This window comes from Dendrobates tinctorius, unplaced genomic scaffold (assembly GCF_039654945.1).
Source record: "Dendrobates tinctorius isolate UK_male_01 unplaced genomic scaffold, ASM3965494v1 ptg000019l, whole genome shotgun sequence".
NCBI classification, from domain to species: Eukaryota; Metazoa; Chordata; class Amphibia; order Anura; family Dendrobatidae; genus Dendrobates; species Dendrobates tinctorius.
The window spans coordinates 72,339,127-72,411,215 of record NW_027361687.1 but is presented as its reverse complement, the minus strand read 5'-3'; the positions used below and the strand labels follow the sequence as shown (position 1 = coordinate 72,411,215).

At 46.6% G+C, this 72,089-nt stretch overlaps 1 protein-coding gene across 4 annotated transcripts; it reads left to right on the top strand.

Moving 5' to 3' along the window:
- Positions 1-14,882: 14,882 nt before the first annotated feature.
- Positions 14,883-31,418, top strand: GOLPH3L (golgi phosphoprotein 3 like). 4 transcript variants are annotated; one of them, XM_073567234.1, is made up of 5 exons: positions 14,883-15,098; positions 18,053-18,221; positions 25,501-25,632; positions 28,312-28,426; positions 28,719-31,418. In XM_073567234.1, the coding sequence occupies exons 2-5, from the start codon at positions 18,054-18,056 to the stop codon at positions 29,144-29,146; spliced, it is 843 nt and encodes a 280-aa protein (XP_073423335.1). In that variant the 5' UTR covers positions 14,883-15,098; position 18,053; the 3' UTR covers positions 29,147-31,418. The 4 variants fall into 4 exon arrangements, with proteins under 4 accessions (XP_073423335.1, XP_073423333.1, XP_073423334.1 ...); XM_073567232.1 differs by having other exon boundaries at positions 14,885-15,098; positions 18,049-18,221; XM_073567233.1 differs by lacking the exon at positions 14,883-15,098 and adding an exon at positions 15,106-15,213 and having other exon boundaries at positions 18,049-18,221.
- The last annotated feature ends 40,671 nt before the right edge of the window (positions 31,419-72,089 follow it).

Genomic DNA, 72,089 nt, shown 5'->3' with positions numbered 1-72,089 from the left:
ATACTACGTGGCCTGTACAATGTACTACGTGGACTGTCCAATATACTACATAACCTGTGCAACATACCACGTGGCTGTGCCTTCTAGAATACCCGATACATTAGAATCGGGCCACCATGTAGTATATTCAAAATTGGCAATCTTCTTAGCGATTTTCCAGTGCTTAGCACTTGGGAAAGTGGCTACTGTGAAAGCGGTCTTAGGGCTAAAACACAAGGCCAAAATTCCCTGCCTAATTTGGGGCCGAAACATCTGGGGGCAAAAAGTAGGGGGCGAAACATCCGGGGGCGAACTGCTGTGGGCGAACTGCTGGGGACAAAACATCCGGGGGCGAACTGCTGGGGGCAAAACATCTGGGGGCGAACTGCTGGGGATGAAACATCCGGGGGCGAACTGCTGGGGGCGAAACATCTGGGGGCGAAACATCCGGGGGTGAAACATGCGGGGGCGAACTGCTGGGGGTGAAACATCCGGGGGCGAACTGCTGGGGGGGAACTGCTGGGGGCGAACTGCTGGGGGCGAAACATCCGGGGGCGAACTTCTGGGGGCGAAACATCCGGGGGCGAACTGCTGGGGGCGAAACATCCAGGGGCGAACTGCTGGGGGTGAATCATCTGGGGGCGACACATCCGGGGGCGAACTGCTGGGGGCGAAACATCCGGGGGCGAACTGCTGGGGGCGAAACATCCGGGTACGAACTGCTGGGGGCGAAACATCCGGGGGCGAACTGCTGGGGGTGAATCATCCGGGGGCGACACATCCGGGGGCGAACTGCTGGGGGCGAAACATCCGGGGGCGAACTGCTGGGGGCGAAACATCCGGGTACGAACTGCTGGGGGCGAACTGCTGGGGGCGAAACATCCGGGGGTGAACTGCTGGAGGCGAACTGCTGGGGGCGAAACATCCGGGGGCGAACTGCTGGGGGCGAAACATCCTGGGGTGAACTGCTGGGGGCGAACTGCTGGGGGCGAAACATCCGGGGGCGAACTGCTGGGGGCGAAACATCCGGGGGCGAACTGCTGGGGGCGAAACATCCGGGGGCGAACTGCTGGGGGCGAAACATCCAGGGGCGAAACATCCGGGGACGAAACATCCGGGGGCGAACTGCTGGGGGCGAAACATCCGGGGGCGAACTGCTGGGGGCGAAACATCCAGGGGCGAACTGCTGGGGGCGAAACATCCGGGGGCGAAACATCCGGGGGCGAAACATCCGGGGGCAAACTGCTGGGGGCGAAACATCCGGGGGCGAAACATCCGGGGGCGAAACATCCGGGGGCGAACTGCTGGGGGCAAAATGTGCGGGGGCGAAATGTGCGGGGGCGAAACAACCTGGGGGCGAAATGCTGGGGGCGAAATATTCGGGGGCGAAGTGTACCTGGGGGTGAACTGCTGGGGGCGAACTGCTGGGGGCGAAATGCTGGGGGCGAACTGCTGGGGGCGAAACTTCCTAAAACCGCAAGTCCTGTCTGCTGCACTCTGGTGCAAGTACTGCCTGCTGCACTCTGGTGCAAATCCTGCCTGCTGTACTCTGGTGCAAATCCTGCCTGCTGCATTCTTTTGCAAACTCTGCTGCACTCTGATGCGAACTCTGTCTGCTGCATTCTAATGCAACCTCTGCCAGCTGCTCCATTTAGTCTGTCCTCTGGGTCCAGCTGTTGCGTGTCTGTTGATCTGTCTTGGAGTGGCACCTGGCGTTCATCGGGAGCCAAGTCTAGCCTCACCATCAGAGGCTCTAGTGAACAGTCAGGTGTTCGCTTAGTCACGCCCCTCCAGGCTCTCCACGGTCCGTGGCACAGTGGTTCTACAAACCACGTCTGTGACAACCTTAGGCTAGATTCACATTGCGTTAATGCAGTCCGTTCAGCGCATAGCGTTGACGGACTGCGTTAACGCTACTGCATAACGCGATCGCGTTATCTGCTAACAGAGAGGGACCCTCGGATGCTGCAGACCGCGTCTATGGCAGCATTAATGGCTGCGTTACATTGCATTAATGCTGTGGTGTAGCGCAGTCCGTCTAACGCGTGTCACAGTCCAATTCTTGGATCTGTGTCAGATTCGGGATTCCCTCATATAAACCCTTTTTTTATCCTTTTCAGGCCTTTGGGTACTTAATATGGGTTTTTGCCCCCAGTGGCCATAGGTGTAATTACATATCTGTTTTGGTTTCCCTGCTGATGTGACCACTCCCTTGGCTATAAGGTCACATGGTGTATCAGCAGATGTTGGTTATAGCAGTTCCTTTTAGGATGCCAACCACGGTGAAGTGAGGAGCTGGCTCTGAGGTGTTGAGCCACTGCTGCAACCTGGTGAAGTAGCAGCTGGCTCTGAGGTGTCGAGCCACTGCTGAAACTGGTGCTGAACTCTGCCTGCCCGGTGTCTGCAGCAGAGAAAGATGGAGAAGGTAGCAGCTGGCTCTGAGGTGCTGAGCCACTGCTGAAAGTTAATCCGGTGATGAACTCTACTGCCTAGTGACTGCAGCAGGGAAAGATGGTGAAAGTAGCAGCTGGCTCTGAGGTGTCGAGCCACTGCTGAAAGCTGATCTTGTGCTGCCTTGTGACTGCCTGGTGACTGCAGCAGAGAAAGATAAGTTTTTTTGGTGTTTACCCCTTTTTCCCTCGTGTATTAGTGCAACGGTGGGACCAGTGTCCGCACTGTCCAGTTCCCTAGCAAGGGATAGGTGCAGGGATAGTGAGGGATTCAGGTATACTGCTCGGCGACAGGTGAAGAGTCTGTATAGGAAACGTTAAGAGTGTTCAGGGACACTGCCTCAGGGGAGTGCAGGAGGTCTCCACGTCCCCGATCCCTATTGCAGGGCCCACCGTTGTAACTGGTTCCCCGGTGTTCCCCTTTTGTCTTGTTGATTCAGTTACCAACCTGCGGGTCGTGTATCACAGGACAGGTATACGTGACATTGTCTTGTTGTTTCAGTTACCGTCCTGCGGGTCGTGTCACACAGGACAGGTACACGTGACAACGCGTACCTTATGAATATGCGTCCATACCTTATGGCTATGCGTCTGTACCTTATGGCTATGCGTCCGTACCTTATGGCTATGCGTCCATACTTTATTTCTATGCGCCAATACCTTATGGCTATGCATCCTTACGTTATGGCTATGCGTCCATACCTTATTGCTATGTGCCAATACCTTATGGCTATGAGTCCGTACCTTATGGCTATGAGTCCGTACCTTATGGCTATGCGTCCGTACCTTATGGTTATGCGTCCGTACCTTATTGAAATGCGCCCATACTTTATAGCTATGCATCCGTACCTTATGGCTATGCGTGCGTACCTTATGGCTATGCATCCGTACCTTATGGCTATGCGTCCATACCTTATGGTTATGCGTCCGTACCTTATGGCTATGCGTCTGTAGGGTCAGTGGGCCGAGCTAGGGGGGTGGTCCCTCGATATACCGCGCAGTGACGTACAGACACACGATGAGGCAAGTTTCGGGTACAACAGGTCCAAGTTTATTCTCTTGCCGTCCACCTGACAGCCTCCGAAGTACACCGCACTTCAATTCACTTTGCTTCACTTCACTTATCGACCCCCCGTTTCCAGGGCCGCTCCCCGCACACCGTACTTTACACCGGGGACATACATTTCCGCACCGTCCCCTCTTCACTCTTCCACGCTCCTGTCAGATCCGTCACTCTGGCCGCCTTAGGCCCGTAAACCAACAGCACTTTTACTGATCAGTCATCTCTCTCTCAATACGGTATGCTTTACCTCAGTGCCTCGGCTATACTGCGGTACTCTGGTGTCAGGACCACCCCCCTGACTTTCTCTCTCCTCAGTCCCCCTGGTTCGGTTTTCCTCACAGTGCACAAACTGTCGTAGTCCTCCTGTCACTGGAGCTCCCTCTGGGGACTGGACCTTTCTGGAACTCTCCTGTCAGATTTATCATTCTCGGTTCCCTGTAACTCCGCCCCCCATGACCAACGGTTTCCTAAGCCCTAAGCTGATGTCAAGTCCTTCGCTCACACTCCTCCTTGCCCTCTAATGGTCAACCCAAGGTACTGCACATCCACTACACTTTCTCAGCTGTTTCCCCACTGTAGTAACTGACACCTGTCTAAACTGTGCAAACCTTCCTTTCTCTGTTCTGACACGTCTGTCCGTCCGTCAGGTCACCTTCCCTACACGTCCGTACCTTATGGCTATGCGTCCGTAACTTATGGCTACGCGTCCATACCTTATGACTATGTATCCGTAACTTATGGTTATGTGTCCGTACCTTATGGCTATGCATCCGTGCCTTATGGCTATGCATCCGTACCTTATGGCTATATGTCCGTACCTTATGGCTATGCGTCCATACCTTATGGCTATGCGTCCATACCTTATGGCTCTACGTCCGTACCTTATGGCTATGTGTCTGTATCTTATGGCTATGCGTCCTTACCTAATGGCTATGGGTCCGTACCTTATGGCTATGCGTCCGTACCTTATGTCTATGCGTCCGTACCTTATGGCTCTACGTCCGTACCTTATGGCTATGCATCCGTATCTTATGGCTATGCGTCCTTACCTAATGGCTATGGGTCCATACCTTATGGCTCTACGTCCGTACCTTATGGCTATGCATCCGTTTCTTATGGCTATGCGTCCTTACCTAATGGCTATGGGTCCGTACCTTATGGCTATGTGTCCGTACCTTATGGCTCTACGTCCGTACCTTATGGCTATGCATCCGTGCCTTATGGCTATGGGTCCATACCTTATGGCTATGCGTCCGTACCTTATGGCTATGCATCCGTGCCTTATGGCTATGCGTCCTTACCTAATGGCTATGGGTCCGTACCTTATGGCTATGCGTCCTTACCTAATGGCTATGGGTCCGTACCTTATGGCTATGGGTCCGTACCTTATGGCTATGCGTCCGTACCTTATGACTATACGTCCGTACCTTATGGCTATACATCCGTAATCTATAGCTATGCATCTGTACCTTATGGCTATGCATGCGTACCTTATGGTTATGCGTCCGTACCTTATTGCTATGCGCCCGTACTTTATAGCTATGCATCCGTACCTTATGGCTATGCGTGCGTACCTTATGATTATGTGTCCGTACTTTATAGCTATATATCCGTACCTTATGGCTATGCGTACCTTATGGCTATGCGTCCGTATCTTATGGCTATGCGTCCATACCTTTTGGTTATGCGTCCGTACCTTATGGCTATGCATCCGTACCTTATGGCTATGCGTACCTTATGGCTATGCGTCCGTACCTTATAGTTATGCGTCCGTACCTTATGGTTATGCATCCGTACCTTATAGCTATGCATCCGTACTTATGACTATGCATCCGTAACTTATGGTTATGCGTCCGTACCTTATGGCTATGCATCCATACCTTATGGTTATGCGTCCGTACCTTATGGCTATGAGTCTGTAGGGTCGGTGGGCCGAGCTGGGGGGGTGGTCCCTCGATATACCGCGCAGTGACGTACAGACACACGATGAGGCAAGTTTCGGGTACAACAGGTCCAAGTTTATTCTCTTGCCGTCCACCTGACAGCCTCCGAAGTACACCGCACTTCAATTCACTTTGCTTCACTTCACTTATCGGCCCCCTGTTTCCAGGGCCGCTCCCCGCACACCGTACTTTACACCGGGGACATACATTTCCGCACCGTCCCCTCTTCACTCTTCGACGCTCCTGTCAGATCCGTCGCTGTGGCCGCCTTAGGTCCATAAACCAACAGCACTTTTACTGATCAGTCGTCTCTCTCTCAATACTGCTTTACCTCAGTGCCTCGTCTATACTGCGGTACTCTGGTGTCAGGACCACCCCCCTGACTTTCTCTCTCCTCAGTCCCCCGGTTCGGTTTTCCTAACAGTGCACAAACTGTCGTAGTCCTCCTGTCACTGGAGCTCCCTCTGGGGACTGGACCTTTCTGGAACCCTCCTGTCAGATTTAACATTCCCGGTTCCCTGTAACTCCGCCCCCCATGACCAACGGTTTCCTAAGCCCTAAGCTGATGTCAAGTCCTTCGCTCACACTCCTCCTTGCCCTCTAATGGTCAACCCAAGGTACTGCACATCCACTACACTTTCTCAGCTGTTTCCCCACTGTAGTAACTGACACCTGTCTAAACTGTGCAAACCTTCCTTTCTCTGTTCTGACACGTCTGTCCGTCCGTCAGGTCACCTTCCCTACACGTCTGTACCTTATGGCTATGCGTCCGTAACTTATGGCTATGCGTCCGTACCTTATGACTATGTATCCGTAACTTATGGTTATGTGTCCGTACCTTATGGCTATGCATCCGTACCTTATGGCTATACGTCCGTACCTTATGGCTATGCGTCCGTACCTTATGACTATGCGTCCATACCTTATGGCTCTACGTCCGTACCTTATGGCTATGCGTCCGTACCTTATGGCTATGCGTCCTTACCTAATGGCTATGGGTCCGTACCTTATGGTTATACGTCCGTACCTTATGGCTATGCGTCCGTATCTTATGGCTATGCGTCCTTACCTAATGGCTATGGGACCGTACCTTATGGCTATGTGTCCGTACCTTATGGCTCTACGTCCGTACCTTATGGCTATGCGTCCGTGCCTTATGGCTATGCATCCGTACCTTATGGCTATGGGTCCGTACCTTATGGCTATGCGTCCGTACCTTATGGCTATGCATCCGTACCTTATGGCTATGGGTCCGTACCTTATGGCTCTCCGTCCGTACCTTATGGCTATGCGTCCGTGCCTTATGGCTATGCATCCGTACCTTATGGCTATGGGTCCGTACCTTATGGCTATGCGTCCATGCCTTATGGCTATGTGTCCTTAGGCTAGTTTCACATTAGCGTTTTTTTGCGCAGCGCATCGGGCGCATAAAAAACGCAAAGAAAAACGCAAAACAAATGCGCGTTTTTTTAACGTCATGCGCACGCTGATGTGTAAAAAAAACGCAGCGTTGTTTGCGTTTTACATGCGTTTTTTGCATGCGTTGGCGTTTTTTATGCGCATGCGTTTTTAAGTGTGACGTTTTTTCCATTGTCTAGAGAACATTCTAGACTTGTTTAACTCAAAAACGCATGCGCAAAAAAACGCAAGCGTGCGCAAGACCATGCGCACGCATGCGTTCCCATAGGCTCCAATGTGGTGTTTTTGCGCATTCCGTGCGCAAGCGTGCGCATGCGTTTTTTTGCCGAGATAGGGCGCACCAAAAAATCCAACATGTTGCGTCTGGCGCACCTGGCGCAAAAGACAAAAAAACGCATGCGCACGAAAACGCAAGTGTGCGCAAAAACATGCGCACGTCATGTTAAACATAGGTGCGCAGTGCGCATGCGCACGGGTGCGCACGATGCGCTGCGCACAAAAGCGCAAATGTGAAACCAGCCTTACCTAATGGCTATGGGTCCTTACCTTATGGCTATGGGTCCGTACCTTATGACTATACGTCCGTACCTTATGGCTATACGTCCGTACTCTATAGCTATGCATCCGTACCTTATGGCTATGCGTGCGTACCTTATGTGTTGTGAGTTCATTTTCCCCTTTGTCACTGAGGTCTGGTGAACTCCCTATTCTGGTGAAGGAAGGTAATTAGCCTGATTATCAGGCACCTGAGCCTGATGAGGATGACTGGCTGAGTGGAGTCACGGACTGGATATAAGGCTGCCGACGCCCTTCTGCCCTGCAGGTGATTTCTCAGTGGACTTCTAGGACACCAGTCTGATTCCTGCTCCTCTAAAGCTAAGTTTTTTGCTTTGCCTGTTAGCATTAGTGTTTTGTTTTTGTTTTCCTTGCTTTTCTGGATTCTGCCATTCCCTGCTGGGGTGAGCTGAATCCTTTTTGCCTGTATCTCTGTCTTCAGAATATTCCTGAGTACTGACATAGCTTTTTTGAAGCCTAGCATCTTCAGGGCCTTTTTCACTGTCAGTCTGTTTGCTCTTATTTTCATAGGGTTTTTCACGGATTGCAGACAGCAGCCTTCCTGTCCTTTTCTAACTAGTTAGCTTGGGCCCCGTCTTTGCTCAGTCTATCTTTCTGCCTGTGTTAGTGTTTTCATCTTGCTTCACCGTCATTATATGTTGGGGGCTGCCTATTGCTTTGGGGTCTGCTCTGGGGCAGTTTAGATTTCCCCTTTCTTTCTTTAGGCCTATTTATTTCTCCGGCTGTGATCGAGGGGTCTAGGGCATCGTAGGAACCCCCCACGGCTACTGCTATTTGTGTTGATAGGTTCAGGGGTCTGCAATCCGATAGCTGCCAACTTCTCTGGTTTTCTGGACTTAGCTAGCATTTCTGTTTTTGCCTCCTACGGTGACTCAATCATAACAGAATCACCCGCCATACCGCAGATCCCAGGGTACTCAATAGCAGGAAAGAATTGTGTTTAAAAAAAAAAAAAAGTGTATATATATTCTTTCCTCTATATCTCTGAGGCCGTAGGGGGAATTTTTTTTTTTCTCTCAATGGAGATAAAGCAATTGTCTGATCGTGTGGAGCAGCTCGCTGCGGAAGTGCGGGGAATTTCCGCCTACCTTGCTCGTTCGCATGCTGTTGAACCAAAGATCCCTACACCTGATGTATTTTTTGGGGATCGATCTAAATTTTTGATTTTCAAAAATAATTGTAAATTATTTTTTGCCTTGAAGCCTAACTCGTCAGGGAGCTCCGCGCAGCAGGTTAAAATTGTCATCTCTTTGCTGCGTGGCGATCCCCAGGATTGGGCGTTTTCTTTGAAACCTGATGATCCTAGTCTGACTAATGTGAATGCATTCTTTCAGGCTTTGGGGTTGTTGTATGACGAACCTAATGCTACTGATCAGGCTGAAAAGACCCTTGTTGGCATTGAACCAGGGTCGAGATTCTGCAGAGTTGTACTGTCAAAAGTTCCGAAAGTGGGCGGTCCTTACTACCTGGAATGATAATGCCTTGGCTGCTTTCTTTTGGAAGGGTTTGTCAGAAGCCGTAAAAGATACTATGGTGGGATTTCCTGTTCCCTCTGGTCTGGACGATTCTATGTCATTAGCCATTCAGGTTGATCGGCGTTTACGTGAACGCAGGATTGCACGAGAGGTGTTGCCACCGGTTGAACAGACGTCTGAACCTATGCAATGTGATAGAGTTTTGTCTAAGGCGCAACGTCAGGAGTTCAGAAGGCGTAATAAGCTGTGTTTTTTCTGTGGAGATGCCTCGCATATTATTTCTGTTTGTCCTAAACGAGAGAAACGCTTTGCACACACGTTTTCTGTTGGTGGTGTTCAACCTAAGTTTCTTCTGGCAATTACTCTAATCTGCTCCCTGTCCACATTTTCTGCCAAGGCTTTTGTGGATTCGGGAGCAGCGCTAAACCTAATGGACTTGGATTTTGCTAAACGTTGTGGATTTCCGATGACACCTCTGCAGACGCCTATCCCTTTGAGGGGGATTGATGCTACTCCTTTGGCTAAAAATAAACCTCAGTTTTGGACCCAGGTGGTCATGCGGGTCGCCCCAGACCATCAAGAAAATTGCAGATTTTTGGTGTTGCATGGTCTGCATGATGCCGTTGTTCTGGGGTTTCCCTGGTTGCAAATTCATAATCCAGTTTTGGATTGGAAATCTGTGTCTGTGGTGAGTTGGGGTTGTCGGTGTGCCTTTAGTGAGGCTCCGGTTTTTTCCACCTCTCCTCAGTCGCATGATGTTCCTGACTATTTGGCGGACTTTTATGATGTATTTAGTGAGAATGAGTCTGCGTCCTTGCCTCCTCATAGGAGTTATGACTGTGCAATTGAACTAAGCCCGGGGTGTAAATTTCCCAAGGGTCGGCTCTTCAATTTATCTGTACCCGAGCACGAGGCTATGCGGTCCTATATTAAGGAGGCGTTGGAGAAGGGTCATATTAGACCATCCTCTTCACCCTTAGGTGCCGGTTTTTTTTTGTGGCCAAAAAGGATGGTTCTTTAAGGCCTTGTATTGATTATCGTGCCCTCAATAAAATTACTCTTAAATATCAGTATCCGTTACCCCTGATTTCGGATCTATTCTCTAGAGTTAGAGGTGCTTGCTGGTTTACCAAGCTTGACCTCAGGGGGGCGTATAATCTTATCCGCATTAAGCAGGGGGATGAATGGAAGACGGCGTTTAATACTCCGGAGGGACATTTTGAGTACCTGGTGATGCCTTTTGGGCTCACTAATGCCCCTTCTGTCTTCCAGTGCTTCATGAACGATATTTTCCGAGACTTTGTCGATAAATTTTTGATTATCTATCTGGATGATATTTTGATCTTCTCCAAGGATTGGGATTCTCATGTGGAACATATTCGGACTGTGTTCCGGATCTTGAGGGAGAATTCCCTGTATGTCAAAGGATCGAAATGCCTTTTTGGAGTACAGAGGATTTCATTTTTGGGATTTATTTTGTCTCCGTCAACTATTGAAATGGACCCGGCCAAGGTACAGGCCATTTATGATTGGGTTCAGCCCACTTCTTTGAAGGCCCTCCAGAAGTTTTTGGGTTTTGCTAATTTTTAACGGAAATTTATAGCAAAATTTTATAGTATTGCCAAGCCATTGACTGATCTGACTAAGAAGGGTGCTGATGTGTTGAATTGGTCTCCGGAGGCTGTTGCTTCCTTTCAGGAGCTGAAGCGAAGATTTACCTCCGCCCCGGTTTTGCGGCAACCTGATGTCTCACTCCCGTTCCAGGTAGAGGTGGATGCTTCTGAGATTGGTGCAGGAGCTGTTTTGTCCCAAAAAGATCCTGTAACATCTAAAATGAATCCCTGTGCTTTCTTTTCCCGAAAGTTCTCTCCATCTGAACGTAACTATGATGTGGGAAATCGGGAACTGTTGGCCATGAAATGGGCATTTGAGGAGTGGAGACATTGGTTGGAGGGAGCTAAACATCAAGTTGTGGTCCTCACTGACCACAAGAATTTGATTTACCTAGAGTCGGCTAAACGCTTGATCCCTAGACAGGCTAGGTGGGCCTTGTTTTTTACACGTTTTGATTTTGTGGCCTCTTTTCTTCCTGGAACTAAGAATGTCAAGGCAGATGCCCTCTCTAGGAGTTTCTTTGCTGATTCTCCTGTGGTGACCAAGCCTGCTACCATCTTAGGCGAAGGGGTAGTTCTTTCTGCCATCTTGCCTGATTTGAGACTTGCTCTGCAAGAGTTCCAGGAGGACAAACCTGAGCGTTGTCCCAGTGGAAAGTTGTACGTTCCTGACCAGTGGAAGAAGAGAGTGATGTCTGAAGTTCATTGCTCTGCATTGGCTGGTCATCCAGGTATTTTTGGTACTAGAGATCTGGTGAGTCGCTCTTTTTGGTGGCCCACCTTGTCTCATGATGTCAGGAATTTTGTGTAGTCCTGTGGGACTTGCTCCCGGTCTAAATCTTGTTCTCGCTCTAGTGGGTTGTTGATGCCTTTGCCGGTCCCCAAGAGGCCATGGACCCATATTTCAATGGATTTCATCTCTGATATGCCGGTCTCTCAAAGAATGACTGTTATTTGGGTGATTTGTGATAGGTTCTCCAAGATGGTTCATCTTGTACCACTCCCTAAGTTGCCATCTTCCTCTGAGTTGGTGCCCCTGTTTTTGCAACAGGTGGTTCGCTTACACGGGATTACTGAGAACATTGTATCTGACAGAGGAGTTCAGTTTGTGTCTAGATTTTGGAGGACTTTCTGTTCCAAGCTGGGAATTCAGTTGTCCTTCTCCTCTGCTTTTCACCCTCAGACCAATGGGCAGACAGAGAGAACAAACCATACCTTGGAGTCGTATTTGAGATGTTTTATTTCCGCTGATCAGGATGATTGGGTTTCATTTTTGCCCTTGGCCGAATTTGCTTTAAATAATAGAGCTAGTTCTGCCACTTTGATGTCACCTTTTTTTTGTAACTTTGGGTTTCATCTTCGATTTTCTTCAGGGCAGGTGGAGCCTTCTGCCTGCCCAGGTGTTGACACTGTGGTGGAGAGAATGCACCAGATCTGGGACCAAGTGGTGGATAAGTTATCTCTCTCCCAGGAAAAGGCCCAGCGGTTTTCCAATCGACATAGGACCATTGGTCCCCAGTTTAAGATTGGTGATATGGTATGGTTATCATCAAAAAATATTGCTATGAAGGTGGCTTCTCCTAAGTTTAAGCCTAGATTTATTGGACCTTACAAGATTTTGGAGATTATTAATCCGGTCTCTTTTCGTTTGGCTCTTCCTGTCACATTTAAAATCCATTATGTGTTCCATAAGTCCTTGTTGAAGAGGTTTGTTGAACCAGTTGTTCCTGGGGTGGCACCTCCGGACCCTGTATTGGTTGAAGGTAACATGGAATATGAGGTAGAGAAAATACTGGATTCCCGTCTGGCTAGACGGAGACTCCAGTATTTGGTTAAGTGGAAGGGTTATGGTCAGGAGGATAATTCTCTGCCTCTGATATTCATGCCAAAAGATTGGTGCTTGCCTTTCATCGGGCTCACCCTGATCGCCCTGGTGGCGTGGTTGAGGGTTTGGTGTTCTCTCCTCAAGGGGGAGGTACTGTTGTGAGTTCATTTTCCCCTTCGTCACTGAGGTCTGGTGAACTCCCTATTCTGGTGAAGGAAGGTAATGAGCCTGATTATCAGGCACCTGAGCCTGATGAGGATGACTGGCTGAGTGGAGTCACGGACTGGATATAAGGCTGCCGACGCCCTTCTGCCCTGCGGGTGATTTCTCTGTGGACTTCTAGGACACCAGTCTGATTCCTGCTCCTCTAAAGCTAAGTTTTTTGCTTTGCCTGTTAGCATTAGTGTTTTGTTTTTGTTTTCCTTGCTTTTCTGTATTCTGCCATTCCCTGCTGGGGTGAGCTGAATCTCCTTTTGCCTGTAGCTCTGTCTTCAGAATATTCCTGAGTACTGACATAGCTTTTTTGAAGCCTAGCGTCTTCAGGGCCTTTTTTTACTGTCAGTTTGTTGGCTCTTATTTTCATAGGGTTTTTCACGGATTGCAGACAGCAGCCTTCCTTTCCTTTTCTATCTAGTTAGCTTGCTTTGCTCAGTCTATCTTTCTGCCTGTGTTAGTATTTTCATCTTGCTTCACCGTCATTATGTGTTGGGGGCTCTGCCTATTGCTTTGGGGTCTGCTCTGGGGCAGTTTAGATTTCCCCTTTCTTTCTTTAGACCTATTTATTTCTCCGGCTGTGATCGAGGGGTCTAGGGCATCGTAGGAACCCCCCACGGCTACTGCTAGTTGTGTTGATAGGTTCAGGGGTCTGCAATCCGATAGCTGCCAACTTCTCTGGCTTTCTGGACTTAGCCAGCATTTCTGTTTTTGCCTCCTACGGTGACTCAATCATAACACTTATGGTTATGCGTCCGTACCTTATTGCTATGCGCCCGTACTTTATAGCTATGCATCCGTACCTTATGGCTATGCGTGCGTACCTTATGGCTATGCGTGCGTACCTTATGGCTATACGTCCGTACCTTATGGCTATGCGTCCGTACCTTATGGCTATGCGTCCGTACCTTATGGCTATGCGTGCGTACCTTATGGCTATGCGTCCGTACCTTATGGCTATGCGTCTGTACCTTATGGCTATGCGTCCGTACCTTATGGCTATACGTCCGTACCTTATGGCTATACGTCCGTACCTTATGGCTATACGTCCGTACCTTATGGCTATACGTCCGTACCTTATGGCTATGCGTCCGTACCTTATGGCTATGCGTCCGTACTTTATGGCTATGCGTCCGTACCTTATGGCTATGCGTCCGTACCTTATGGCTATGCGTCCGAACTTTATGGCTATGCGTCCGTACCTTATGGCTATGCGTCCGTACCTTATGGCTATGCGTCCGTACTTTATGGCTATGCGTCCGTACCTTATGGCTATGCGTCCGTACCTTATGGCTATGCGTCCAAACTTTATGGCTATGCGTCCAGCCTTTATGGCTATGCGTCCGTACTTTATGGCTTTGCGTCCGTACCTTATGGCTATGCGTCCGTACCTTATGGCTATGCGTCCGTACTTTATGGCTATGCGTCCGTACCTTATGGCTATGCGTCCGTACTTTATGGCTATGCGTCCGTACTTTATGGCTATGCGTCCGTACCTTATGGCTATGCGTCCGTACCTTATGGCTATGCGTCCGTACTTTATGGCTATGCGTCCGTACCTTATGGCTATGCGTCCGTACTTTATGGCTATGCGTCCGTACTTTATGGCTATGCGTCCGTACCTTATGGCTATGCGTCCGTACCTTATGGCTATGCGTCCGTACTTTATGGCTATGCGTCCGTACCTTATGGCTATGCGTCCGTACCTTATGGCTATGCGTCCGTACTTTATGGCTATGCGTCCGTACCTTATGGCTATGAGTTTTTCAAGCAGAAGTGTGTGTCGGGAAGGGGTTGGAGGATTTTTTTTTAACTTTTCTTAAGCAGTTAAGAAGAATTTTAGAAGAGCTTGTTTTCCTGAAGAATTTTTTTTGCCGGTTGTTGGAGATCAGTTCCAAAAAAACTCGGTGTGAACTGAGCCTAAGGCGCTGTGTACACTAAGACTTTTTTTTAAAATTTTTGAAATGAAAACTTGTGAAACGTGGAAAATTATGAATTTATTTACACCTGGGTGTTACTAGTCTCCTTACCTAAGGGGCACATTGGCCACGCCCCCAGCGTGTCACACCCAGTTGACAATTTTTCATACAATTCCTGGAGAGATAACAGAGGAGCGTAACAATGCAGAGATTTAATAAGAAATGCCCAGGAATCGATAAATAGGAGAAATATGCTTCTTTGCTTCTTGTGTGATTCCCCCCACTGTAATAATTAAAAAGTTCCACTTCCCTACAAAAAGATGGCCGCAACGGAAAAAATAACATCACGTGACTCAGTTGTCTTAGCTCCCAAGCAAGTCCCGCCTCTACTTTGCTTACTCGCTTTCTGATTGCCTAGACTAAAGTAGTCACGGAATCCGCTCTTATTCGCCGACTCCGGGCGGAGTAGGCGGGATGTACACCCGGAGCCGGCTGTGATTGGTGGATTCCGCTGCCGGTCGTTGGTGACATCGTGTGACGTGAAGGTGCGCTGTCTGCCCTGAGCTGATGTGTCCCATACCAGGAAGTGAAGTTTTTAAGGAGCTGAACTGAGAGTGGAGCAGGTGAGACCCTGGAAGGAGGGGAGCACTGTCCGGGGTTTATGGGGGTGTTACATGGTGCTCGTGTAGAGCACCGGGGACACAGGCACTTATCACGGTCAGACATCTGTCGCGATAGGTCTGTTATTGTCACAACATTCCAAGCATTCCGCCGAGAGATCGTTTTGACAGCAATGTCGTGTTGCTAATGGGGGCCTGAGACGTGGCCCTGGACTGGTGGAAATGGCCTAGGATGAAGCTCGTGAGGGCCCCAGGGTGGGAAGTGTCCTAGTGGTGGGGCTCCCCGGATGTGGGAATAGCGGGGCTCCCTATCCGGATGTGGGAATAGCGGGGCTCCCTACCCGGATGTGGGAATAGCGGGGCTCCCTACCCGGATGTGGGAATAGCGGGGCTCCCTACCCGGGTGGGGGAATAGCGGGGCTCCCTACCCGGATGTGGGAATAGCGGGGCTCCCTACCCGGATGTGGGAATAGCGGGGCTCCCTACCCGGATGTGGGAATAGCGGGGCTCCCTACCCGGATGTGGGAATAGCGGGGCTCCCTACCCGGATGTGGGAATAGCGGGGCTCCCTACCCGGATGTGGGAATAGCGGGGCTCCCTACCCGGATGTGGGAATAGCGGGGCTCCCTACCCGGATGTGGGAATAGCGGGGCTCCCTACCCGGGTGGGGGAATAGCGGGGCTCCCTACCCGGGTGGGGGAATAGCGGGGCTCCCTACCCGGCTGTGGGAATAGCGGGGCTCCCTACCCGGCTGTGGGAATAGCGGGGCTCCCTACCCGGCTGTGGGAATAGCGGGGCTCCCTACCCGGCTGTGGGAATAGCGGGGCTCCCTACCCGGCTGTGGGAATAGCGGGGCTCCCTGCCCGGCTGTGGGAATAGCGGGGCTCCCTGCCCGGCTGTGGGAATAGCGGGGCTCCCTGCCCGGCTGTGGGAATAGCGGGGCTCCCTGCCCGGCTGTGGGAATAGCGGGGCTCCCTGCCCGGCTGTGGGAATAGCGGGGCTCCCTGCCCGGCTGTGGGAATAGCGGGGCTCCCTGCCCGGCTGTGGGAATAGCGGGGCTCCCTGCCCGGCTGTGGGAATAGCGGGGCTCCCTGCCCGGCTGTGGGAATAGCGGGGCTCCCTGCCCGGCTGTGGGAATAGCGGGGCTCCCTGCCCGGCTGTGGGAATAGCGGGGCTCCCTGCCCGGCTGTGGGAATAGCGGGGCTCCCTGCCCGGCTGTGGGAATAGCGGGGCTCCCTGCCCGGCTGTGGGAATAGCGGGGCTCCCTGCCCGGCTGTGGGAATAGCGGGGCTCCCTGCCCGGCTGTGGGAATAGCGGGGCTCCCTGCCCGGCTGTGGGAATAGCGGGGCTCCCTGCCCGGCTGTGGGAATAGCGGGGCTCCCTGCCCGGCTGTGGGAATAGCGGGGCTCCCTGCCCGGCTGTGGGAATAGCGGGGCTCCCTACCCGGCTGTGGGAATAGCGGGGCTCCCTGCCCGGCTGTGGGAATAGCGGGGCTCCCTGCCCGGCTGTGGGAATAGCGGGGCTCCCTGCCCGGCTGTGGGAATAGCGGGGCTCCCTGCCCGGCTGTGGGAATAGCGGGGCTCCCTGCCCGGCTGTGGGAATAGCGGGGCTCCCTGCCCGGCTGTGGGAATAGCGGGGCTCCCTGCCCGGCTGTGGGAATAGCGGGGCTCCCTGCCCGGCTGTGGGAATAGCGGGGCTCCCTGCCCGGCTGTGGGAATAGCGGGGCTCCCTGCCCGGGTGGGGGAATAGCGGGGCTCCCTGCCCGGGTGGGGGAATAGCGGGGCTCCCTGCCCGGATGTGGGAATAGCGGGGCTCCCTGCCCGGATGTGGAAATAGCGGGGCTCCCTACCCGGCTGTGGGAATAGCGGGGCTCCCTACCCGGCTGTGGGAATAGCGAGGCTCCCTACCCGGCTGTGGGAATAGCGGGGCTCCCTACCCGGCTGTGGGAATAGCGGGGCTCCCTACCCGGCTGTGGGAATAGCGGGGCTCCCTACCCGGCTGTGGGAATAGCGGGGCTCCCTACCCGGCTGTGGGAATAGCGGGGCTCCCTACCCGGCTGTGGGAATAGCGGGGCTCCCTACCCGGATTGGGGGAATAGCGGGGCTCCCCGGATAGGGAACAATGGACTCCCCGGATATAGGATTAGCGGGGCTCCCCGGATGTGGGAATAGCGGGGCTCCCCAGATGGATGCCCGATAGCGGGGCTTCGCGGATGGATGATGGCACCAATAGCGTTTTCCAGATGGATGAGAGCACAAACATTGGGGCTCCCCAGATGTCCGATAGCGGGGCTCTGCAGATGGATAAAAGCACAAATAGCTGTTTCCCCGGTATTAATGAGGGCATTCCATATTGAAGAGGGATTCTCCCCCCACCCCCCGCCCCCCCCCCCCCTTCCAGATGGATGAGGGTGCAGACAATGGGGCTTCCTGGATGGATGAGGGAACCAACAGTGGGGTTAACTGCATGGATGAGGGAACTGACAGATGTCTGTCATTGGGCTCCCCAGACAGATGAGGTCACAGACATTAGGGCTCTCCAGGTGAATGTCCGGTAGTGGTTCTCCCCGGATGGACGAGAGCACCGATATTGAGCTTCCGTGGACAGATGGCTGGCGGGGGGGGGGCTTTGACCATTTATCCACTGGCCACATAAAAATCCTGACAGTGGAGGAGACGCCACTCTAAACCAGCAATATCACCCTTTCACTGATTCTCGGGGTGCCCGCTGTGCCGTCCAATTGAAGCAAATGGATCTGTACTGTTTCCATTCTATCAGTTTCCAGGGAAGCAACTGACAAATAATGTTACCAACACCGTGTCTCGGCAGGCAGTCACTCCCTTAAATTATCATACATTGTTTGCTACTTAACAACGGGAATTTACATAAATGGGGAGGAGCCGACAACCAGCGGCACGATGTGTTTGACTTGCCTGTTTCGTTTTCTTCCTAGAAAGGATGACAACTTTAATTCGGCGTGGCCGACGTGGAGACGAGGGGCAGGATAAGAGGGCGGACTCCGATGACTCCAGCAAGGACAAAGAGGAGGAAAGCTCTGGGGACTGTAAGGACATGAGGCTCACGCTCATGGAGGAGGTCCTTCTTCTAGGACTAAAGGATAAGGAGGTACTGGGATGAAATAGCATCCTTCTGCTTCACATTATTTTTCACAAGTGGCAAAATTATACTGGTGGGAGACCAGGAATTGTCACATTGTACATGGGTGTTGTGGAGGGTCGGCATGTGTTGTGCGGTGACCTATTGGCTTTACCGGGTGTTGTGTAGTACAAATGCAGTATTGGGTTATGGTGGCCCAGGCTCTGTTCTCCATATACTGCTGGTGGCCCACCTCTCAATTTCTCTACAGCAGTTTACTTGCTCACCTTTCTCATCCCTCTCTGGCAGCACGCTCAGTATTTCCTCTTTTATGTCTCTTCAAGGGTGAGCTCACCTTTCTGCTTGCTTTCTTCTCCAGCGGCGCGTTCACTTTTCTTCTTTCATCCCTCTCTGACGGCGCACTCACTTTTCTTCTTGCATCTTTATCCAAGGGTGAACTCATCTTTGCTCTTGTATCTCTCTCCGGCGGCACTCTCTGTTCTTCTTGCAACCCTCCAGTGGCACTGTCATTTTTCCTCTTGAATCTCACTGTGGCGATGCACTCACCTTTCCTTTTGAATCACTCTGCGGCGGTGTGCCTTGCCTTCCTGTTGCGTCCCCCTGCAACGGCGCTCTCGACTTTTCCTGTGATGCGCCACATTCTTCTCTCACCTTCTATCCTCCTCCAGCGTCTCGTTCGCTTCTCCTCTCAGATCCTCATCCACCAGCAGGTGTGCTCGCCTTTCCTATTACATCCCTCTGCAGCAGCTCTCTCTCTCCCATCTCTCTGTGGTGTAGCCCTCGCCTCTCACTTTAATCTCCCATTCTACTCTGAGTTGCGTTAGTTTCTCCTCCTCTCATCCCTCTTCTCCCGTCGCTCTGTGGGGGCACGCTCTTCTCCCGTCGCTCTGTGGGGGCACGCTCTTCTCCCGTCGCTCTGTGGCGGCACGCTCTTCTCCCGTCGCTCTGTGGCGGCACGCTCTTCTCCCGTCGCTCTGTGGCGGCACGCTCTTCTCCCGTCGCTCTGTGGCGGCACGCTCTTCTCCCGTCGCTCTGTGGCGGCACGCTCTTCTCCCGTCGCTCTGTGGCGGCACGCTCTTCTCCCGTCGCTCTGTGGCGGCACGCTCTTCTCCCGTCGCTCTGTGGCGGCACGCTCTTCTCCCTGCATAGGGTTTTCATATGCATCCCATGAGCTGCCATGTAGGCTTAAAAGACTTCTGTCCATAACACTGACGCCTCTACATGCACACATGGTGAAAATTGAATCTGACAAAAGTAATAATAAATAAAAACTCTATGAAAATGAACAAATGAATGTCAGACATTGCTTTTCAACCATGCTTCCACAGAATTTTCAAAAAAATAAAACTCATGTATGCGGGAAGGTACGCTTATGTTTGGCCACACCCAGGGTGTATGGGCACCTGTGCTTGGTTTGCACAGTCATTCTGTGCTGATAGATTACCTGTAATGTAAATGTGCAGGCTTAGGAGCTGTGTCCGCTACACATAGAACAATATATGTAACAATTGCAGGTTCAAGTTCCTTGGGGAAGATTAGAAAAATAAAATAAGTACAAAAACATAAATTTCATTCTCTTCGTTTCTGTTTTCTCCATCCAAAAATAAGTCCCCGCGATATCCGTGCGTCCACAAAGTCCGACTTATTAGAATATATTATTTCAGTCGTGTGGTAAACGCAATAAAAAAATTAAAATGCAATAAAAATTGATCAAAGCGGTTTTTTTCCCCCCAAAATGGTACTGCCAGTGTGGAGGTTGATGTCACCCGTCTGGCTTGCGGCTTCACTATGCTTCGCCCCTCAGTGCTTTCCTTTCTGCTGGTCAGTGGGGGGCGCTCCTTTACTCTGATGTGTATATATGTATTTCCCTAGAAACAAGCTCAGTGACATTTTTGAGAATTTTGGGGGCTTCTCTGCGCCCCTTTTAGTGCACAGTAACCTTTTCCTCCTCTGTATCCTGTTAGTAAATTCTCCATGACACAATGTGTCTGGCAGACGCTCGGGTTTCTCACTTAATATTTAACCAGATGATGACTGCATGGGCCTGCGCATTCTCACGGAGGCCAGAGATATCCCGGGGATAGGCTGCAAGTCTAAAGGGCTGTTCCCAGGTGCAGGCTGCTGCTCACATAGTGTTATTGAGGCTGAGCTGTAATACCAGACGTCGCCTGTGAAAAGGAGTGGCGCTATTTCCGGACAAATTCCAGGAGATGAGGCCTGGATTATTATGTGATGACCTGTATGGTGTTTGCATATGGAGGCCGGCTCGCTATAATCCTCGGTCATTCTGTTAATAGTGTAGTGCAGTATTGAGATGGATGACGGTAATCTTCTTTATGACATTGTCCTATTAATAGTTTCTCGTTAGTTTTGGGATTATGATCTAGTATGGCCGTCTTCTCCTAGCTGTGGAGAGAGGCTGCTGCCTCACACCTTGTAATGTCATCCGACCGGCTGCCAGCGTTCATTCTCCATAAAATGAAGTTATGTGCAAAGTGTGCTGTGTGCGAATGCAGGAGGGAGTGGATGTAATTATGTGTGTGAGCATGTGGACATGTATGACTCGCATTCACATACTGATTCTTTTTTCCTTGCATCTACACCAAAAAAATGAAAAACATACTCCGAATATAAAAATTAAGTCACGGAAAAAGCAGAAAGTATGTGAATGAGCAAGGAGGAACGGTCTTCGAGATCTGAAACCGGCGTGTATGAGAAGACTGTGCAGTCCTGACCTAGTTATGGGTGATCGGTGAAAGGTAATCCCAACGAATGCCTTCAACCACCTCGCCCTGTGAGTCCTGTATGTCTCAGTCCTGTAGTCTTGTGGCCATTGTTCGGGGTAAGGTCCCAGACGATCTGGTGTGTTTCTGTAGTCAGAGCTTCTGCACACACAAAACCTGTAGAACCAGATCCAGCAGTGTCCAGAAAGTGGCAGGTGCTCTGGAAGAATGCCCGGACCCACAAAAGAGAAGCCACATTTTATTTCAGCATCCACCGTTTGACCTTAAACATTGGGCTCCTTACTGGGTTTATGCTCCTTATCTACACTGCTCTCAGGAAGGCATGAAGCCAAGCTTTCTTCTCTGGAGAGTTTGCTACCATTGGGGTATGTCTCCACGTTCAGTATTGGTAGCGCTTTGGATGCAGCTTCGCCCAAAGTGCTGCCGACTTTTCTATGTGCTGTGATTCCGCATGTGTTCATTGAAACGTGCAGAATCAACGCATCCTATTCATTAGACTGTGATATTTATACTGTGGAGACGGAGCGTCTCCGTGAGATAAATAGACATGCTGCGGTCTGGAAAGACGCGCTGCATGTGCGTATACGCAGGGAAGCCGGAGGTGTCTCTGCACGCATAGTGGAGAAGGGATTTCATAAAGTCCCCTCCACTATACTGTAACATCTGGACGCTGTGGATATACGCAGCGCCCAATCCACAGCGTCTACTGACCGTGGAAACTTTCATACACTGATATATATCTGTAGGGGAAGTTTGTTTTTTGTTGTGAGCTGATCCATCCGATTCCTACTAGATGGCGGCCAAAAGTTTTCACCGCTTGTTGACTAGATATGCCATAGTGATACCATACACGTCGGAAAGCGGTTGTTTTCTGTCTGTCTCCACCTTCATCTAATGATTGGAAGAGTAGAGTAATCTAATTCTTGACACCTTTGGTGGTTTATCTCACTGGAGCAAAAGGGTTCGGAGTTGTAATTCAGCATGGATGATCCTTCTCTTCTCTCTGACATATGATGATGCGAGGTCGGGTGTCTGTGATAATGCAATAAATAATGCAGTGGTCCTTCCAAAATCAATAGATTTGGACAACTTTTTTTATTCTGTAAGAGTAAAGCCGTGGTGTCTTGAGCCAGGCCCCAAACTACACTGGTGTCTCATTGGCACCTTGCAATTGCTGCATAAAGTAACACAAAAATGTATTTTGGCTTAGCGTACACCTGGCTGCAGTGACGCTGCCGTAATGAGTGGCGCATCTGCACAAGATTTGCATGAGGGACAATGACACTACTTGTCCAAATTTTATTATCCCACCCACAGGAGCATGATAACATGGAAAGAGGACTGACTGGTCTGGGGAACTAATGCCCCATCAACTAGTCAAAGCTCTCATAAGCACAGAAATCAGGGATATTAGAAATGCTTTTTTAAACCAAATTTTTTACCTAAAACCGCTATACAGGGCTGGTCAGGCAGGGAGTTTACTGATACATGGGTGAATGTTGCTGGGTTGGAGGGCATGGGGGACGTGACGGGCCCCCTTTTTAGGAGAAACAAACATTGATTGAGATTTCCATTTTAACCCCCCCCCACCCAAAAAAAAAAAAATCAAGCAAAAAGTGATCATTAGGCCGTATGCTCCCAAAATGGTAACATTAAAACATCGGCTCCACATGGAAGAAACAAGCTCCAGTGATATAAAAATTACCGGTCTGGAAAATGGCGACACAAACCACTTTTAGGGAGGTGATCGGTACCTGTTCCAAATTATATCTAGTTCATACAGTCCTACAGTGGGATACTGATGTAAAGAGGTTGTACTAAGTTTGGAATTTTTTGCCTATTGCGGGAGGTCTGTCTGATGGGTCTCCCACTGATCCTGAGGAATAGGCTATAAAGTGTGAATGGAGCGCAGGTGGAGGATACACACCTCCACTCCATTCTTTCTCAATGGCAGCACCGGAGATGGATGAGTGTTTGGTCTCCTAGGACTTTATCCAACCCCTTTAAAGCTCCTTAACACAAAAACATCCTTAGTAATGTCACAGATACCTCTATATCTGGCTAAACAGCTACTAATGTATTTTCACTGCTATGCTGTCACACACTATCCCTAATGTTTATTCAGTGTTTTCTGACTTTCTCATTATCTAAGCTGTGACCTCATCTCACTCTCCAGATTTGCCTTAAGGGGCTACTGCATTCCCTGCATTTTATACAGGCTACTGTAGTCCATCCTGATGTTTTACCGTGTGACGTAATAGCATTATGGGGAAGCTCAAGATTATGTGAGCCTTGTCTGGCTGATGCAGTCTTCTGCTGTGTGTAAAATGGCAGAGAGCTTTTTTTTTTTTGTATTTGCACAAATTGAATATCAAATTGTTCAAATAAGCCAATGTCTAACACGTTTTCTCAAATTTGACACCTTCAGTTATTTTATGTGTTGATCTCTAATTGGCCACCCCAACAATCAGCTGTTTGCAGCGCCAGCACAGCTGCCAGTGGCCAGTTCAGCACAATTGTGTAATGGCTGTTTGGGGGCTCTGTGGCTCAGGTCCTAGTCACTTTAATAGGAGTTTCAATATCACTGTCATGAAACTGCTAAAAGCTTGCTTCATTGGGAAATTATTCTTCCAATTTCAGAAGAGCTCTTTTACCCCTGAGAAAAGTCGTGTCACTTGCCATCAAAATTTTTTCTAGTGTAGATGCCGCTGTTCTCCTGAATCCGGTGGTGATTTTCTTTCGTTCCTGTGTCTCCCTATTCCTGAGATATGGCCTCCTCTTCCCTGCCTGTAAATCTTGTCTAGATACCTCGATGGCGTGATCCTCAGCTCTTCTGTGGGTGTCTTCAGATAACTAGACCAAATTTACATGCAGGGTAGTGGAGTCTTTATCTCTGGAACGGAGAGGCACAGGAATGAAACAAAAACATCGCCGGATTCAGAACAGCAGGATTTACATCAAGTAAAAAAAATACATATTAATGGCAAGCGAAAAGTCCCCTTTAAGACCTAGCTCAATAGTAGTGATGAGTGAATATGCTCAGAGAAGGTGTTATCTCAACATGTTCTGGTGCTAAGGGTATGTGCACACATAGTTTTTTGTCTCTGCGGATTTTGTAGAGAAAACTGCAGGAAATCCGCAGGACAAAGTGCTGCGGTTTTTCTGCGGTTTTGCCCTGCGGTTTTACACCTCATAATGGGTGAGGTGTAAAACTGCAGCGTTTCTGCACCAAACAATTGACATTTCCATAGGAAATAAAGGTACTGTACAACGCAGCAGAATCTGCTGCGTTTCTGCAGAGCCAAAACCGCTGCGGAAACGCAGCAGAAACCGCAAAGTGTGCACATACCCTTAGTGACTTCGGCGTGCTTGAAAAATATGTCCGAGTCCCTTCGCCTACATGTCTCGCGGATGTTCGACAGCCACAACACATGCAAGGATTGTTGCAACTGTCAAACTGCTGTGAGACATGCAGCCGCCGGGACTCGACCATATTTTTCGAGCACACCGAAGACACTGTTAGCACCAGAACATGGTCTGATAGCGCCTTACCTGAGCATATTTTCTCTTCACTACTCAATAGGCATTTTTAAGATATTACACAATTTTCTCACAATTGCCGTCATTGCTATAGCCCATTGAAGTTTTGGGATGACGCAGGTCTGCCCTTACTGACTGACACATCCGGGACAGGTTGGAGCGATCTGGGTGGCTTGGCACATATGAATAGCGCAGGGTTTTGCAATTAACACTGGGACTATTTACATAGTAAAGACCTGTCTGTACTGGTAAATGTCCCGTTAACTATTCATCCTCCTGGGTGTAAAGTTTCTTCTCCAGTGGTTTAACTCTCTTTGAACCCTCTTGCTTGGGAGTTTACAGCAGCGATTTCGACAAAAGATATTTTCTCAACGGGGGGGGGGGGGGGGGGGGGGCTGATTCTATGTTAAATTATGATACACCAGGCTTTTATAGACCATTTATTTAAATTTTTTTTTATTTTTTTTTTACAAACTAGAGGATTTGAATTTCCAAAATTAATATTGTGTTAGAAGCTGCTTTAGTGATCCTTTAGCACTTCGTAAAGTCATCAATACACGTTGATCTTCGGAGCAGACGCCTTTCTGGTATCATGGAGATTCCAATGTCATTGACTGACAGCAGCGATTGGAGCTGGCTCTGATCGCTGCTTATTCAGGAAGGGTCCGGTTGTATAACCGTGAATGGGGCAGACTGTGACCTGACTTCATACATCCGCACAACGTGAACTACGTTGTATGTCAGAAAAGCCAGCGTTACTATTAAAGGAGATCCTTATTTTGGGAGAACGGGGGCCATGTTTGAGGACACCAATTACCAACATTTGACACGTGCTCAAGCTTCTCTGTTGAATGCTGTCAAATATAGAAAGACCGAAGCATGTGTTTTCTCAGATTGGGCAAATTGGGTTCACCGGACCTGTGACCCTCACCCATCTGGCATTTCATTCTTTAGACCATCCTCCTTTTACTGTAATGCTTCCCCCTTGTGTCTTTTTGGTACAGGGCTACACATCCTTCTGGAATGATTGCATATCCTCAGGTCTACGTGGCGGGATTCTCATTGAGCTGGCTCTCAGGGGGCGCGTAACTCTGGAACCGGCTACTTTGCGGAAGAAACGCCTACTGGACAGAAGGGTAAGAGCCGCTACTCGGCCAATTTTTTTTTTTCTGTAATTTATATGACTGGTGAAATTAAAAACTACAACTCAAGCTTTTGTTACGGCTGTGTGGATGGTAAGAAAAAAAAGCTAATTTTAGAATAACGTAAAATTGCCCTTTCCTTAAGGGGTTAAAGGAGCAAGCACCCATTTAAAAGAGATCGTTCTTGGGATAAGGCGCGCGCTTTTCTGTAAGTGATACAGGAAGTCTTCATATTTCCTGGTACAATGAAAAATCTATTTTAAAAAAAATGGGCAGCGTTCCAGACAGCACACTCCAGTGTGGACTATCTGCCGAGGCCGCTTATTTCATCCTAAGAAATCAAAAGGTTCACACTTCTTGAAGGTTTTATTCAAAGTCAGCTGCGCAAATACTAGATTCCACTGGAATTCCTTTAGGCTGTGTGCACACGCTGCGGATTAGGTGCGGATTCATCCGCGCGGATTTTGTAAAATCCGCAGGTGAAACCGCAGGTCAAAAGACCTGCGGTTTTACCTGCGGATTGCTCTGCGGTTTTGCCCTGCGGTTTTTCATCTCCTCAATGGAGGAGATGGCAAACCGCAGGAGAATCCGCAGAAAGAATTGACATGTCAATTCTTTCTGCGGATTGAAAACCGCAGATAATCCGCGCGGAAAATTCCGCACCGTCTGCACTGCGGTTTTTGATTCCCATAGGGAATCATGGTACTGTACAAAGCCGCTGCGAAACCGCAGCAAAATCCGCAGCGTGTGCACACAGCCTTAAAGGTACTGTCACACTTAGCGATGTACCAGCGATCCCGACCAGCGATATGATGCGGTCAGGATCGCTGGTACATCGCTAAGTGGTCGCTTGTGAGCTGCCACACAGGCAGATCTCACCAGCGACATCACTGGGGACGGGGGTCGCTACTTACCTGTCACACTAGGCGATCCTGCGTCCTCCCGCCCGGCTCCACGCTCGTCTCTCCACAGGAAGCGCTGCAGGAAGCTGACGACAAGAAACAGTCCTGGACGTTCTCGCGCGATCAGCGATAACCAGCGGGGGAGCGGGTCGTTGGTAAATATCAGACACAGCGATATCGCTAGCAATATCGCTATAACGTCACCAGTTATAGCGATATTGCTAGCGATATCGCTTAGTGTGACAGTACCTTTAGTCCGTCATCTCATAATCCAGAAAGTCTAATCGGCACTTGCGTCCAGCAATTAAAACTTTGTTAAACTTTCCAGATGGTTTATAATACTAACAGCTTTCACAAATGAGACTTTCCAGATAATGACACATTGGAGATAAAGAAGAATAGTGTCGGTGACGTATGGTCTCAGACTCCAGCCCTCCTTCCCCATGGCCCGCTCCCGGAGCCTGCACTGCAGTGTCCTTGCTCAGGGTGTGGCAGTGTGACCTTATTCCTTGTATTTACTTATGTGTGCTCAAAGGAAGGCACATAGTGTATCCGGCAGCGCAGCCACCTGTTGTTACGACTGCACCCTTCTATCACACACGTTCTCTTACCCCTTACACATGGGACCAGGGGGCATTATAACCCTGCAGAAGAAGTAGTAGTTTTAACACAGCTATTGCTAATCTAGACGATACAAATACTCTAAATGGAATCACTACTGCAGTACAGGCCTCTTTATATATTACGATCACTGCAGTCTCATTTCCCATTAGTGGTATTAAGGGTGATTGAAGATGGTTCTGCTTAGAGGGGGTAGGAGGGGAAAGTCTGTCCGTCTTCCCAGGAATGGATATCCCTGCAAATTCACCCCAAGGTTAAAATGTGAAATGCTCAGAACAACTGCAAGAAACCCAAGAGCTACATCTCGGACTCTAAAGGCCTCAGCATGTTAGATGTTAAAGTTCATGACTATACAGATAGATAAAGACTGAGCAAGTATGGATTGTTTAGAAGGTTTGCCAGTAGAAAACAATTTCTTTGTGTGCTGATAACTGAGTCAAGAGAGGGCAGTTATTCTAAAGGCCCTTTTACATTTAGCGATGCACCAGCGATCCGACCAGCGATCCCACCCGGTCAGGATCGCTGGTGCATCGCTAAATGATCGCTAGTGAGCTTTCATACAGAAAGACCTCACAGCGATTCAGCAGCGACGCAGCGCACGATACTTACCATTCACACACAGCGATCCTGCGTCCTCCCGCCCGCCTCCAGCGTCGCTCGTCGTCACAGCAGGAAGTCTCAGCAGGAAGCGCCCGACGAGAAATGGAGCCGGACATTCTCGCGCGATCAGCGATGGACAGCGGGGGAGCCGGTCGCTGGTAAGTATCACACATAGCGATATCGCTAGTAATATCGCTATAACGTCACAAAACCAGTGACGTTTTAGCGATATTGCTAGCGATATCGCTTAGTGTAAAACCCCCTTAAGACCCTTTCATAAGTATTGATAACCGGCCTTACAAGCGCTCATAAGGATGCTCAATCCTGATAATTAGCCCTTATAAAATTGCCATTGATCAGTTGTCAAATGAGCAAAATGCTCATTCTTAGGCTGATTGGTTCTTTGACATGGCCTATGCATCAAGACCAAACGATCATATTGAACTGCCCGTGTCAAGTCCTCTATATCATATTTCAGCGGAGCATTCATTGTCTATAGGTGCTAGAACGTCATATCTTAATCTAAAGAGATCTTCAATTTGCCTCGTAGGTGCTACTAAAGTCAGAAGCACCAACAGGAGACGTTCTGTTAGATGAGACCCTTAAACACATCAAGGCAACCGACCCTGCGGAAACTGTACAGAGCTGGATAGAGTTACTCACCGGTAAGATTTTTGGAGGTGTTAACAATCTCAAGACCACGGGGTACTTAAATGGCCACTGTGCCAAGGGGGTTTATCAATTGCCTTGCTGGCAGATCATTACAACCACTTCTTGGGTACTAAGCATGCAGGTAGGCTGTATGACTGACCTACCATAAAACAGCTTGGAATACCCCAACCTGCAGGGACCACATGCATAAAACTTAAAGGCTGGGTAGGACACCTGATGTATATTCAGTATTTGCTTAGAGTATTACTGGTGCTTTTGTAATATTGGTCTTTTGATTTTTACCAGGTGAAACGTGGAACCCTTTCAAGCTTCAGTTCCAACTGAGAAATGTTCGAGAACGCATCGCCAAGAGCTTGGTAGAGAAAGGAATCTTGACCACAGAGAAACAAAACTTCCTGCTCTTCGACATGACGACCCACCCTGTCACCAACACCACAGAGAAGCAACGACTGGTGAAGAAGCTTCAAGAATCCGTTCTAGACAAGTGGGTGAATGACCCACATCGCATGGACAAACGGACACTGGCCCTCCTTGTACTAGCCCATTCCTCTGATGTCCTGGAGAATGCCTTCTCCACTCTGGCGGATGACAAGTATGACATGGCCATGAACCGATCCAAGGACCTCCTAGATTTGGATCCAGATATGGAAGCCACGAAACCCAACTGCACAGAGATGATCTGGGCCGTGCTATCTGCTTTTAACAAATCCTAAGATTTGTGGCTGGCGGGTGGTGGAGTTATAACTGCATCAAAGAATTCACCCATTCTCCAGGACGATCAGCTGGGTGGGGGAATACAAAGATCGAAAACTTTGCTTGAACGTTGACTTTGAACCTCCAGCCCCCTGGGTATCCTCTCATCTGGTACACCTTAAAAATAGCTGGTGTCGGTCAAGCACATAGAAGCAGTGAACTGTTTTTTGTTTTTTTTTGTGAGTGGGTGGAGTAAAATAATAAAAAAAAAAAAAAATAGGAGTTGCTCAAGAATTGAAACATCTTGGATAATTCTGAAGTCTCTGGTGATTCAAGTACCAGTAATACTATGGTACTGTGCGCTGGTACGAATGTCTTCAAGATTAGGCAGTGGAGTACCCACCTCTCGGCCCATCTGGTCTCCAGTCAGTGACCGATGTATGTAGTTTGTCTCTTGCTCACATTTTCTATGATGAAGAATCAAAAAATAAAAATTCTATAGACTTTTTGAAGGATATACACCAGTTACACCAATGCAGCCCATGAGTTTTTTTTTTTGTTTTTTTTGTTTTTTTAATTCTTTTTTGTTTTTAGGTCAACTTGATCTCATGAATGATTTACCATGTAGCTTTAATAGACAGAAAAAAAAATAAACAGAGGTCTCCAATGGGACCTTTGTGATTTATTTATGGTCTCCATGAAAGTTTTACCTTTCCTGTCTGTTGTAATGTAGGATTCAGGACCATTTTTTGTTAATATCCAGAATCTACTAGTTGGTTTGAGTGCCCATCAATTGGACCACAAGTATCAAGTGGTTACTTTTGCACCACCCTACATTTCAGACTATTGGAAGATCTACACCACCATTCTCTTGTGGGATTTCTATGGATTTCTTACCAGGTTCCTCTATGGTGACCATTTCCTAGTGGAATCACAAGTATGGATCATCCACTGGTTAGACACATAAATCTTACTACTTTCCAGCAAATAGAAGAGTCACAGCTTCTATAACTTTCAAACCATGACCTTGGCTTGGATTATCTATGTATATCATTGTTCAGGATCACACCCAAGCCAAGAACCAGGTCATCAACTTTTGGGAGTTATATTAAATTAATGGTCCTTTTCACCCGCTACTGGAAAAAAAATTTGGACTGGCTTCCGGATCGTGTTGCTGGCAACTAATGCCTACTGTAGTCTGTCCATCACTATTGCTGACTAAGACCAACTTATTTGCAGCTGGCAGGTTGTTGGGCTGCTCTCTCGGTGGCAGAAGGGTGGGTGCCTCTTCGGATGCTACTTGGTTGAGAGACTCTCTCCATTCCAGGTGGTTTTACGGCTCTCACGGTGGCAGAGGGTTGGGCGGCTCTTTTGATGCCAGTTGATTAGGCAGCTCTCTGTGGCCCTGTTGGGCTACCCTCCCGATGTTCCTTTTATTTTTGGTACCACGATGAGAACAAAATAACTGGATTTTGTCTGATTTCATCATCCTCTTTAAGAATATCAGAATTTGCCCCTTAACACCCAACTTGTGACCATCTGACCTAGCAGGATCCAAATTGTAATGATGTTGCCAGTTTTTGCCGATTTGCTTGGAGCAACATTTGCTACTGCAAACATATGACTTGTTGCATTGGTTATTATTGTGGTGTAACTTGAAGCTTGTGGGCCCCAATGTGAACTCTCCAGAGCCCACATCTATCATGGATCTTCATTCCCATTAGTCTCATATGTCCCTAAGGTACATTTTGGGATTACAGGCTCCAAGGCCTGGGGTGTAATACCAACCCCTGTACCCAGTATAGTTAAACTCCTGTTCTCCAATCATAAGGGGTAAATTTTTTTTAATTTTTTTTTTTTTTTTTTTTTTTTTTGCAATGCTCTGGAGGAAACGTTGAAGCTTTTTTGTGAAGCTTTCTTTATCAAACCATTATATTGTTATTACGGCAATTTTCGTTAACTCTTCTGTATATTCTTTTAATTAGATTTAATATTATGTTATGATTGAAAACCTTGAAAAATATTTTTTTCTCTTTTTGTAAATCTTTCACGCAGTGGAACGAGAAATCATTGCACAAGGATTATTTATGGAGTGTTTTGTGTGGGCCGGCCGGCCGGGACTATGCCTATGGAATTCTAGGGCCTAGATGCCCAACCTGGCTTCCGCTGGCTGAGGAGTATGGTTTGGATGATGGCATACAAGGATAATTGTGCACACAGGACCAAAGTGATCATGTATTTGTTGCATCTATGAATTAAGTATCTTTCAAATAAAACTGTATAATATTTTAATGTCCGAGTTTGGGTTATTTTACAGTGATATCTTCGTGGTTTTTTTTTTTTTTTTTTCTTTTATTATACACTATGGACCAAAACACTAACAGGCAGCAAGTTACTACCTACCTGCCTGTTGTGCCCAGCGCCAATCTCTGCCGGCACAGAGTGGCCATAAACCGCTCTTGCTGGTGAGTCGGTTGCTTCCGCTGATGTCTCGTTGTCCGAAGCGGAAGAAAAGCCACTGCTCTCTCTGCTCTGTTGACTGGATGTGACTGTCGACATCATGCTGATTGACAGCTGGCACCCTGCTGCCTAATTGCGGGGAGCCAGCTGTCAATCAGCAGGACATCGGCAGACATGCCCTGTCGGCTGAGCAGCTCTGAAGTGGAAGAACTGCTCTGTTGATGATCAGCTAAATCACCCACCGGGAGGTGCGGTCGGTGACCAATTTATGATGATGCCGTGTAGAATGGGCACGTAGCTAGCAACTAATTGCTTGTTAGTTTTAGGGCCCAAAGTAAAAAAAAATTCCTGGATAAACTCTTGAAGGGTACCTGCTGGAAATGTGCAGATTGCTTCTTGTAACCACAGTCAGTGCTCTCCAGCAGAGAACAGAAGCTTATTGAATTTCCTTTCCCTTCAGGATGCAAGGTTTGATTTTTGATTTGCCGGTCTGGCACAGTCACTTGTCCCTGGCACACATAACATTGTGTCGGGGACCCTGAAAGCTCAGGAAACTCATGCCACAGAGCACTGACCTGGACATCATGTCACAATACTGGGTGGGCCATTTATATGGATACACCTAAATAAAATGGGAATGGTTGGTGATATCAACTTCCTGTTTGTGGCACATTAGTATATGGGAGGGGGGAACTTTTCAAGATGGGTGGTAACCATGGCGGCGATTTTGAAGTCTGCCATTTTGGATCCAACTTTATAAATGGCCCACCCAGATGTATCCATATAAATGGCCCACCCTGTACAATGTTCTTCTCTCTGACGGCACATTAGAGTTGAGCATTTGGAACTCAGGTCAAAATTTGCATTACTCAAATACAAAAAAATGGTTGTGAGGAACTTGGAAAGAAGTTTCTACTTCCTGACCAACCCAACTCTGCGACATGGAGGCGTGGAGAGAGTATATTAACGCTATCCTGGAAGAAGCAAGTAGAAGACCTGACCATTGTAAGCTATCCCCACAAATGTGTGCTGCTCTCAGAGCGTGGAGGTCCTTTGGCTGGTCTCTCACCTCTTGAGGTTAAATGATCCTTCGAAAACGTCTTGCTATAGGTGGAAAAAAAATACTATGTTATCAGAGACAAACTTATGTCACCTATTGACTGCACCATTCATGTATCAAAGGAGAGAGCTGGCTACTATGTATGTATCTGCAAGTCCCTGAAGCTCCTGATATTTCTTATAGGACAGAGAGGTGTAGATGGCAGTATCCTGCATAGAAGACTGCATGATATCTTCACTGGCATGAAAATGTAGCATATAGGAGCAGAGGAAAAATAAAAAGTTGGGCCTGACTTTAGTGCTAGATTTTTTTTTTAATGTTCTGTAATAATGGGCCAAACGTTAAGGTTAGGGAAGAGGGACATGGCACCACTATCGGGGCACATGTACACAACCTATTTTTCTCGGACGAATTCGATCCTAGGTTTTCACCAATGGCACTCAAACCTATCATACTCTATGGGGCTCTGCACATGTCCAATTTTTTTATTTTTTGTTCTTGGGGACATGTCCGATTTTGATCGCAGGTGTCAGGATGAAAACCGGCAATGGAAATCCACAGCTGTTAACCTGTCAAATATTGCTGTCTTTGTCACAGCGGCTTTTACAGCGTGACCATAAAGGGACTCTTAATTCTATGCACTGATCGGTGTTCCTGTGATGTGATTGTGGGGCGCCGATGGGCTGCTCATATAGCCAAGGGTCTGCTGAAGAACTGTATGCCTGTCATGATGATTTTCTATAAAGGCGGCGTTCATAGGAGACAGTGACTTTTCCTATATACCGCAACACTGTGGCATCACTGTATATAACACAAGTGAATCAATAATGAAAATGTTTCCAGCTTCCAAATATACAAAAATGTATTCAAGGCATAAGAACAAGGATAAACGGACATGCCCCATCATAGCGGAAAGACACAGCAACGCGTATCGAACAATATGTTGCGGTGTCTTTCCGCTATGATGGGGCATGTCCATTTATCCTTGTTCTTATGCCTTGAATAAATTTTTGTATGTTTGGAAGCTGGAAACTTTTTCATTATTGATTGGCTTCACGAAATATCCGAGCTTTCACACAGCACTTCTAGCCAAGAAAGCAGGTGAGCTGGTTACCTTTTATTTTTTGCACATATAACACAAGTGCCAAGAAGACTGCAGCTTCAAGTCCCCTAAGGGGACTAACAAATGCATTGAAAACTAAAAAAAAAAAAAAAGTTTAAAACATATAAAATCTCATCACTCCCTTTCCTACTTTAAAAAGTAAATAATTTTTTAAAAAATACACAGATTTGGGATCACTGCGTTCGTACAAGTCCGATCTATAAAAATATAAAACAAAATAATCCTATCTGTAAAAAGTGTAATGATAAAAAAAAATCCAAACTCCAGAATTAGTTTGGCATCAGCTGCAACATCATATCCACCCCAAAATTGTATTAGTAAAAACATCATCTTGGGGCTCAAAAAATAATTCCTCCCTCCCCCCCTCCCTTCCCCTAGACTTTGAAAATTGAAAGCTTTATGCGTTTTTGAAAATGGCGACACACAAGAAAAACATTTTTTAAATGTCCAATTTTTTTTCACCACTTAATTAAAAAAAACGTGTCATACATACTACCAAAATGTGAACACATATTCTACTAAATAGATGTGACTATGTAGAAGTGAGATCACTATGAGATTTTATATCAATAATACAAAATTTATTTAAATACTAACAATATCCATGATAATAGGTCATAACAATAATTTATATGAGAATTTGATACACAGAATGAAACCGCATCACAATAACATTGGGACTCACTAACATAGAACACCCAAAATGGCTGGAGGTTCAAAAGTCAAACTGACTATATATAATAGCAGGTGTTACAGCAGTGCAAATACAACATGAACCAACATTATTTGATGGAAATAAGAACCTCAGACACCAGTGTTGATCACAGGTAAGTGTACATATATCTAATCCATATAAAGTTATTGGAATAAAAGTAGTATAATCTCCACTAAAGATATATAATTAATAGTCCGTCTAGACATATGTTTAAATAATAGCCCAAACAGAGTTTATAAACATCCCTTCAAATAAGGGGGGAAATTATACCTGAAGTCATGGTGCCAACAGCAATAGGTAGGTGCCCCTGTAGGAGTCCCACTCAGTAGCCTCGAGTGAGTCCCAATTGTGATGATGTTTCATTCTGTGTATCAAATTCTCATAAATTTATTGTTATGACCTATTATCATGGATATTGTTAGTATTTAACTAAATACATTTTGTATTATTGATATTAAATCTCATAGTGATTTCATTTCTACATAGTCACATCTATTTAGAAGAATGTGTTCAAATTTTGGTTGTATGTTTAACACTTGATTGTGTTTTTGAAGTCACAGCTTCAGATTTAAAGGATAGGCTTGTTGGTGTGTTATAACGTGTGATACATGTTTGGTGTCTGTGTACTCGTAATGATCTGGGAATCATATTAGGTGAGTTTTACCATATAGTAAACATGCATACCGAATCACAGGGAAAAACCCGAATTTAATGGTCAATAATACAAATAGAATAAAAAATATTTTCTTAAAAAATACAAATATAAGAAACAATAATAGTATTTAAATATACCTTTATTATACAATAGTGGTACATAAATATAAAAAAGCAATGTGTGCTCAAATCAATTAAAATATATACCAATATAGGTTTCATACACATACACAGCGGTCCATATTGTATAGTTTACACCTTACCAGAAAATTTATGAATAAAACGGTGACCAAACAAATATGTATATATCAAGCACCAAAGCAGATATATGGGCCTGCACAAAGTGTGAATATACTAAATAACAAGATGCAAAAGTGCAATATTAGCCATCACATAGAGGAGTGTTAATCCAAATAGGGCAATTAAAGTGCAAGGTGCAAAGGAAAAAGAGCAAGAGTGCAAAAAAAACAATTGAGGGTGTATACCTTTAAGGACCGCCAGTAAGCGAGCAACACAGCCCCGACGCGCGTTTCGGAATGAATCCTTCGTCAGGGTATATAAAACAAAAAACAACCAAAACCAATTGTGGAATTGCATTTTTTTTTTTGCTGTTTTGCCATTTGAGTTTTTTTTCCCGTTTTCTAGTGCATCACGTGATAAAATGGATGGTGTCATTCAAAAGTACAACTTGTCCCGCAAAAAACAAGCCCTCATATGTTTATGTGGACAGAAAAATAAAAAAGTTATGTCTCATGGAAGAAGGGGAGGAAAAAAGGAAAACGCATAAAACCTAAGCTGGCCTGTTCCCCACCTGCCATCTGCTATAGAGCTAGACAGCCTCCAGTCGGGGCTGGCTTTTGGGGCTGGCAGACTAGGCATTTGCCTAGGGCCCCAACCATCCTAGGGGCCCCCAGGCAGTGGCTTGCCACATGGCCGCTTTGAGGCCCGTGAGTCGGGGGCCCGTTGCTAGTGCCTCCGCCCCTCCCCCCGCATTGCGCATTCAGCTGCATCGGCATCATAGATGCCAATAAAGTTGAAAGCAATGATGGAGGAGAGAGCATCATGCCCCCCTCTCCCATCATCCCCTTCTGCCTCTGACAAAGCTGGTGTGATGACTAGAGAAGAGCAAATTTGATTGGGTCCCTGCTTATTCGGCAAGCTATAGCTGCAGAGGGAACCCGGATACAATACAGGCCAAAAGTTTGGACACACCTCATTCAAAGAGTTTTCTTTATTTTCATGACTATGAAAATTGTAGATTCACTCTGAAGGCATCAGAATTATGAATTAACACATGTGGAATTATTTAATTAAAAAAAGTGTGAAACAAATGAAAATATGTCTTATATTCTAGGTTCTTCAAAGTAGCCACCTTTTGCTTTGATTACTGCTTTGCACACTCTTGGCATTCTCTTGATGAGCTTCAAGAGGAAGTCACCGGAAATGGTTTTTCACTTCACAGGTGTGCCCTGTCAGGTTTAATAAGTGGGATTTCTTGCCTTATAAATGGAGTTTGGACCATCAGTTGTGTTGTGCAGAAGTCTGGTGGATACACAGCTGATAGTTCTACTGAATAGACTGTTAGCTGCTTTTTTTTCTTGCCACGATCCAAATTCTAAGTAAAGAAAACGAGTGGCCATCATTACTTTAAGAAATGAAGGTCAGTCAGTCCGAAAAATTGGGAAAACTTTGAAAGTGTCCCCAAGTGCAGTGGCAAAAACCATCAAGTGCTACAAAGAAACTGGCTCACATGAGAACCGCCCCAGGAAAGAAAGACCAAGAGTCACCTCTGCTGCGGAGGATAAGTTCATCCAAGTCACCAGCTTCAGAAATCGTAGGTTAACAGCAGCTCAGATTAGAGACCAGGTCAACGCCACACAGAGTTCTAGCAGCAGACACATCTCTACAACAACTGTTAAGAGGAGACTTTGTGCAGCAGGCCTTCATGGTAAAATAGCCGCTAGGAAACCACTGCTAAGGACAGGCAACAAGCAGAAGAGACTTGTTTGGGCTAAAGAGCATAAGGAATGGACATTAGACCAGTGGAAATCTGTGCTTTGGTCTGATGAGTCCAAATTTGAGATCTTTGGTTCCAACCACCGTGTCTTTGTGCGACGGAGAAAAGGTGAACGGATGGACTCTACATGCCTTCCCACCGTGAAGCATGGAGGAGGAAGTGTGATGGTGTGGGGGTGCTTTGCTGGTGACACTATTGTGGATTTATTCAAAATTGAAAGCATACTGAACCAGCATGGCTACCACAGCATCTTGCAGCGGCATGCTATTCCATCCTTTTTGCGTTTAGTTGGACCATCATTTATTTTTCCACAGGACAATGACCCCAAACACACCTCCAGGCTGTGTAAGGGCTATTTGACCAAGAAGGAGAGTGATGGGGTGCTACGCCAGATGTCCTGGCCTCCACAGTCACCAGACCTGAACCCAATCGAGATGGTTTGGGGTGAGCTAGACCGCAGATTGAAGGCAAAAGGGCCAACAAGTGCTAAGCATCTCTGGGAACTCCTTCAAGACTGTTGGAAGACCATTTCCGGTGACCACCTCTTGAAGCTCATCAAGAAAATGCCAAGATTGTGCAAAGCAGTAATCAAAGCAAAAGGTGGCTACTTTGAAGAACCTAGAATATAAGACATATTTTCAGTTGTTTCACACTTTCTTGTTAATTATATAATTCCACATGTGTTAATTCATAGTTTTGATGCCTTCAGAGTGAATCTACAATTTTTAAAGTCATGAAAATAAAGAAAACTCTTTGAATGAGGTGTGTCCAAACTTTTGGTCTGTACTGTACATGGAGCGCTCCTGATAATCAACTGTCGTAGCTGCTTGTGTCGCGGCTGTGTGGCAATCACAGCACACAGGCTCTCCATGCATGTGTCATTACTGTGTTACAGCCGCAACGCATGCAGCTGTGGAGCCGAACACCTGATCAACCGGAACGCTCCATGTATTCTGGTTCCCTCTGCAGCTTATTCTGTAAGCGCTATAGCTTGCCGAATAAGCAAGGACCCGATCAAATTTGCTCATCTCTAGTGATGATGTCACTTCATTGTGCACCATGCTGCACCAAGCACTGGAGCTGCTGAGATGAGAAGCGCTGCCTTGGGGAACGAGGAGAGAATTGTATTTACTTATCTTTTAAATCAGTCAGAGCGTGGTGGCCATAATACTGCAGGATGGGGAGCTGCATTATACTATATGGGGATGCATTATACTCTGTGGGGTGGCATTATACTCCTGTGGGGGCAACAGTATACTCTGAGGGGGCTGCATTATTTTATAGGTCTGCATTGTACTGTATGGGGTGGCTGCATTATTCTTTGGGGCTGCAGTACTCCTGTGGGGGTTGAATTATACTCAATTGGGTGGCTGCATTATACTATGGGGGGGCTACATTATACTCCTATGATGCGGCTGCACTATACTCCTATAGGGGTTGCATTCTATGCCTATGGGTGGCTGCATTACATGTATGGGGGCTGCAATATACTCCTGTGGTGGATACATTATAGTCTATGGGGCTGTATTATACTTCAGTGAGGGGGCTGCATTATAGTCCTGTGGGAGGGCTGCATAATTCTCCTATGGGGCTGCATTATACTATAGGGGAGCTGCATTATTCTACGGGTCTGCTCTGCATTGTACTGTATGGGGTGGCTGCATTATTCTATGGGGCTGCATATTATACTATAGGGTTGCTGCATTATACTTTTGTGGGGGCTGCATTATACTATAGGGACTACATTATATTTCTGTGGGGGCTACATTATAATCCTATGAAGGGCTGCTGTATACTCCTATGGGGCTGCATTATATACCTATGGGGGGGCTGCAGTATACTCTGAGGCTGCATTACACGCTGTGGGGACTGCATTATACTCCTGTGGGGGATGATTACAGTCTATGAGGCTGCATTATGCTCCTGTGAGGGGGCTGCATTATACTATAAGGGGGCTGCATTGCACGCTATGGCTGCTGCATTATATTTCTGTAGGGGCTACATTATTCTCTTATGAAGGGGCTGCAATATACTCCTATGGATGGGGGCTACAGTATACTCCTATGGGGAGGCTGCATTATACTCCTCTGGGGGTTGTACCCCTTGAGCCCCAAGGCAGTGGCATGCCGTGTGGCTGCTATGGAGCCCGTTAGTCTGGGACCCGATGCTAGCGCCTCCGTGGGGAATGAGGAGAAGTGAGGATGCCAATACAGTTGAAATCACTGATGGAGGAGAGAGCATCACACCCCCTCTCCCATTATCCCCCTTTGACACAGTGGGTGTGATGATGTCACTATCGTGCACCACGCTTTGCCAGGCAGTGGAGCTGCTGAGGTGAGGAGAAGCGCTGCAGCAGGGAAAGGAGGAGAGAATTTTATTTCTTTATTTTTTAAATCAGTGAGTTTGTGGTTGCCATAATACTTGGTTTGGCTGCGTTATGCTCCTGGGTAGACTGCAGTGTATTCCTATAATGGGGCTGCATTATACTCTATGGAGTGGCTGCATTATGCTAAAGGGGGGCTGCATTATTTTATGGGGCTGTATTATACTCCTGTGGGGGCTGCATTATATTCCTATGGTGCTGCATTATAGTATAGGTGTGCATTATTCTATGGGGCAGCTGCATTATACTCCTATGGGGCTGCTGTTGTGAGTTCATTTTCCCCGTGCAGCAGGTTAAAATTGTCATCTCTTTGCTGCGTGGCGATCCCCAGGATTGGGCGTTTTCTTTGAAACCAGATGATCCTATTCTGACTAATGTGTACGCATTCTTTCAAGCCTTGGGGTTGTTGTATGACGAACCTAATGCTATTGATCAGGCTGAAAAGACCCTGTTGGCATTGAACCAGGGTCGAGATTCTGCAGAGTTGTACTGTCAAAAGTTCTGAAAGTGGGCGGTCCTTACTACCTGGAATGATAATGCCTTGGCTGCTCTCTTTCGGAAGGGTTTGTCAGAAGCCGTAAAAGATACTATGGTGGGATTTCCTGTTCCCTCTGGTCTGGACGATTCTATGTCATTAGCCATTCAGGTTGATCGGCGTTTACGTGAACGCAGGATTGCACGAGAGGTGTTGCCACCGGTTGAACAGACGTTTGAACCTATGCAATGTGATAGAGTTTTGTCTAAGGCGCAACGTCAGGAGTTCAGAAGGCGTAATAAGCTGTGTTTTTTCTGTGGAGATGTCTCACTCCCATTCCAGGTAGAGGTGGATGCTTCTGAGATTGGTGCAGGAGCTGTTTTGTCCCAAAAGGATCCTGTGACATCTAAAATGAATCCCTGTGCTTTCTTTTCCCGAAAGTTCTCTCCATCTGAACGTAACTATGATGTGGGGAATCGGGAACTGTTGGCCATGAAATGGGCATTTGAGGAGTGGAGACATTGGTTGGAGGGAGCTAAACATCAAGTTGTGGTCCTCACTGACCACAAGAATTTGATTTACCTAGAGTCGGCTAAACGCTTGAACCCTAGACAGGCTAGGTGGGCCTTGTTTTTTACACGTTTTGATTTTGTGGTCTCTTTTCTTCCTGGAACTAAGAATGTCAAGGCAGATGCCCTCTCTAGGAGCTTCTTTGCTGATTCTCCTGTGGTGACCAAGCCTTCTTAGGCGAAGGGGTAGTTCTTTCTGCTATCTCGCCCGATTTGAGACTTGCTCTGCAAGAGTTCCAGGAGGACAAGCCTGAGCGTTGTCCCAGTGGAAAGTTGTATGTTCCTGACCAGTGGAAGAAGAGAGTGATGTCTGAAGTTCATTGCTCTGCATTGGCTGGTCATCCAGGTATTTTTGGTAATAGAGATCTGGTGAGTCGCTCTTTTTGGTGGCCCACCTTGTCTCATGATGTCAGGAATTTTGTGCAGTCCTGTGGGACTTGCTCCCGGTCTAAATCTTGTTCTCGCTCTAGTGGGTTGTTGATGCCTTTGCCTGTCCCCAGGAGGCCATGGACCCATATTTCTATGGATTTCATCTCTGATATGCCGGTCTCTCAAATAATGACTGTTATTTGGGTGATTTGTGATAGGTTCTCTAAGATGGTTCATCTTGTACCACTCCCTAAGTTGCCGTCTTCCTCTGAGTTGGTGCCCCTGTTTTTGCAACAGGTGGTTCGCTTGCACGGGATTCCTGAGAACATTGTATCTGACAGAGGAGTTCAGTTTGTGTCTAGATTTTGGAGGACTTTCTGTTCCAAGCTGGGAATTCAGTTGTCCTCCTCTGCTTTTCACCCTCAGACCAATGGGCAGACAGAGAGAACAAACCAGACCTTGGAGTCGTATTTGAGATGTTTTATTTCCGCTGATCAGGATGATTGGGTTTCATTTTTGCCCTTGGCCGAATTTGCTTTAAATAATAGAGCTAGTTCTGCCACTTTGATGTCACCTTTTTTTTGTAACTTTGGGTTTCATCCTCGATTTTCCTCAGGGCAGGTGGAGCCTTCTGCCTGCCCAGGTGTTGGCAATGTGGTGGAGAGAATGCACCAGATCTGGGACCAAGTGGTGGATAAGTTATCTCTCTCCCAGGAAAAGGCCCAGCGGTTTTCCTATCGACATAGGACCATTGGTCCCCAGTTTAAGATTGGTGATATGGTGTGGTTATCATCAAAAAAATATTGCTATGAAGGTGGCTTCTCCTAAGTTTAAGCCTAGATTTATTGGACCTTACAAGATTTTGGAGATTATTAATCCGGTCTCTTTTCGTTTGGCTCTTCCTGTCACATTTAAGATCCATAATGTGTTCCATAAGTCCTTGTTGAAGAGGTTTGTTGAACCAGTTGTTCCTAGGGTGGCACCTCCGGACCCTGTATTGGTTGAAGGTAACATGGAATATGAGGTAGAGAAAATGCTGGATTCCCGTCTGGCTACACGGAGACTCCAGTATTTGGTTAAGTGGAAGGGTTATGGTCAGGAGGATAATTCCTGGGTCTCTGCCTCTGATATTCATGCCAAAAGATTGGTGCGTGCCTTTCATCGGGCTCACCCTGATCGCCCTGGTGGCGTGGTTGAGGGTTCGGTGACCCCTCCTCAAGGGGGAGGTACTGTTGTGAGTTCATTTTCCCCTTTGTCACTGAGGTCTGGTGAACTCCCTATTCTGGTAAAGGAAGGTAATGAGCCTGATTATCAGGCACCTGAGCCTGATGATGATGACTGGCTGAGTGGAGTCACGGACTGGATATAAGGCTGCCGACGCCCTTCTGCCCTGCGGGTGATTTCTCTGTGGACTTCTAGGAGACCAGTCTGATTCCTGCTCCTCTAAAGCTAAGTTTTCTGCTTTGCCTGTTAGCATTTGTGTTTTGTTTTTGTTTGCCTTGCTTTTCTGGATTCTGCCATTCCCTGCTGGGGTGAGCTGAATCTCCTTTTGCCGGTTGCTCTGTCTTCAGAATATTCCTGAGTACTGACATAGCTTTTTGAAGCCTAGCGTCTTCAGGGCCTTTTTCACTGTCAGTTTGTTGGCTCTTATTTTCATAGGGTTTTTCACGGATTGCAGACAGCAGCCTTCCTGTCCTTTCCTATCTAGTTAGCTTGGGCCCCGTCTTTGCTCAGTCTATCTTTCTGTCTGTGTTTGTGTTCTTTCTTCTTGCTTCACCGTCATTATATGTTTGGGGCTGCCTTTTGCTTTGGGGTCTGCTCTGGGGAAGTTTAGATTTCCCTTTCTGTCTTTAGGCTATATAGTTCTCCGGCTGTGATCGAGGGGTCTAGGGCATCGTAGGAACCCCCCCACGGCTACTGCTAGTTGTGTTGATAGGTTCAGGGGTCTGCAATCCGATAGCTGCCAACTTCTCTGGTTTTCTGGACTTAGCTAGCATTTCTGTTTTTGCCTCCTACGGTGACTCATTCATAACAGGCTGCATTATACTATAGGGTGCTGCATTGCTTGCTGTGGGGGCTGCAGTATACTCCTATTGGGGGCTGCATTATACTCTATGGGGCTGCACTATACTATAGGGGGCTGCATTATAGTCCTGTGGGGGTAGTTGCATTATACTCCTGTGGGGGTTGCATAAAACCTCTGTGTGGGGCTGCACTGTACCATATGGAGCGCTGTAAGGTGCATTATATTTCTATGGGGCTGCATTATACTATAGGGGGCTACATTATACTCCTATCGGGTCTGCATTGTGCTATAGGTGGCTGCATTATACTATATTATACTCTTGTGGGGGTTACATTATACTCCTATGGGGGGGGTTGCAGTATACGCTTTGGGGCTGCATTATACTATAAGGGGGCTACATTACACGATATGGGGGCTGAATTATACTCCTCTGGAGTATGCATTATAGTCTATGGAGCTGCATTATACTCCTGTGGGGGTCTGCATTGAACCATATGGAGGACTGTGGGTTGTGCATTGTATTATATGGAGGACTGTGAGGTTTGCATTGCACTATATTGAGGACTATGGGGCACATTATACTATATAGACGACTATGGCATATATGCATTATACTATATTGTGGACTATGGGGTGCGTTATGTTATATGGAGGACTATGGGGTGCATTATGTTATGTGGAGGACTATGGGGTGCATTATGCTGTGTGGAGGACTGTCGGGTGTATTATACTAAACAAGCAAATGCTGACCATTCATGGATTGATTGGCTTGTTTATGCCGGAACAGAAATCAATGTTCTCAGCAGAACATTGCACAGTGTAACCTCCAGATATGCTGCTGATAACATGATACAGTATGGGGACAGATTGATCTATTAGTGATTGTTCTGTCCCCATCATTGTTCCTCAGCTAGTGTAAAGAGGCCAGGAAACAAGTGTCGAACGACTTCAGTATTGTCGATCACACTCGTTTAGTGGACTGAACGCAGCGCATGTAAATACAATGGAAATGTTTCTGTGTGATGGTGCAATATGTGAGCATTAGGGGCCCCACTTTAAACTTCTGCCCAGGGCCCCACTTTGTCTGAACCGGCCCTGCCCCCGATATCAGGTCTTCTGTTATGCAGCGGTATATGTGTGCGCTGACTACAATCCACGTGAGCAGCAGGATTCCCAGGAGGCGTTTGCTTGCCTTGTGAGTAGATAAATCAATAGCAGGACTTTATCATTCCAAGCAGCTGACGCTGTGGATTCAGCCCTGAACATTTCCATTGACCGCCCGGCAGGAGACACCATTACCGAGCAGCATGCAAAGATTCCTCAAGATGATGAGAAATATTGCAACTGTGCCAGCAGATCAAAGAAAGTAGCGGCATGGAAATAAGCCAGACATGCAAATCCTACACATTTATTCTGTGCACGTCTGCACTGCCACCCTTCCAATGGGATCTGCCTGGTATTACAAAAGAAAAGAGCTGCAATACTGCTCTTGGACATATGTGGCGCTGTTTTAGGACAAATATTTACTAAGCCATTATTTGCTAATACTAGAAATTCTTTCAAGGAAATGTTACAAGGTTATCTGCCGATGACCCTCATGGGCATCTTTATAGGTGCAATGGCATCTGTAAGGTAGGTTAAGAACGAGATCTTCTTTGAATATAAATATGATCTCCTCCTCCTCCATGAAGGGATGCCAGCTTTCCAGGCCACGGCGTGGTCTCCGGCATGCTAATGCCTCCTCCCTTCTCTTTGCACTGTGTCCCGGCAGTGTGCCTAGGGTGCTTGTGTGCATGTTCCCCTGTTCTTAAAGGGGCAGCACGCGTATATAGTAAATGCTCCCAGCAACAGATGGGAGGCATATAGGTAAATGTACAAGTATGTTCACTTGCAACATGTTTCCCAACCAATAGCTAGGAGACATCTTGTATAAAAGGCACCCTTCCCTATAAGGAGGTGCCTGAGCATTCCCTATAGTTATGTTAGGTTGTTGGTGTGTCTGCAACCAGGCCTGGATTGCTAATCTGCCCAGCCAGGTAGATGCCTGGTGGGCTGGCAGCTCTGTAATACAAAGTGGGCCGCCGGCCCTTTAAATAGTGGTGGGGAACCTCCGGCCCGCGGGCCACATGCTGCCCGCGGTGACTTTTCATGCAGCCCTCGGGCAGGTCCCCGAAGTTCGCAATGCTCGGGCGGCAGTCGTATCCTGCCAGCTGCCAGTCCTTTAACCCCCAGTGCACGCAGTGTTCATTACAGAACGCTGCCTGCACATCAGTGATGACGTTAACGGGGTGTGTGGGTTAGCACCAGGGTGGGCGGGGTTAGCTCCCAATGTGCTCCCGTCCTCCTGTCCCAAAGAGGAGCTGCTGCCACTGCCAGAGAGTCCAGAGCAATCTCAGTGCCTGTCTGCTGGTGATTTCTGTGCCTGATAATTTCTGTGCCTTTCTGCTGGTGATCTGTGCCCCTCAGCTATGTGCTCCCCCTGTGATCTCTGTGCCCTCCAGCTATGTGCCACAATATAACAACTGTGCCCCCCCAGCTATATGCAGCCTTGTGATCCTGTGGCTCCCAGCTTTCTGCCCCTCTGTGATCTATGATGTCATAATGGTTGCCAGGCAGTGATGTCATAATAAGTTGCCATGATGACGATGATGTCAGAATGGTTGCAACCTATAATGACATCATAGTCACCATGGCACGGGACTATGGGATGGAGGATATGTATGATGGGTATATGAGCATGGGACTATGGGATGGAGGATAATCATTATAATTTGTTATAACCAACCATAGTTAGTTGCTATGCCCGGGCAACGCTGGGCTCTTCAGCTAGTATATTCTATAGGTGATACTGTGACTCTGCTGTATATGCGTTATATAGATGATGCTGTGGTGTGTATAGTCACAAATCACCTATGTAACATATATAGAGCAGTATCACACCTATATTATATTTATAAGTCACAGTATCCCCTATATCAGGGTTCCCCAACGCCAGTCCTCAAGGCCCACCAACAGATCAGGTTTTCAGGATTTCCTTAGAATTGCTCAGGTGATAATTGCTTCACCTGTGCAATACAAAGGAAATCCTGAAAACGTGATCTGTTGGTGGGCCTTGAGGACTGGAGTTGGGGAACTCTGCCCTATATATTGTATATAGACTGTTGCATACATATTACATAGGTGATACTGTGATTATACACGGATTTAGCAGCCAGTATCACCTATAAAATGTATATACAGCAGAGTCATCGTATCATCTACTGTATATAGACTGCTATATATGCATTATATACACTCACTGGCCACTTTATTAGGTACACCTGTCCAACTGTGTGTTAAGACTTAATTTCTAATCAGCCAATCACATGGCGGCAACTCAGTGCATTTAGGCATGTAGACATGGTCAAGACAATCTCCTGCAGTTCAAACCGAGCATCAGTATGGGGAAGAAAGGTGATTTGAGTGCCTTTGAACGTGGCATGATTGTTGGTGCCAGAAGGACTGGTCTGAGAATTTCAGAAACTGCTGATCTACGGTGATTTTCACGCACAACCATCTCTAGGGTTTACAGAGAATGGTCCGAAAAAGAAAAAAAATCCAGTGAGCGGCAGTTCTGTGGCCGGAAATGCCATGTTGATGCCAGAGGTCAGAGGAGAATGGGCAGACTGGTTCGAGCTGATAGAAAGGCAACAGTGACTCAAATTGCCACCCGTTACAACCAAGGTAGGCAGAAGAGCATCTCTGAACGCACAGTGCGTCGAACTTTGAGGCAGATGGGCTACAGCAGCAGAAGACCACACTGGGTACCACTCCTCTCAGCTAAGAACAGGAAACTGAGGCTACAATTTGCACAAGCTCATCGAAATTGGACAGTAGAAGATTGGAAAAACGTTGCCTGGTCTGATGAGTCTCGATTTCTGCTGCGACATTGGGATGGTAGGGTCAGAATTTGGCGAAAACAACATGAAAGCATGGATCCATCCTGCCTTGTATCAACGGTTCAGGCTGGTGGTGGTGGTGTCATGGTGTGGGGAATTTTTTCTGGGCACTCTTTGGGCCCCTTGGTACCAATTGAGCATCGTTGCAACGCCACAGCCTACCTGAGTATTGTTGCTGACCATGTCCATCCCTTTATGACCACAATGTACCCAACATCTGATGGCTACTTTCAGCAGGATAATGCGCCATGTCATAAAGCTCGAATCATCTCAGATTGGTTTCTTGAACATGACAATGAGTTTACTGTACTCAAATGGCCTCCTCAGTCACCAGATCTCAATCCAATAGAGCATCTTTGGGATGTGGTGGAACGGGAGATTCGCATCAGGGATGTGCAGCCGACAAATCTGCGCCAACTGTGTGATGCCATCATGTCAATATGGTCCAAAATCTCTGAGGAATGCTTCCAGCACCTTGTTGAATCTCTGCCACGAAGAATTGAGGCAGTTCTGAAGGCAAAAGGGGGTCCAACCCCTTACTAGCATGGTGTACCTAATAAAGTGGCCAGTGAGTGTAGGTGATACTGTGATAATACACAGATTTAGCAGCCAGTGTCACCTATATAATGTATATACAGCAGAGTTGCAGTATCACCTATATACTGACTATAGACTGCTGTGTATCTATAAATAATATATACAGTTGTGGCCAAAAGTATTGACACCCCTGCAATTCTGTCAGATAATACTCAGTTTCTTCCTGAAAATGATTGCAAACACAAATTCTTTGGTATTATTATCTTCATTTAATTTGTCTTAAATGAAAAAACACAAAAAGAATTGTCCTAAAGCCAAATTGGATATAATTCCACACCAAACATAAAAAAGAGGGTGGACAAAAGTATTGGCACTGTTCAAAAAATCATGTGATGCTTCTCTAATTTGTGTAATTAACAGCACCTGTAACTTACCTGTGGCACCTAACAGGTGTTGGCAATAACTAAATCACACTTGCAGCCAGTTGACATGGATTAAAGTTGACTCAGCCTCTGTCCTGTGTCCTTGTGTGTACCACACTGAGCATGGAGAAAAGAAAGAAGACCAAAGAACTGTCTGAGGACTTGAGAAACCAAATTGGAGGAAGCATGAGCAATCTCAAGGCTACAAGTCCATCTCCAAAGAACTGAATGCTCCTGTGTAGAGATGAGCGACTTTGCCTTTTTTCGGGTCGAGTCGGGTTTCGTGAAACCCGACTTTCGCAAAAGTCGGGTCAAACGAAATATGACGATTATCGTGAAAAGTCGACTGAAACACGAAACCCAATGCAAGTCAATGGGGAAGCAAAGTCGGCAGGGAGTGGAGAACAGGAAACACACCTACAGTGCCCTTTTAAATGCCAAAAACATCAATTCTGATTACTGAAGCTTTTCAACCTTAATTTACTTCATAATACTAGTTACGCACTGAAAAATGGGGGTTATTTGGCTAAATTTGTGGGGGAGTAGGGCTGGCACCAGGTTTTCATGAGCCCTGGGCCAAAGAGCACCCCTTTAACACATACCACAACTCATGATGCTCCGATACCGCAGAGAAATAGCGGCATAGTACAATGAAAAATACGTCACTTTTTACATCTCATGACTGATATCCATTTTGAATTCTCCAATAGCTCCAAAAACGGACAGTATATTACTCCATACAGTATTATGGCCACCGCATAGTGCGCTATACAGAGTAATGAGGCCCATTTATTTCTCCATACAGAATCATTGGTCCCATATAATGTTCCATACAGTATATGATGAGCTCCACATAATGCTACAGTATATGTTGGTCCCCATGGATGAAGCTCCACTGTTTTATGGGCCCAAAGAATGCTCCATACATAATGGGCCCCATTTCTAATGCGCTAGTGTATAATGTGCCCTGTAAATGCTGCTCCAGTTCCGGTGTGAACTAGTTTTTATTATTTTTTATCGGTGTTTGTCCCATAATTAAAATGGCGGTCCGGGTACTTCCGGTACCGGAAGTGACGAGTGCGCGTGTCTTTGTGACGGTGTTGCCGGAGCGTCGCATCGGGCACTCTTTTATGATGTATGTAGGTCTCTGATGTCAGTGGGGGGGTTTTCCCCTGACCTGCTTCATCTTAGAGCGCCGGGCGCGTCGCAACTTCCGGGTCGCGGTGGCAATACACGCGCCGCTAATTGAGTCACAGCTGGACGCCTTATTTTGTAGTGTATTTAAAGCAGCATGGACACACATAGGACACAGCCCCCCGAGGAAGCCAACGCGAAACGCGCGTTGGGGCTGCGTGTCTTGGGTTTCTGGGAAGAGGGACTATGGGTAAGAGTGGCATTATTAATACTTGTGACTTTTTCCTGTTATTAATTATTTATTTGGATACTGTCTACTTCTAGTGGCTTGTTTTAAGCCATCAGGCCAATCTATTTAAAACCCTTAACACTGGTCTATTTATGACCTGGGTGTGTAATTGCCAGTCTGATATAGTATATATATTTTTTGGCCATATGCAATAAATGTTTTTCTAGCACTTTTTTGGTTACACGATTGATTTATAGCATTTGCCGCTCTCCCACCTCTTTACATATATCTTCAGTACCCGACCCGGTGTGACATATCCTTTTGCTTACCTTTTCCCTCGCCTTATGTATTTAATCATGTTTATGATATTGTATTACATTTTCTAATAAAGTATTGTACTTTTATATATATGGGATCTACACCTTGTCTCTTTGGTATCATAGTACTTATGGGTGTGCCGATTGTCAGATTTGGTCCTGTTTGGCTCTTGTGTTTTTGGCTCTGAGAATCAGTAATATGTCTACATAAAGGAGTCTGTTCTAATTTGTTTCTGCATTATTTTATTCTGTGTTTTCACAGCTGAAAGTTTAGAACGCATGGATTATCGTGAGCGCGAAAAAGCGTGGCTCAAACAGTTGGATAAAGTATTTAATGAGGGGACGGGCAGCAATGGTGACCCTAAAACCAAGGACATCTTGGATTTAAGTAAAAAATACAAAGATTTGCTCAATAAACGTACCCGCCTATGGTGGAACAGAGCATTTTTGGAAAAGTATATTTCATGTAATTTTATTCCTAGAGGGTTGAGAGTCCAGGTTTCCCTCATTCCCGGTCTCGGATGAAGATTTTATTAAACAATGGGAAAATGCCGGCTCTCTATGTTTTAAATCGTTTATGGAATTGCTTGCTAAATCTAATACTAATAAAATTGATGAATTGGATACTGAATTGAGCTCTATTCAGGAGGAATTAAATAAACAGTCCAATTCTGAGATTATGGGTAAATTTAAGACAGAACTTGAGAGTGACCTCCAGAAGTGGGAAAAAGAGATTTTACAGAATAAAACCAAAAAATATCAGCGTGACATGACTGATTTTCAAAATAATCGTATGTATAAATGGAAACACAATTCCAGCTTTGGAGGTCAGAAAGTTAGAGCTCGATCTGTGTCCTTCTCATCTATATCCTCGGCTGAGGAGAAGTCTAGTACATCGGAGAATTCTAGACCAATGTGGGACAGAAGAGATTTTTTTTGGCCCAATAGAGGCAGAAGTAGACAAAATCGTAAGATGACCACGCCCCTACAAATGAGAAAAGAGTAAAGACAAATCCACTGGAGGTAATAAACCTATCATCACATGTGATCTCGGAAGCACAGAGGGAAGTTTTCGATTTGGGTTTGTCTTTCTCTCCTTGCAATAACTTTAATCTTTTTACAGCTGTGAAGGACCTCCAACTATTTTCTAGGAAACTTGTATTAAAGAAGCAATCCAGATTCTTGAGGAGCTGGAGATGGAATCCAATATTGGAATCAAAGGTACATCTCCGCCCCCCATCACTTGTCCCTCAACCTCATTCCCTTCCTTATCCCTATGTCCACAGGTTGAAATCTTCACTCGTTTGGTTGAAAATGACTTTAGAATGATCACCCATAATAAGGGTGGTGATAATCTCACTTCATTACAACGAAGGGCCCTTAATGAAATTAAGAATTGGGATGATGTAGTCATTAAACCTGCGGACAAGGGGGGGAATGTGGTTGTCTGGTCGGTGGATAAATATGAGCGAGAGGCCTTCAAACAATTGCGGGACAGGGAGACATACACCCAACTTAGTGAGAACCCTTTGCCCCAATTTCAAAAAAAGCTTTCCGCTGTGCTAGAGATTGCTTGTGAGAGAGGAGTTATTTCAAAAAACTGCTAAATGGCCTGATGGTGCAATTTCCTGTGACCCCGACCTTCTATCTCCTGCCCAAGGTCCACAAGGACCCTATATGTCCCCCAGGGCGTCCGATTGTTTCTGGCATGGGAGGGCTGTGTGAACCCATATGTAAATTTATTGATCATTATCTTAAAGTTGAGGTTGAAACGCTGTCCTCCCATGTCAGGGACACGACGGATGTCTTGAGGAGACTAGATGGCCTTTTTTTGGATTCTGACATGCTACTTGTAACGGCCGTTGTGGAATCGTTATACACGAGCATTAGTCATGATGATGGACTCGAGGCTGCTGGCTTCTTTCTGGAAGCTAGTAATTTGGAAGCGGATGTGAGGGAGTTGGTGTTGGATCTGTTGCGGTTCATACTGACACATAACTTTTTTACGTTTAAGGAACGATGCTACCTCCAGAGACGTGGTACAGCGATGGGGGCGGCGTGTGCGCCATCTTATGCAAATTTATTTCTTGGATTTTGGGTGAGGGAGATTTTTCCTGATGGCGCACACACTTTCTCCCAGATCCTGGGGTGGTATCGGTTCATTGATGACATCCTGTTCATCTGGCAGGGTTCCGTGGATGAGTTGGATGCCTTCATGTCAGTTTTGAACCGCAACAATCATAACATCAAGCTTACGTACACGTATAGTAAGGAAATCATTTCCTTCCTGGATATTGAAATTAAGGTACAAACTAATGGCAAGCTTTACACTGACGTGTATCGAAAGCAGACATCAGTTAATGCACTTTTGCATGCCTCCTCAGCTCACTTAAACTCGACCATCAAGGCCATCCCTAGGGGACAATTTCTCCGTGCTAGACGGATTTGTACTACCAATGATCTTTATGAAAAACATGCGGTGGACCTTGGGCGGAGGTTCAGGGATAGGGGTTACAGTGAAAGAAGCATTAAACAAGGCTATATGATGGCTAAGAAAGCTGCAAGAAAGGACCTTTTAATCTATCGAGAAAAACCACAGAAAAAGGTGGGGATACGTTATATCTCTACATTTAATAGACAGTGGGATGTAATGCGGACCATTATGAGACGACATTGGTCCATACTCCTGACTGACCCTATTTTATCAGAACATCTCTCTAAAGGTCCATTAATGACTGCTCGCCGTAGTAAAAATCTTAAGGATATTCTTTGCAGGAGTCATTATGTGGGAAATATGAAACCAATGCTATCTTTTGGGGGGGCAAAGGATGGGTTTCTTCCCATGTGGTGACTGCTTGGCTTGTAAAAATCATATGAGGGCAAGCAGCTTCTTGTCATCTAATGGTCAGAGAGAATTTCAAATCAGGCATTATATCACGTGCAGGACGATGAATGTGGTTTACTATACACAATGTACTTGTAAACTCATTTATATAGGCCTTACTTCCAGGGAGTTGCGTGTAAGAACAAGAGAACACGTGAGGGATATTTTAGCAGCACGTGAAGTAGACAATGTGAGCAGTTTAAAAACTATTCCACGCCATTTTAGGGCAAAACATAACTGTAAGCCAAAGGAATTAAGGATTTGGGGGATAGATTCTATTCATCTAGGGACCCGTGGTGGTGATGTGAAACGTGCATTGGCACGTAGGGAGTGCCAATGGATCTCAACCCTTGATACAATGACGCCAGCTGGTTTGAATGAACAACTTAGTTTTGTTCCTTTTCTTTGAACTACCTGGCGTTGTCTCTTGGTTTTAACATTTATTTTTTATTCTATGTATGTGTGTGTCTTTTTTCTGTTTTTTTCAGTATTTTCCTGCTTTTTAGATGTATACATATTAAGATCTCTGCTGGAATCATCTTATGAAAGAATTGAATAATGGACCACATCTCAAGTCACAATTATACTGATGATAAATTGTTTTTATTATTTTTTCTTTTTTTCTTTTTACACAATGAATATCACTATTTAGTGTTATTTTGTATTATCACTATTTGTGTCACTATATGAATTATATTTGTATATATTTCATTATGTCACTATTTGCATTATATTGTATGCTATATATATTTTTATATTTTATTATATATATTTGCACTTATTATTTCACACCTTTTTTTCATGGTCCATATTTTCCACCTTTTTATCGTTTGCTATTCCGGTGTGAACTAGTTTTTATTATTTTTTATCGGCGTTTGTCCCCTAATTAAAATGGCGGTCCGGGTACTTCCGGTACCGGAAGTGATGAGTGCGCATGTGTTAGGAATCTGGGTCAGTCTATGCTTATGCAGCAACCCAGATTCTCACATTTATCTCCAGAGGCTGTCCTTTTTCCCTGCTACTGAGCATGCTCACGGGGCGAGCTCTCACTGGAGTTCAGGAGTCAGGTGCTCAGGTCCTACTCCTGATTTGATTGGTTATGCTCGGGGCTCTGGAGATTTCCGGCAGGTCCCGTACGCTAGAAAAAGTGCGCATGGCCGCTATGCCATGGCCGCTATGCCATGCGCTAGTATTTTCTATACTTGCTGCTGTGTGCTTGGTGATGGATGGTTGGTCTGGTGTATGACTTATTATGAAACCCCTTCCCTCGGATATTACGTTTGTGTGAGTGATTGGGACAGCCAGTATTGCGCTAGCGCCAGCGCGCTCAAGCATCATTCGCTACAGCAGCCAGCGTTCTGCATTGCGCCTGCTAAATTCGCGCTTGCAGTCGTTTTTGGTGTCCGCAGTTGCGACGCCATGCACACGGTCTGCCACGGTAAGTCTATCCGGTTGTAGTGTTGTCTTGAACTACTCCGATCCCTGGCTACCGCACGCGTGCCGCTGATGGTCTGTGAACCTGATACAGACTCAGCGTTATTTGTATTTTTGTTTTGCTTGCAGCTCTGTGAAACAGCCTTCTTCTGCATTACTTTTCATGTGCAGCTCTGTGACCTCAACAGAGCTACTTTTGTGCACCAGATGCAGTTAAACCTTGTGCACATTATCATCCCTGTGTTCTGCCATTTTAGCAGCGGTTATTTCACCTGCCGCACGGTTGACCCCGGGCGGCGAACACGTTTTTTTATATATATATTTTTTAACCCCTTCATGACCCAGCCTATTTTGACCTTAACGACCTGGCCATTTTTTGCAATTCTGACCAGTGTCCCTTTATGAGGTAATAACTCTGGAACGCTTCAACGCATCCTAGCGATTCTGAGACTGTTTTTTCGTGACATATTGGGCTTCATGTTAGTGGTAAATTTATGTCGATAATTTTTGCGTTTATTTGTGAAAAAATCAGAAATTTGGCGAAAATTTTGAAAATTTCGCAATTTTTAAATTTTTAATTTTTAGTCTGTTAAACTAGAGAGTTATGTGACCCAAAATAGTTACTAAATAACATTTCCCACATGTCTACTTTACATCAGCACAATTTTGGAAGCAAAATATTATTTTGTTAGGAAGTTATAAGGGTTAAAAGTTGACCAGTGATTTCTCATTTTTACAACAATATTTGCAAAACCATTTTTTTTAGGGACCACCTCACATTTGAAGTCACTTTGAGGGGTCTATATGGCAGAAAATACCCAAAAGTGACACCATCCTAAAAACTGAACCCCTCAAGCTACTCAAAATCACATTCAAGAAGATTATTAACCCTTCAGGTGTTTCACAGCAGCTAAAGCAATGTGGAAGGAAAAAATGGACATTTTAATTTTTCCAACACAAATTTTCTTTTAGCAACAATTTTTTTCATTTTCACATGGGCAACAGGATAAAATGGATCCTAAAATTTGTTGGGCAATTTCCCCTGAGTACACCGATACCTCATATGTGGTCATAAACCGCTGTTTGGGCGCACGGCAGGGCTCAGAAGGGAAGGAGCGCCATTTGACTTTTTGAATGGAAAATATGCTGGAATATTTAGCGCTTGCCATGTCGCGTTTGGAGAGTCGCTGTGTGCCTAAACACTGGAGCTCCCCCACTAGTGACCCCATTTTGGAAACTAGACCCCCCCAAGGAACTTATCTAGATGCATAGTGATCACTTTGAACCCACAGGTGCTTCTCAAATTGATCCGTAAAAAAAAAAAGTACTTTTTTTTCACAAAAATTATATTTTAGCCTCAGTTTTTTCATTTTCACATGGGCAACAGGATAAAATGGATCCTAAAATTTGTTGGGCAATTTCTCCTGAGCACACCAATACCTCATATGTGGTCATAAACCATTGTTTGGGTGCACGGCAGGGCCCAGAAGGGAAGGAGCGCCATTTGACTTTTTGAATGGAAAATTAGCTCCAATCGTTATCGGACACCATGTCGCGTTTGGAGAGCCCCTGTGTGCCTAAACATTGGAGCTCCCCCACAAGTGACACCATTTTGGAAACTAGACCCCTTAAGGAACTTATCTAGATGTGTAGTGAGCACTTTGAACCCCCAAGTGCTTCACAAAAGTTTATAACATAGAGCAGTGAAAATAAAAAATCATTTTTTTTTCCTCAAAAATGATTTTTTAGCACGCTATTTTTTATTTTCACAAGGGTAACAGGAGAAATTGGAGCACAAAAGTTGTTGTCCAGATTGTCCTGAGTACGCTGGTACCCCATATGTGGGGGGGGCACTGTTTGGGTGCACGGCAGGGTGCAGAAGGGAATGAGCGCCATTTGACTTTTTGAAATGAAAATTAGCTCCAATCGTTAGCGGACACCATGTCGTGTTTGGAGATCCCCTGTGTGCCTAAACTTTGGAGCTCCCCCACAAATGACCCCATTTTGAAAACTAGACCCCCTAAGGAACTTATCTATTGTAGATGCATAGTGAGCACTTTGAACCCCCAGGTTATTCACAGAAGTTTATGATGCAGAGCAGTGAAAATAAAAAATCTTTTTTTTTCCTAAAAAAAAAATTTTTAGTCGGCAATTTTTTATTCTCATAAGGGTACCAGGATAAATTGGACCCCAAAAGTTGTTGTCCAGTTTGTCCTGAGTACGCTGGTACCCCATACGTGGGGGAACCACTGTTTGGGCACACGTTGGGGCTCAGCAGGGAAGTAGTGACATTTTGAAATGCTGACTTTGATGGAATGGTCTGCGGGCGTCATGTTACATTTGCTGAGCCCCTTTGTGCCTAAACTGTGGAAACCCCCCCAAAATGACCCCATTTTGGAAACTAGACCCCATAAGGAACTTATCTAGATGTGTGGTGAGCACCTTGAACCCCCAAGTGCTTCACAGAAGTTTATAACGCAGAGCCGTGAAAATAAAAAATCATTTTTTTCCCTAAAAAAAAATTATTTTTAGCCCGCAATTTTTTTTTTCACAAGGGTAACAGGATAAATTGGACCCAAAAGTTGTTGTCCAGTTTGTCCTGAGTACGCTGATACCCCATATGTGTGGGGGAACCATTGTTTGGGCACACGTCAGGGCTCGGAATGGAAGTAGTGACGTTTTGAAATGCAGACTTTGATGGAATAGTCTGCGGTCGTCATTACGTTTGCAGAGCCCCTGATGTGCCTAAACAGTGGAAACCCCCCACAAGTGACCCCATTTTGGAAACTAGACCTTCCAAGGAACTTATGTAGATGTATGGTGAGCACTTTCAACCCCCAAGTGCTTCACAGAAGTTTATAATGCAGAGACGTGAAAATGAAAAAAACCCTAATTCCAACCCTAACCCTCTTTCCATCCCTAACCCTAACCCTCTTTCCAACCCTAACCCTAATGGAAAAATAAAAATAAAAATATTTTCTTTATTTTATTAGTTATGCCTACCTATGGGGGTGATAATCGTGGGGTTCATTTACTTTTTATTTCATTTTGATCACTGTGAGAGTGATCAAAATGAGATAATGGAATCTGCAGCCAGCAGATTCGGGCGGGCGCATTTTCCAAGATGGCGGCGCCCATGAACCGGACCCGCCGGACACCGGGAGCGACAGGGGGACTTAGAAGGTGCCGGGGGCGGTGAGAGTGGGTGAGGGGGTTAACGGAAGCTGGCGGGGAGCGGAGGGAATGGGAGGGGGGGGCATATGATGACAGCGGCGGCAGATCGCCGCTGTCATTCAGTGGCGGGGGGGCGATCGCTGGTGGGGGGGTCGAATCGGTGTCTCCAGCCATGTCCGATGCTACTGCAGCATCGGCCATGGCTGGATTGTAATATTTCATCAGTTTTCATTGATGAAATATTACTATCGCTCTGATTGGCTGTTTCACTTTTAACAGCCAATCAGAGCGATCGTAGCCACGTGGGGGCGAAGCGACGCCCCCTGTATCTGCGGGTCAGGTGACCTTTCATTGACCCCGGTCACCCGACCCGCAGGGGGGCTTTGAATTCATGACACAGGGTATGCGTCATAGGTCGGATTGGCACCGACTTTCATGACGCATACGCTGTATCACAGGTCGGGAACCGGTTAAGCGTGTTCCGCCGTCTTAACAGCGTGTCTTTGTGACCGTGTTGCCGGAGCGTCGCATCGGGCGCTCTTTTATGATGTGTGCAGGTCTCTGACGTCAGTGGGGGGGTTTCCCCTGACCTGCTTCATCTTAGAGCGCCGGGCGCGTCGCAACCTCCGGGTCATGGTGGCAATACACGCGCCGCTAATTGAGTCACAGGTGGACGCCTTATATTGTAGTGTATTTAAAGCAGCATGGACACACATAGGACACAGCCCCCCGAGAAAGCCAACGCGAAACGCGCATTGGGGCTGCGTGTCTTGGGATTCAGGGAAGAGGGACTATGGTTAAGAGTGGCATTATTAATACTTGTGACTTTTTCCTGTTATTAATCATTTATTTGGATACTGTCTACTTCTAGTGGCTTGTTTTAAGCCATCAGGCCAATCTATTTAAAACCCTTAACACTGGTCTATTTATGACCTGGGTGTGTAATTGCCAGTCTGATATAGTATATATATTTTTTGGCCATATGCAATGTGTTTTTCTTGCACTTTTTTGGTTACTACGATTGATTTATAGCATTTGCCGCTCTCCCACCTCTTTACATATATCTTCAGTACCAGACCCGGTGTGACATATCCTTTTGCTTACCTTTTCCCTCGCCTTTTGTATTTAATCATGTTTATGATATTGTATTACATTTTCTAATAAAGTATTGTACTTTTATATATATGGGATCTACACCTTGTCTCTTTGGTATCATAGTACTTATGTGTTGCCCTGATTGTCAGATTTGGTCCTGTTTGGTTCTAGTGTATTTGACTCTGAGAATCAGTAATATGTCTACATAATGAAGTCTGTTCTAATTTGTTTATCCAGTGTCTGATGTCCACCTTTGGAATACTCAAGTGTATGGTGGGCCCCATATATTATTCTCCAGAGTATAGTGCTCCCCAAAAATTGCTGTCCCAACATTGAAAACAATTAAATAAGTCTCCTCGCTATGGAATCCCTGTACTAGTCTGGACTCCTCGTCGTCCCCATCGTCCATCTCACTGCACTTGGCTGTTTAGGCAGAGGGCGTACAGACGTGATGTCATTGCGCTCTCTGATCAGACTATCACTGTCAGGAAACGCGGAAGACGTCATGGCGGTGGAGAAGGGAGAGGTAAGTATTTCAACTTTGCAAGTGCTGTGATCCTGAGGAAGCAGGGGGGCCCACTCGTTGGCGACGGCAGTGGCACAGGGCCCCTCTAATAGTACGGCGGTGTGTGGCAGTGTGTCTGACGGTGGGTGGGAGTGGGGGTGGGGGGTGGGTCCTCCCGGGTGAGCCCTCCCGGTTGGCAGACCCACCGGCAGAGACACTTTTGCGTACTATGAGGGGCCCTGTGCCAGTGCCGTCGCCCATGAGTATGACCCCCCACCAGCTCAAGGAACCTGCACTTTCATCTGCACCTTCCTGTTTGTCATCGTGTAAGGTGGTATAGTATGCGGGAAGGGGAACCTGAGTTTCCTCAGGGTCAGATTCTGGCTGTGTAGAGTGCGAAGGGAATGTAGTGGTCTGGGTCAATGTACCAGCAGAATCATCTAGCAGTGACTGGGCATCAGTGCACTTGTGGCGCCCCCAGGAGTATGGTCGCAACAGTGGCATTACCTTCCTCCTAGGGAGTGTGATGTCATGCTTGGGAGCAACGAAGGATCTCTCTAGCAGTTAAACCAACACACAACACATTTCCCACTCCACGCCAGCAGGGTGACCTCTGAACATGACTGCTGAGGAGCTGCTTTCTGTGGTCGGGAGAAGGTAAGTTAGGCCATTCTGTGCAGGGAAGGGGAAGTGTGTGGACGTAAGAAGGGGAGCTGGAGGATGAGCAGAGTTAAGGCTCACTCCTAGCTGGAGCGCATGGTCCGGATTCCGGTCTCCGAGTTTGTAGGGACACTGACGTTCCTGCAGCAGAATCCGGAGGAAGTAGCAGCTGTAAATGCTCTGTACCCAACTGAGGCTCGGAGGCCCCAGCATCGACGTGTGTGAGCCAGAAGGAAAAGGCTACGGCTGCCAGCCATACGAGAAAGTTCCAAAAGAGAGTCAATAGGGGGAACTTCATTGAACTCAGCACTGCAAGTACCTCAGATAAGCGCTAGAACGGAGGCCACACTACCTATCTGCAGAGAGAGAAATCCAAATTGGCTTCCAGGCTGACCAACTCCTTCTCCATCTGTACTCTGGGTCCTGGACAGCACCTACCAAGTACAGGTAAAGGAACTGCACGACTGTGTCTGTCATCTTTCTCCTGCGCCTGGCGCACGGCTCAGCTACATCCTGCACTGCACACCATCTCCCAACTCTTTCTTCTGCCCTGCGACTACGGCCCTACCTGTGCAGGTCTTCTACATCTTAGCTGCACCACAACATCTGTCCCACAGAAGCGACACTGCAGCACTGGTCAATCTAATCAGAAACCAGAGATAGCGTCACGTATCATTCACCTATAAACGTAATTCACCCCTTTGCATGGACGCCCAGGGCCACGGAACGGGTCACCACCACCGTGACACATCCCAGTGAGACACCGGCCCGGTACCGATTAACCCCACTGCCCTGGCTGGCCACCCACACTCCATGTCAGATTCATCTTGGACTGGGGAATTCACGACTTGACTTGATAACCCAGGCATGGTATGATAGAAAGAGCTACATGGACTAATGTGAAGTGTGGCCTGCTGCCTCATTCAGTTTGGGTGGGGGTGCAGGACACAAGGAAAGGGGTTCTTCCTGACAAGGAGCCAGCACTTGACCACTCAGTGCTTGCATTTTTTGAAACTTCAGAAGAGGCGGGCATATTTGATGGAGTCTGTTTGGCAATGTAAGCCAAAACCAGTTCCTCATGCTCCGCCTTTAAAAGCGGTTAACCTACTCCCAGAAAAGGTATCATTCCAGGCGTTCCGGAGCCAGACCATGACGCAGGCTCAACACCTCCTGCCTTAGCTGCTATTGTGCTTTTGCAACTACCAGCAGATGCACCACCACCATCATCACCAGCTGGCCCCCCCTGCGCCCACGTCCGCGGCCTCTTCCACCAATCTTCAAAATTTTGCACAAAATAGACACAAAATTACATCATATATAAGGCACTGTATCAGAAATGTACAGCTCTATTCAGTCAAAGGATAATTGTCAATCTCCATATATATTCCATCAGTCATACAGAGACGCTCACAGGCTCAGTATGGATTAGACAAGAATATAAAAAGTAGTCAAAGTGTACAGTATCATCAGATAGCAGGTATATATAGCATAGTTTAAACATTAACAATGTACGTCTATATATCAGGAGTAGTGTTGAGCCACCACGCTAGTGTTTTGGTTCGCCACGCAGGAGGCAAGTTCGTCGAATGTTCGTCGAACCCCATTGAAAACAATGGCAGGCAAACACAAACACATACAAACACATAGAAAACAATTACAAAACACCTTAAGGCTAAGTGCACACGTACCGGAACGCTCGCGGAAATTACCGCGAGAATTCCGGAATTCCATTCCGTGGGAAAATCGCATTTTAAATTCCCGCAATTTTCCAGCGGAAAAACTAGCATTTTGCAAGCGTATTTAGCTTGCAAAATGCTAGCGTTTTCCAAGCGATCTGTAGCATCACTTGGAGAACTGATTGACAGGTTGGTCACACTCGTCAAACATAGTGTTTGACGAGTGTGACCAACTTTTTACTACTGAGGCGGCCTATGCAGCATCAGTAGTAAAAGATAAAATGCAAAAAAAAATAAAAAATGGTGTTATTCTTACCTTCCGACGTCCCGCGCAGCCGTTCCCAGTAATCCTTTGCGAAAATGCCCGCAATGACGTCAGTTCTCGCGGGATCGCGATGTCTCGCGGTAATTCGCGATGACGTCGCGCGAATGACCACGAGACTTCGCGATCCCGCGAGAACGGATGCCATCGCGGGCATTTTCACAAAGGATTACTGGGAACGAGAGCGTGAAGAGAAGCGGGAAGGCTGCGCGGGACATCGGAAGGTGAGAATAACAATTTTTTTATTTTAAATTCTATTTTTTACAGGGATATGGTACCCAAAGCCCGGAGGACAGTCTCCTCTCCTCCGGACCGTGGGTACCATCCGCAAATGTTCTGCTTACTTTCCGCATGGTGTGCACAGCCACATGCGGGAAGTAAGTGGAACAATGCATTCCTATGGGTGCGGGATCGCCGCGATTCCGCAAAATTAATGAGCATTCTGCGTTTTTTACCGCAAAGCGATTCCGCCGCGGTAAAAACCGCAGCATTAGCACAGCATTGCGGAATCCCATAGGAATGCATGGGATGCTTATTTTTCGCGTTTTCGTGGCAAAATCGCGCGGTTAAAACCGCCGCGGAAACGCGGAAAAAACCCCGTGTGAACTCAGCCTAAAAGGTGTCCCAAAGCAGAGAAAATGCTCAGAAAACAAAAATTACATATGGAAAATGGCAACTACATTTAGAAAAGAGGTGGAGGAGTAAAAGGAGGAGGTGAAAGAGACAGGTTTGTCATTCCCTTATGAAGTCAAGAAAGGCTGGAATAAAAATGCAAAATACCAACCAAAAAAAAAAAATTCTGAAATCGAACACGATCATAAACCGTCGGACTTCCCACCAATAAATTATGCCAACTGGCGATCGGGCGGCGTTATTCCCACGAACCTCCAAACAGCGTCCATGAAGGCAAAGTGTTTGCTTTCCGGGGGCAGTATGATTGCAAAGCTGAACCTTAAAGGACTGTCCAGAAGGGCACCACCAGGAGTGGAGCCTGCGGCTTAATTGGACTCCACCCGGGAACCCACAACCATGCCACCTCAAGAAAAGATGCACATATTGAAAGCTTTGTCGATTGTGTGTGTGGTGTGGTATGTCCGTTTGTAGTTGTGCTAGCAATTTGTCAGCTTTATTCCGTTAACGAACGAGACTCCGGCATGCCCCCGCGGTACGCATCAAGCTTACTAGAGGGATACGCGAGGCTCTGGCACTATCATGGTCTATCATGGCGTTACATGTCCGGGGCTGCATGCGCACTACACTGAAAGGACCAGCTTTTGTCGCTTACAGGTGCAGATAACCAGCAGAACACCGTTAGTGATGGGGATCTGTGATTCCAATTATTCCCCGCGAACGATGATTTCCCAGTAAGTTCAGGTCAACCGCAATTCCTGAATTAGGCCTAACTGGTATTCCTGAAAAAATGAAATAAATTACATGTCCAAACCACAGTTGCTGTAGCTTGCTTAACAGCTCTGCAGCCGTTCTCAGGCCCAGTATGGATTCGACAAGATTCTAGAAAGTTGATAAAGGGTACAGTTTCACCAGGTAACACGTATATATATGTAGCATAGTTTATACATTAAAAACCTATGTCTATATATCAGGAGGCAGGCTCAGACGGTCTCAGGCCCAGTATGGATTAGACGTGATTGGACAAAGGCAAGAAAGGGTACCGTATCACTGGATAACAGGTATGTATAGCATAGTTTACACATTAAAAACGTAGGTCTATATAACAGGAGGCAGGCTCAGACGGTCTCAGGCCCAGTATGGATTAGACATGATTGGACAAAGGTGAGAAAGGGTACCGTATCACAGGATAACAGGTATGTATAGCATAGTTTACACATTAAAAACATAGGTCTATATATCAGGAGGCAGGCTCAGACGGTCTCAGTTCCATTATGGATTAGACGTGATTGGACAAAAGTGAGAAAGGGTAACGTATCACCGGATTACAGGTATGTATAGCATAGTTTACACATTAAAAACCTATGTCTATAGATCAGGAGGCAGGCTCAGACGGTCTCAGGCCCAGTAAGAATTTGACCAGCTTGTACAAAGTTGAGAAAGGGTACATTATCACTGGATAGCAGGTATATATAGCATAGTTTAAATATTTAAAATCTCCATGTTCTCAGTATGGATTAGACAACAATCTAAAAAGTAGAAAAAAGGAAATGTATTTGAAGCGTACACCAGTATACACTTTTGGTGGTATTTTTAAATCTTCATATATATTTCTGTCTCAGTAAGACAGTCCAGACTCTCCGCAATAGGAAATGAGATGCATACAATTACTGACATAAATTCTAGTGATTGCAGAAATCTAGGAATTCCTATTCACGGGATAAACTGCCATCACAATTCTCAGAGGCGATGCAGACCCTCAATTAATTAGTGTGTGGAGACAGCAAAAACCTTTCTTTGTGAAGAAAGTGTTGCTGTATCACAGTACCGTTGATCCCATCGCCATTACTCATATCCATATAATTTTGATCACAGGGAGAGATGTAAACATGGTGCTCACTGCCTATCATGCTCTGTCACGTAACTTTGGAGTGCAAAAGACAGAAGCCACAGGCCGTAGGCGATTCATTTGGATTGGCATGAGAGGGCACATTTAAAAATGTGCGCTGGAATGTTACACATCTGTGGGTAGGAAAACTGTGAAAGCTGATGAGAAACCACCACTGCATCTCATTGTTAGTCGACGTCCATAAGAAATGGAAGCCATTGATCATGTGAAGCTAGATCCTGGCCAGCGGGACAGGGCATAGCTACGTCTTAACCATCATCTTCTATCAGTTCACCAAATTTGTAGTGGCAGTCCCAGTGAAGGATTTGACAGCCCAGACTACACAGCGGAGGAGCAGGGAGAGGTAAACATTGCAAATGCTGGGGCCCTGCCCAAGCAAGGGGGCCCACTCGTGGGCGTCGGTACTGGCACTGGGCCCCTCATAGTACAGTGGTGTGTCTGATGGTGGGTGTGCACCCCCACCGTCAGAGACACTTGATTGCACTATGAGGGACCCTGTGCCAGTGCCCACGCCCAAGAGTCGGCCCACCCACCTGTCCAGGGCAACGGCACTCGCAGGGTTGCGTGCGCTAGGTGGTGACCCCGGCCATGGGGGGAGGAGGCAGCCCAGTTAGGGAGGTTTACAAAATGGCATATGTTGCTGCTAAAGGCGAAATTGGTCAAGTCCCAGGAAGAGGCGGACCAAAGAAAGCCATTTTTCTGTCAACCTATGTGTCGTCAGGGTAAGGTGTGACAAAATCCTTGGAAACCCAAGCATGGTTCATTTTAATGAAGGTTAGATCATCCACATTTTGGGTCGACAGATGGGCCCTTTTTTCTGTCAGGATTGATCTAGTAGCACTGAAGACTCTTTCCGATAGCACACTTGCAGCTGGGAAAGCGAGCTCCTGTAAGGCATATTGTGCCAATTCAGGCCAGGTGTCCAGTTTAGCTGCCCAATAGTCAAATGGGAATGACCTGTGAGGGAGAACGTAGATATGGGAGGAAAAGGAGTTTGTAACCATTGTTGACAAGTGCTGTCTCCTGTCACTTCAATTGATGCAGTATTACCAGTCGTGTGAGCGGGACTTGAAAAATCAGTCCACAACATGGTCATGAAACCCCTGTCTCCAATGCCACTTCTGATGTGTGCACCACCAACACCTCTTCCAATTTGCACCCGGCCCCTACGGCTCGTGTGACAACCATCACCGCTGCTGTGTGCTGGGAATGCCTCAACCAACCGGTTTACCAGAGTTGCTTGTTTGTTAGCCAATATTAGGTCAAGGTTCTCCTGTGGCATGATGTTTTGGAATTTGCCTTTATAGCGTGGATCCAGGATGCTGGCCAACCAGTAGTCATCATCGTTCATCATTTTGGCAATGCGGGGGTCCCTTTTTAGGATCTGCAAGGCATAATCTGACATGTGGGCCAATGTTCCCGGTGTCAATGATGCACTGCGAGTGCTGGGTGGAAGAGCACTTTCAGGCAAATCCACATCCCTCCAGTCACGTACAAACCCAGTACCAGACCTTGCCATGCCAACATTTTCTCTTGCCCCACGAGAAGCATCCTCCTCCCCTAAATAATCATCCCCATCATCATCCTCCTCCTCCTCTTCTTCCTCCACCTCGTCCATGACTGTTCCCTGAACAGACAATGGCTGACTGTCATCAAGGCTTCCCTCCTCCTCTTCCTCATCATCCTTGGCTGCAGACGCCTGCTCATTGAAGTGCGTCAAAGTTTGCATGAGCAGACGCATAAGTGGGATGCTCATGCTTATGATGGCGTCGTCTGCGCTTGCCAGCCGTGTGCATTGATCAAAACATTTGAAGGACTTTAAGAGATCTTTCAGCTTCGACCACTGCACACTTGTCAACTCCATGTCTGCCCTCAAAGTGCCTGCCCGTGTATCCTCCCACAAATGCATTACGGCTTGCTTCTGTTCGCATAGCCGCTCAACCATGCGCAGGGTGGAGTTCCACCTTGTTGCAACGTCGATAATTAGGCGGTGCTTGGGAAGGTGGAGCAATCGCTGCAGCTTCTGCATACGACTGGAGTGTATCGGCGACCGGCGGATGTGCGAGCACAGTCTTCGAACCTTATGGAGCAGGCCTGTTAACTCCGGATAATTAGTGAGGAAGCACTGCACCACCAGGTTCAAGGTGTGAGCCAAGCAAGGTATGTGTCTGAGTTTTGAAAGGGCTATGGCTGCCACAAAATTCCGGCCGTTATCACTTAACTACCTTGCCTGCCTCAAGATGCTGAAAGTAGTCGGCCAGTACCTCTGCCGTGTGTCTGTCACCCAAACACATCATCTGCAACACAGCCTGCTGACGCTTTCCACTAGCTGATCGATACTGGGACACATCGTGTGCACCACTGTCAGCTGCGGATGCAGTGCTCATGCGATTACGCTCTGTGGACGAGCTTTCGCTTCCGGAGGAGGAGAAGGGTCGAACGCCTACAGCCAACTGTTTCCTATACCGTGGGCTATTCAGCACTGTGCCATCACAGCTGTCCCCTGTGGACCCTGCATCCACCACATTAACCCAGTGCGCAATGATGGACACGTAACGGCCCTGGCCATGCCTACTGGACCATGCATCAGTTGTGAGGTGCACCTTTCCACTCACTGATTGCTTGAGTGCATGGACAATGCGGTCTTTCACATGAAGGTGGAGGGCTGGGATGGCTTTGCGAGAAAATAAGTGGCGACTGGGTAGGTCATAGTGTGGTACTGCGTAGGCCATGAGTTCGCGGAAAGCTGCGCTTTCAACCAACCAATAGGGCATCATCTCTAACGAGATTAGTTTGGCAATGTGGGTGTTTAAAACCCAGTGTACGCGGATGAGAGGATGAGTACTTTCTTGTCCTACTCATAGTCTCTGGTAGGGTGAGCTGGACTTGAGAGCTGCATATGGTGGAACTAGCGGTGGACATGGCGGACTGAGAGAGGGTTGATGATGGTGATGGTGTTGGTGTTCTTTCTGATGGCCTAGATTGAGTCTTTCGTTGCAATAACAGTGTGATTCCCTGACTGATTTGCCCTTGCGATGACAACTCAACATTTGCTGCTGGTGGTGTGCTAACCAGTGAACTTACAGTGGGGGAAACAATGTAGCATTGCTGACTACCTTCTTTGGGAGCAGTAGCACATGTGGTACGTGAGTTTTGGTAGTCCGTCCATGCTTGCAAGTGCATGGTGGTTAAATGTCTTAGCATGCAACTGGTATTCAAATTTCTCAGATTTTTCCCTCGGCTAAAGCTCTTTGCGCACTTCTTACAGAAAACCTTTGCCTGATCATTAGGATTTTGTTCAAAAAAGTGCCACACTGCACTCTTCCTACTATGGAAGACATTTTGAGGCCTTGCACGCTGTGCTATTTTGACCATCTGGCCAAGCTGTCCTGCAACTCTTTTGGTTTTTGTAACCCGTTTTTGGACTGCTCCGGGCCTGCCAGATAACAGCTGTTGCGATGTCGATGCCCGCTGCGGATTCTCCTCCTCCTCTTTTGAGCTATTGGCAGCGGCACCCTCTACCCCCAGTGGATGCCAATCTGGGTCAACAACTGGGTCATCCATCACCTCCTCTTCAATGTCATGTGCACCTTCCTCTGTGTCACCGTGTATGGTGGTATAGTATGCGGGAAGGGGCACCTGAGTCTCATCAGGGTCAGAATCTGGCTCAGTACACTGTGAGGACAATGTAGTGCTCTGAGTGAATGTACCAGCAGAATCATCTATCAGTGGCTGTGCATCAGTACATTCCATGTCAGATTCATCTTTGCCTGGGTAATTCAGGATTTGACTTGATAACCCAGGCATGGTATGTGAAAACAGCTCCATGGAGTAATCTGTAGTGTGGCCTGCCACATCCTTCAATTTTGGTTGGGGTGAAGGACACAAGGAAAGGTGTGGTTCATGAACATGAGCCTCCAATGATGACTCAGTGCTTTTATTTTTTAAAACTTCAGAAGAGGAGGCGATAGAGCTGGAGGCTGAGTCAGCAATGTAAGCCAAAACTTGTTATTGAAGCTCCGACTTTAAAAGCGGTTTACCTACTCCCAGAAAAGGGAGCCTTCGAGGCCTTGTGGAGCCAGACGATGACGCAGGCTCAACACCTCCTGCATTAGGTGCTATATTGCTTTTGCCACTACCAGCAGATCCACCACCAACACCATCATTACCAGCTGCTAACCCCCGCCCACTTCCACAGACTCTTCCACCACACTTCCTCATTTTTGGGGAAAATGTACCCAAAAAACCACCAACTATATGGTACTGTAAAACAAGGTACAAGGTGTATATAGTAGTGGGGAGAATTGGAATCTCTGTAGACTTCAGGACACAGTTGGATTCTGTCAGGCCCTGTTTTTTTTACACCGCAATGTGACAGGCAGATTCTGGATGGTGTAAAAAAGGTGGATAGAGGACTGGAGAATTGGAATCTCTGTAGACTTCAGGACACAGTTGGATTCTGTCAGGCCCTGTTTATTTTACACCGCAATGTGACAGGCAGATTCTGGATGTTGTAAGAAAGGTGGATAGAGGACTGTGGAGAATTGGAATCTCTTTACACTTCAGAACACAGTTGGATTCTGTCAGGCCCTGTGTCTATAACACCGCAATGTGACTGGCAGAAATTGCCTAGTGTATGACAAACTACAAGGTGAATATAGAATTGGGCAGAATTGGAATCTCCCTAGAGTGTAGGTCTGTAAGAACGAACAAACTCCTCGGCATTTCCTTACAGAGTCACACACGTAGATAGCTTCAATTTGGCCGTGATAACAGCCGTTACACGGTACTGACAGATGAGCGTGTGTTGTGAGCTCATTTTCTCGTTCACCTTTGATGTCCGATGAACTCCCTCTGCTGGTGAAAGAGGTGGTGAAACTGATTTGGATGGGAGAAACCTGTCACCTGAACAGGTGGATTGCGATTGGACATCCGGAATCTGAGTGGATATAAGGCAGCCGACGCCCTGTAGGGTTGCTGGTGATTTCTCTGCTCTGAGCTCTGGCCTCCAGTTCAGTTTCTGTCTTCTAAAGCTAAGTTTTGCTCTGTTATTGTTCCATGAGATTTTGTCTGATTTGCTTAGTTTTGTGTTCTGCCAGCCCCGGCTGGGGCTCTGCTGAATTTCCATTTTTGTTCCTGATCGGTTAAATCTATTTTGCTCTGTCTTCAGAATATATCGGAGTGCTGATATAGGGATTTTGAAGTCTAGTGACTTCAGGGCCGTTTTTCCTATCAGACGTGTTGGGACATTTTTGGTAGGGTTTTTGCGGATTGCAGCCAGCATCTTTTCTGTCCTTTCCTATCTAGTTAGTTGGGCCCCATCATTTGCTCTGCCTGTCTTTCTGCCTGTGTTTGTGTTTTCATCTGTTTTCACCGACATTACACGTTGGGGGCTGTCTATTGCTTTGGGGTCTGCTCTGGGGCAGTTTAGATTTCCCCTTTCTTTCTTTAGGCTTATTTAGTTCTCCGGCTGTGAAGAGGCGTCTAGATCCACCGTAGGAACGCTCCACGGCTACTGTTAGTTGTTGTGAATAGGATCAGGGGTCTGCAATCCGCTAGCTACCAACCTCTCCGGTTTTCTGGACTTAGCTTGCATTTTTGTTTTTTCCTCCTCCGGTGACTCATTTATAACAAGCGTGCACATACACTGCTGTACGGTGTATGTAAAATTGTCAAGCTCCGTGTTTTTGTATACGGACTGACACACGCTGTCTCTCTCTAGTTTTGAATGTAATCAAACAGCAAATATACTAAACTGTTTGAAAAACGGACAAAACTATAAGGTGTAGGTCTGTAAGAACGGACAAACTCCTCGACTTTTCCTTACAGAGTCACACACGTAGACAGCTTCAATTTGGCCGTGATAACAGCCGTTACACGGTACTGTGTGAGGAGCATATACCGCTGTACGGTGTGTGAAAAAATGAATGCTCACTACCTCTCCAGGACAACACAATACAATTTGGATTGCTTTTAAAAAAGCAGTTTGAACACCAGTGTGCACACAGCAATGCAGCTAGCCTTAAAAGGCAGGCTAATCACCACCAGCGCTGCTGCACAAAAGCAAAAATCTTCACCTTTCACTGCACAGTAACTACAGTGAAAAGCTCTAGCAGCAGGTGCAGTTTTTTTTTCTTTTTGCCTTCCTAACGCTCTCCCTACAGAATCAGCAGCTGCAGCAGCTCTCCCTATTCTGAGATCAACAGCAAAGAATAATGAGGAGCCAACAGTCAGAAAGAACCCATAAAAAATAGTATTTTATTAATTTACATCATAAAATGACACAGATTAACATGAAAAGGGGGGATGTCAAGGCATACAAAATAGCAACAATAGGCCATACGTGCTGACGAGACAGGTATGATACCTTCATCTATTCGGTCACGGTCGACAAAGTTTCCCCCTTTACCATCCTGCCCAAGTATTGACTTGTTTGTGCGGGTGGTCACTGAAGATTTTAAAAGAATTCCTAGGTTTGGCAAATTTGACAACCTGACTAGAGATGAGAGGGTGAGATTACAGTATCTTCAAAATCTGTCTGACGTGGTCTTGAAACCGGCAGATAAAGGTGGCAATGTGGTGATTTGGCCAATACAAATGTATGAGAAAGAGGCGTTTCGACAACTTAGTGATTTGTCATGTTATAGAAAGTTAACTTACAATCCTCTCTCAGCATTTGTTACCAAATTAGACCACATCCTTAATAAAGCAGTCATCAATGGTATTATTACCAAACAGTTATCTTTGGCACTTACTGTAAAGGAACCCACCATTTCTACTCTTTACCTTTTGCCTAAAATTCATAAAAATATTACTTGTCCACCAGGACGGCCCATTATATCGGGCAGGGGGAACTTTTTCGAAAATGTGAACAAGTGGATCGACCATCACCTTCAGCCGCTGGTGACCTGCCTCCCTTCGTTCTTAAAGGACACGACTGATTTGTTGCGGAAGGTCGATGGACTCTACATGGAGAGTGATACTCTTTTGGCTTCTGTTGATGTTGAGTCCCTGTACACCAGTATTAGACATCAGGATGGATTGTCGGCTGTCCGATTCTTTCACAATACATCTACCATTCCGGTGGCACTCAGGGACCTCATCCTGGAGCTTCTTGAGTTCACTCTTACACACAACTTTTTTGTGTTTAAGGGGTCCTTTTACCTGCAGCTCCAGGGGACTGCCATGGGCGCGGCCTTTGCGCCGGCCTATGCAAATCTCTTCCTGGGGCTGTGGGAGAGGGATCTCTTTCTGTCCGACAAACAGGGGTCAATGGAGCGTGTCCAATTATGGGCACGCTACATTGACGACATCTTCTTTGTCTGGCAGGGTAGCTCCGTCGACCTTCTGCAATTCATATCTCTCCTGAACCACAATGACCTTAACATCAAATTAACTCTAGTATGGGATATGGGAAAGATCAATTTCCTTGATGTTACTATTAAGAAAGATGTTGATGGATTAATCCAGACAGATATATATCGTAAAGAAACCGCCACTAATACGCTTCTCCATGCCTCTTCTTGCCATCCACATCATCTTATTAGGTCAATTCCTGTGGGTCAGTTCCTACGTCTACGTCGAATCTGTTCATCCGACGTTGACTTTCATATAAGAGCCAAGGAACTACGGGCACGGTTTTTGTCACGTGACTACAGCAAGCGCTGTGTCAAAAGAGCTTATCAACGTGCCAAACATGTAGCTCGTAATGAGCTCCTCTACAGGGATTCTACTTTGAATAGATCAAAAATGGATAACACAGTGAGGTTTATCACTTCATTTCATCCTTCCCATGAGATGATGCGTAGGGTGATGATGAAGGCATGGCCTATTCTTAAGGTTTATCCTATTCTTTGTAAACTTCTCCCGGACCAGCCTTCCATTACGTTTAGGCGAGCCAGTAATGTGCGTGATAGGTTGGTATCTAGTCACTATGTGAGTCGTCCAATACGCACTTTTTTGGACAATTTTGTGCCTAGACATGTATGTTCTCCGTGCGGTAAATGCGTGGCCTGTTCTAACATCGAACGTTGTACCTCCTTTACTAACTATGATGGTACAAAGTCTTTTGAAATCAGACATTGGATATCCTGTACCACCCGTTATGTAATTTACCATGCGACGTGTCCTTGTGGTTTAATCTACGTGGGTATGACCACGAGACAGTTGAAAGTGCGTGTGAGGGAACACATCTTGGGAATACAGGCCGCAATAACCTGCACAGATGATTCCCTTCTTAAAATGTT

Coding starts and splice junctions, on each gene's coding strand:
- GOLPH3L (XM_073567234.1), top strand. CDS start 18,054: ATGACAACTTTAATTCGGCGTGGCCGACGTGGAGACGAGGGGCAGGAT. Junction 25,633..28,311: donor AACGCCTACTGGACAGAAGG/GTAAGAGCCGCT, acceptor TTTGCCTCGTAG/GTGCTACTAAAGTCAGAAGC. Junction 28,427..28,718: donor CTGGATAGAGTTACTCACCG/GTAAGATTTTTG, acceptor GATTTTTACCAG/GTGAAACGTGGAACCCTTTC.